The following is a 68559-nucleotide window of genomic DNA, read 5'->3' as shown; positions in this document are numbered from 1 at the left end:
ATATATATATATATATATATATATATATATACTTTTTGTTAAAACTAAACTCTGCAGAACTGGAAACTATCCCTCTCTCTACATTTTACCATTTCACACTAACCTGAGGTTATAACAAACACAGATTAAACCTCACTGTAATACAGTGAGGCTGTAGTGTGCCAAAAAGTTAAAAAAATTGTAAATACTTAATTTAACACACTCTGTTTCTGATTATTGTGTTTTCCCGATACTCCTTTTTTAATTTCTATATTTTTGATAGAGATGCTCAATAATTACTTTTTGATTTCAAATTTGCAATTTTTTTTCTCCTTTAGTCATGTAGATATGGATATTCTTTATGACTTTGTTTGCTCATGTATACACCTCTACTCCCTGCTCTACTGATTCAGTTTATTTTTTAAGGGAAAATGCCAAAAAATAACACACTAGAACAATCACTCCCTCAGGGAGAGCAATAATCAAATTCATGGAGTTCAGCAAGACCTTTGGGTCATTGTATAATTGTTATAATATCCCCCCAGGCAGAGCAATTTAAAAAATGTGGACGAAATGGTGTTCTTCACCACTTATGTCACTGCGCTATTGAGGGCTTGAATATTAGTTTTTAATTGTGCCCTTTTCCTTGTAAAAGTTATACTTAAACTTAAAGTAGGCTCTTATTTTAAACCTATTAAACAGATGCAGCTTTTTTTTAAGAAGTTATTTTTTGTTTTGTTTGGATAAGCAGTATTCAATAATCAGTTCATATTAGGAGGAACATGGTAATAAGCTGCAGAGCAGGCGATGCAAAGCGGATCAGTGCTCAGATCCAGCTGTTCCTGACCCATATTACCTCAGCTAAATTAGGAATAAGATTGTTCATTTAAATTCTGTCTGCACATTTCTGATTTCTCTGCATGCAGTAGACTGTTGAAAGCTGTTTCTCAGACACCTGATATTACCTGAACAAAGTCATAGAGTTTTTTTTCTCTTTTCATTTTTACAGGTAGGTAGCAAGGCCACACAGTGGGCATACCTCTCTAACCCTTAATGAAGCAAACATGTCTACTTTTAGGAGAAATCCTTCCATGAAGTCATAAAAACCCATTAACAACCAGGTAGGGGAGCTTGGTTCTGTTTTCCTGGATAATTGCCTCCTCAAGAGTAAATTGCTTCCCAACTCTCTCACTCCTGGATCTGTCAATTTACAGCTTAAACCGACAGTTGTGGTGGAAGTTTCACAACTACCTGAAGATTAATTTATACTTTAAGCCAGAAAAAACTGCAGGTTAGAAATTGACAAAAAGCCGCTTTTCTCCACTTATATGGACAAGACCGAAGAAGTCGATAAACAGCTGTATTTTCAGTTCCAAGAATAATCAGTGCTTCTCTTGACCTCTATGATTCAAATTCAAGGGAGGACTGGGCCTGGACTATATGGAATGAAAAGACTTTTACAATATGAAGAGCTGATATATTGGAATTGATTATTTTCCTTGAGGGAGTTGGCAACTTCTCAGAATTTTTATAAGAGAAGTTGTGCAATAAAACTGAAGTAGTTTCCATGTCATTCGTCACTAAAGGTTCTTTAATATTTTTTTTTGTTTTGCACTGAACTTAGATATGAGGGATCAATTTACAAATGGAGGTTAAAGGTTTTGGATTGGACAATTATATAAGTTCATGTAATTACTTAGACTTCAACAAGGCTGTTTGCTGCTTGTTGTCAGGGAGCTAAATGCCTTAACAGCACTTATTGGAGTATTTGCATTTTGCATACAAATGGATTTTCTTTTTTTTATTTCCTTATTCTCCTCATCTACATATTCATATTTTTTTGCTGCTGTAATCACCAGAATTTACCCATTGTGGGAGGGATTTTCTATTCAATTCTATTCTATTCTATTCTATTCTATTCTATTCTATTCTATTCTATTCTATTCTATATTCACACCAGCTTCTATGATTTCTAGGCTAGCTATCTTAAATGCTTTAGAAAAGTGTTCACAATTCCCTAAAGCCACAAACTTCTTGGTATGTATTGGGTTTACAGGAAGAACAACTGTAAAGAAACAGATAAAGTGGTCACACAGAAAAAGCTTTAGAGAAAAAGAACTAAGGAGACAGAATCTGTCCTGACAACAACTCTGGCCTTTGTGGAAGAACACAAAGAAAAAAAAGCCCTCTCTTGAAGCTAGCTATAAAAGGGTATATAAAGGGTCAGAGGAAACACATGTAAGTGGCTACTCTGGATCCTTGAGACCAAAACCTCCAAACTTACTCCCAAGACATGCAGAAGATCATGCAGGAAAACTAACACCACAAATCCACATTAACTCCATATCCCTTAGGATTAGCATAGTGTTAGCATAATCATGATCATGTTAGTGTAGCATTAAAGCTGATTTCTAAAATTTCTTATTACTCTCCTTATCTTAGTTAATTTTTACTCTCTTATTGGTCTTCTAGATTTTTTTTTTTAGATATGTTCTGTATGTTTGTTTTATTCCTATTCACTATCAGCTAATTAAGGACCATGGACAGCTCCCTTATAAGGTAAAGGAAAAGTCCGGTCAGCAAGGAATGATCAATGGATCATTATTTATACTTAAAACTAATACGCCTGCGGTGATTTAATGAATTTAGTGTTAATCAGTTAAAAAAAATTAAAACAATAACTTTCATCGCAATCACTGAATCCGGGACCGGCATTTTTTCCCAAATATAGTAACACCTTACTCCTGACATCTTCCGGCAGTGACGTCACGGTGCGGTAAGCCGAGCATCATTCTCCACACTTTACAAGAAAAATCAATGGGAACTACTAGAAACATCAGCAATCAACAACAGTTATTCCAATGTATTCCAAGTGTCCTGAGTGGGTAGCATCCAGAATTTACTAGAAACAAAGTCATTTAGAAGGTTTTTAGAGCATAAACAGTAGTGTATAGGATTTCCTGAAAGCGCGCACATGCGCGATCACGACGCTACGGAAGCCGGCAGACCAAACCAGATTAAAGTGCGCATTCAGCGTCTGCTCTTCCGATAATGCAAGCGTAGAAGAAGAAATGTGCTGTTTACCTGTGCAAAGAAAGAAACAACGAAAGAAAAATGTCTGAGGACTTCAGTGTTGAGGAAGAGCATGAGTTCTTTGCCGAGCTGAATGCGCTGGTTTGGTCTGCCGGCTTCCGTAGCGTCGGGATCGCGCATGTGCGCGCTTTCAGGAAATCATATACACTACTGTTTATGCTCTAAAAACATTCTAAATGACTTTGTTTCGAGTAAATTCTGGATGCTACCCACTCAGGAAACTTGGAATACATTGGACGAGCAGTATGGAGGAATATTAAAACATTTTTGTGGACTTTTATGGACCTTTCTGCCTCGGGCACCATAGACCTCCATTATTTGAATGTCAGCAGACAGCAAGAAGCCTCCCAGATCTCCAGATGCATTTGAGATATCAAAAAAGTACTCCAGAGTGTTGTTCAGCATGGGGGTGAGTAGAAAATGAAGGCTAATCATGTTTTGGGTGTACTATTCCTTTAAACTGACAATGCCCACGTGCATGGAAGTTGGATGTTCTAATACATCGGGGAAAAGTGAAAAAGTGTTATTTCACTTTTCCAATTCGTGATCCTTCACGGATGGGATCGCGGTTGGATTGCCAACTTGAAGAGGGAGAATTTTCCATCAAACTTTTGCCCAGAGGAAAATAACCATGAAATATGTAGCCAACATTTCGAAGAAGAGTATTTTCAAGATGACTTGGATAATAGCACGTAGTGACAAACACCAGATACAGCACTGGGACTTGCTCAACAGCCGATACCGCACCGTGACATCATAAACCGTTAGGTGGCAATAGTGTTCTTTGACAAACATGGATGTCTCCAGTAAAGCACATTCAAATGAAAATTACAATCATCCACACACACATACTCACCACCTAAGGAAAATTTAGAGATGCCAATAAACCAGTCATGTTTTAGGACTGTGGGAGGAAGCCAGAGTACCCGGAGAGAATCCAGGCATTCACAGGGACAACATGAAAACTCCATGCAGAAAGACCCCAGGCCAGGAATTGAACCCAGAACCTTCTTGCTGCAAGGAAGCAGTGCCCCATCCAACCCTGTTTTAAACATGCCCTCCAGTTTCACTGTAAAGCTGGAAATTTCAGGTAAAAAAAAAAGGCAGGGGGGTAATGATTAGAAACAAGTTTTTGTTGCAGCCAGAAAAGATATATGTCAATCCACTTTTCCCTGTTGTCATGTCTTTTAGCTGCTCAACTTTTCCTTCCATCCCTTCATAGCCTCTTCCCATCAACCTCCGTCTCTTCATGCCTCTGATGTTGAAGCCCCACAGGGTGCCGTAGTAACTGTCTGTCAGTCAGTTTCATTTAGCGTTTATAGTCCATCCAGCCTCTCTGATCCATAATAAATAGCTCTAAGTGGCACAGCACACTCCTCACAGCCTCCAAACACCCCGTCTATTAGACTCCCTGCTTACCCTAATTAATCTGACTAGTTGCGTGGAATTAAAATAAAGGTGGACACGAAAAAGCAGCATCCCCCATGTATAATCCTATTAGCCTACAGATTAGTAACTTTAGAAAAGGATAAACGTAAAACTTTATTTACTGAGGCATGTTGAAATGTTTACTTAATTAGAGCAGAACAGGAGCAGGAATCAGTCCCTGCTGATTCATGCTTGTATATATGTCAGTTGTCAAACAAAACGATGCATATTTTAAGGTTTATCAAGGACCCTTTGATGATTATATTAGGTTCAGGTTCTTGTTGCTTTGTCTGACAATTAACAGAAAAACACCTATTGTTGAATACAACTTTTGTTCTCATTAGAAACTTTAAACCAACCAAATATTTAGACCTTTGCTTGACCTGCAAGTTCGGATTTTTTCACTGTGCTCAGATGGTAGTGATTTTTCTTGCTCAAAGTGAAGCTATTTGATACACCTAAGACTGTAAACAGAATTATTTTCTTTGGTGCAGTGTGGGTCAGTTTACATCCCAGCAGGTTTCTAAAATTGACCAAGAGCTTGTGTACATTTTCTCATCCTAGTGTTATTAGACTTCCTGTTCGATGTAATTAACTGCCTCTCTTCCAGAGTATAGGAAGCAAAATTATTTCACGGCAGAAAATGTTCCCCCGGTGGATTCACTGCTGTCTCGATTATATGCTCTCTGATGAAGCGAGGGCTTTTAATACCTCAAAGGCCTTCAAGGGCAAACAAGGATTAGACTACTTTTCCTATTCTGTAATGTGGAGAGGGACTTTTTAATATGAATTGTGTAATCCCTTCCTTCCTAATATTTATTAATGACTATAATTTCCAATTAATGCTTTTTTAGAGACCTGTAACTCCGCAGTGTAACTTATGTTTTTTTTTTTGTGATGACTACAAAGTTTATCTTAGTACATCTGTCTATGATGCATAAACCAGACTGATATCATTTAGAATTCAAATTTAGCTACACTATTGATCTGGGAAGCCTCCTGAAGAAAGTGTGTGCAAAAGGGAGGGACTTCTTCGAGCAGGTTTGGGTACCTGTCTCCCATGTCGAGATTTTAGCCAATCACAGAAGCAGTAGCAGCTGAGCACATCACATTCTTGATTTGTCTTTCAGGGTTACCTGATAAATCAAACTCTTACCAAATTGGGAGGAACAGCCAACTGTATTCTCATCTACAAAGGCAAAAATCATGTCCTTTTAGTAATTTTTCGAAAAGAAATAGAAGGTATTCCAGGTAAAACCGACACAGCCATTTTTGTTTTTCTCCAGCCTTCCACCTCTGGTTGACGTGTTGATGTCACACACGTGACTGCATTTCATTGGTCCGAAACATTTCTGTATTGAGGCTAACGCATATGTTGACTTCTGGCGAGAGGTATTTTCGGGAGTTTGTGAAGTAACAAATCTCCCGAAAATGTATCTTTCTTGCAAGGTAATTTATGATGGTTATATTGACATGAAATTAAAACTGGATGCCAGAATTAACCCAAACTAATATGCAGTATTATCACATTAATCATGTGATTTCTACCAAAATAGAATGGCAAGGTGAAGACGTATGCAAAAGCTAGAGAAAGCAAACAAATCAGCTAGAAGTTTCAGTTACCATAAAACAAACTTGTGCCTATTAGCACAAAAAATAAATGATGGTTTAGTCCCTACTGATGCCCAGGTAATCACATAAAAAGGATCTTATGATTGGGGAAAACAAAGAGCTTCTTTGGTGGCGCAGTGGTAAGAGCACACGACCCATGTAGGGAGGCCTTAGTTCAAATCTGGCCTGTGGTCCTTTGCTGCATGTCTCTCCCCCTTTCCTGTCAGTCTACTGTCCAAAAAAAGACAAGCCAATAGTTGTGTAAAAACTTGAGAAAAAAAAAATAATAATAAAATGTTGAGGTGAGCTGAATATACAGAACCAGATTGAAGGTAAAAAAAATAGCTAAAATCCCTAAATTATTGCTAAAGAATTACATAAAACCTGAATAAGCATTACTTAATTGTCATGATTCCTGTCTTTTTAATTGTTTTTGATTCCTCCATTAGAACCCCCTCCCGAGAATCACCTCAGTGTCAGTGTGCATCACCAGCCTTCCTGTGCTTAGCCTGCCATAATTGAAATCTCATCGGTGAATCTGGTTAAACCTGGACTTGTTCTGCCTGCTACCACTTTGTTCTACTTGAATCATATCTTCTTAAAGCCTGTTTCCAGCCTGCTATCCATCTTGCATTCTTTTTAAAGACCACTTTATACTGTTCCTCCCATTAATTATGATAATAGCATTTCCAATATTAATTAAAGGTTTGTAAAAAACAAAAACAATCAAGGCAGGGTTTGTGTTGTAAACATATTACTGCATTATATGCAGTAAAGAACTGGACTGAAAAGGAGTTAAAAAACAGCCGAAGTTTGAAAGACATTGATCTTCAAAAGGATCTCCTTCGCAGAGAAGTACTGATAATGAGCAGTTTTGTTTCTTCTTCTGTGTTTGTTTTGATGTTTGGTCCCTTTAGTCTCATGATTGCAGCCCCGGTAGCTGATCTGATTAGTCACTTCATTTACCTGCCTTTCCCTGTCCATTCTCTAATTATCATTAATCTTATTCACCTGTTCCCTCTGCTATATATACAGTTCAGCCCAGCTATCGGGGTTAGATCATTATTTGTATATTTCTTAGTTTATTAATCTTTTCTTTGTTTATTCACGTTATGTTTTTGTGTCAGTTATTTTTATTTGTTTCATGAGAGTTAAGTTCCTGGTTCATGTCCAGAGTTTTGGAGGCTAGTGGATTGAGAGGGTTTGGTGTTTGTCTCCTGATCATGGCTTTTCTTTGCTGAGCCCTCAGGGGTTTTGGCTTGGCGTGAAGGAGGAGCAAAGGTTCTGGTCCTTCTCAGCGGAGCCCTCAGGCTTTTGGCTCGGAACGTGGGGGAGGTCATTTTTTATTTCTGTAAGCCTGGCTCCAAGGTGGAGACCAGTTCGGCATTTGTCCTGGTACCAAGTCTTGTCTATGTTCCTCTCTACCACTGAGCCTGCCTGTCTCCATCTACGTGTGTCTGACTGAGCACACTGCTGGACTCATAGAACCCTGAACCTGCCTGAATGCTCTGAGGATTCCTGGAATCTGTCTGTTCCTATTCGGATTGAAACCCCTAGTCGAGCTACAGACTCCTGGATCTCGTAACTGTCCGGTTCTGAGCTTTTCCACTGACCTGGATCGGATTCCTGCCTGCGAACTGGGGTTGCTGCATTAAGGACACTTTTGACGGCTCTGAGCCGCAGCTCGTTTGGCAGTCCATTGGCTGGATGCTCCCTTCCTTGAAGGGGATGGGCTGAACTGTTAAACTAGAGTGCCAGTGATGGGTGGCACCCCGCCCCCCTGCAGCTGCTGCAGTCTGATTATCTTCAGCAGCCCGCATTTGTGTTCTGTTATGTTTTATCTTTTCTATCATTAAACATTTTGAATCCACCCATTGTCTGACTCGTCTTGAATACTGGGTCCATTTGTCCCGTTTTTTGACATTTAGAGCCAGGTTTAAACTCTTCCATAAAACCTTGTGTCAACCTCCTTACTACCAAATTGTGTTCTCCTGTGTGTTGGTGTTTCACAGAAGCCCCAGATAAAATGCATTGATGTTTGTGGTTGTAGTGTTCCAAAATGTGCAAAAGGCAAAAGACTGAACAAATAATTCTGTAGCTTTTAGATCCATACATTATTAAATCTAAAACATTGGATGCCCATTTCAGCAGTCACCCAGTTGATTTAAGACTGGATTACTCTGACCTTTGAATGACCGGTCTTAAACTGAAAGCTTCCACTATTTGTCCAGCACGGCTATCATTACACTGAAGTCATCACTGCTGCATTGGTAAACCGCCCAATAGCCATCACATTGCTTCTCACACTGACTAGTTACAACTTGTCTAGACGTCCTCGTGCTCCCATGACATGCTCCCATTCCAAATCCTGTTAGCTTCCTGGGCCTGCGCCACAATAACCTACATTCTGCTGTAATCGCTCTCGCTGGCTGAGGCGTGTGAGTAAGTACAGGGATACAATAAAAAGAAAAACAGTAAATGCTGCAAATTTCAGTGAGGATGAAGGGAGGCAGCGGACACCGGCTGAGGGGAAGCAAAGCTTTTTCCTTTTGTGTTTTTGAATCTGTGTTGACAAAAAAAAAGGGGGGGGGAGTGAGGTTTGGATCACCATATTGATGTGGAAGTGTTCCAAGCTTTCAAGTCTGGAAGGAAAATGTTAGGGGGCAGGGTCCAGTCTTACAGAGACACATTTTCATGTTAACTCATTGTAATCTCGAGGGCTTTATAAGATATGGCTTTCAACGTGGACAAACTGAGCAGCAATTTGGATAAATAGGAAGAACTAAAAATAGGCCAAGTTTTTATAGTACATGTATACTAAGAAATATTCATTAACTTGCAAATGGAGCCAATACCATAGTTCCAACCCCTTCTCTTCCTTGAATCCCCTTGAAAAATATATTCTCCTTATGATTAGAAAGCCCTTTTCCTATATCCCTTTCGCTACAACAAGTAAAAACTGTTAAGATACCCTACCTCTTGTGTAAGCATAACAATTATTGGGTTAGCTCAAAGAATTAGGACTAAGAGATGAAATGTTTGCCAGTTTTGGAATACATTTTAAATTAATTCATTGATAAATGTTGCTTTGGCTCTGCAAGGATATTCAATTGAATTCAATTCAGTTTTTTATTTACAGTATATAGCGCCAATTCACAACACATATCATCTCAAGGCACTTTACAATTCAACCAGATCATACTGTCAAATTGATTCAAAGTTTTCTATCTAAGGAAAACCAGTTGATTGCATCGACTCAGTGACTTGAAGGCAATCCCTCACACTAAGCATGCTTGTAGTGACAGTGGAGAGGAAAAACTCCCTTTTAACAGGAAGAAACCTCCAACAGGACCAGGCTCAGTGTGAGCGGCCATTTGCCGAGGCCGACTGGGGTTCAAGGAGACAGAAGCAGAGATAGAAAAAGAAGCAGTGATACAACCAGCTCCACACACGCCCCGTCCAGGAAAGACACAGCCAGGCAGAGGAGCTCTGAGCCAGAGGTATAAACAAATAGAAATGTTCTTATCTTGGCATATATGAATAGCAGCACAAGCTATATATCTATTATGCACCATGTTGTTTTCTTATTTTATTTTTTTCTGCTCTTATACAATTTTATAGCAAATAGCGCTACACACAGGACTGACCTTTAATCAATAGTAGACCATGGCACATCCATTTAGAGCCTTGTTACATAGAGTAAAAGCGAGTGGTGTTTGGTTCTTAGTGCTGTAAATACACACACTGAAATATTTATATTACATCAAAGTACAAAGAAAAGTCATCTGTATAATTCTAGGATATTTTAGTCAAATTGTTTGTTTGTTTTACCAAGGCAAACTTTTGTGAAACTAAAATAAAAAAAAACATTATGTATATATAGAAATCATACTACTTTTTTTGGTTTAATACAATGTAATGCATGTAGCTTATTATTATACAGGTATATAACATTTTAAATCTAATAAATATTACAAAATTTTAATATTTTTTCCCCCTGGGTAATTTTAACTGACATTTGGGTCCCCATGACTAAGACTTAAGACATCGTCGCCATAGAAAATCAGTGGACACATTCAAGTTAGGCTTTAGAATAACAGGAATAAAGCTCTTGTTGTGGGAAATTCATAATAAGATGTTCTGAACACATACCATGAAGCAAACATTTTAAAGAAAGTGCTCTTGTCATATATCTTTTTGGTAAATATAAAAAACTCTTTGTCTGCCTGTCACAAAAATGTCTTGTTTGTATAAAATTTCTTTAATAGGTTGTTCTGACATGGTGGTAAACTGCATGGAGCTCAATACAAGATAGTGCTGGTGGATAATCTGTCAGAGAATTGAAAGTGAGGTGGAGGCAACCTTATGGAAGGATGGCCCTGAACATACAGGCTGAGCATCTGAATAGTTTGAATGAAAGAAAGACCTTGAATACCCTGGACAAAGTCAAGGCCCTAATCTATTTGTCACACTTTGGTTAGAATTGTAAATTGATGGTCAACCTTGTGCTATTTTGGAAATAAGAACTGAGCAATTTCAGTCTCTAAATGTGCAGCACTAACATGACATGCGACACAAGACTTGCTTCAAAGGACTGGATAAAAAACTACCCCCCAAAAATCTATAGAAGTCCTCTTTATACAAGGTCTAATTTTCCTTCAGCTTCACAGAGATGCACTAATTTGTTTTGATGGATCTCTGATTCCAATAAAAATATTGAAGATTATGTTTTGTAGAAAAATGTCAAAAGATGAGGAAAGTATGAATACTCCTGAGGTAGGCTATGCTATGGATATTTTAAAAATTGTCATTTGTACAGGTTGTTGAATTTCTTAAAAAAGCTTGGGTGATTTTGCAAAGGAAATACAAATAGACTAAAAATATATGCTTGTGAAAATGTTTTTGACCCTTTTAGTCTGAGATGTTTCTTTTTGATATTTTAATTATTTTTTCAAATCGAAATTAACAGAGTAGCCTATTCAGGGGCGGAGCTAGATGGGGGGCCAGGGGTGGCCATGGCCACCCTTAGCCAATCATTGGCCACCCCTGTGGCTACCCCTACCAGTTTCCCCTCTCTAATACAGATGGTGGCAGCAGTAATACTCTCAAGTGGAATATTCAAAACATTTCCATTTTTCATATATTACTTACTATTTTTTTTTTATATATTCATAATTACTTGACAACAAAACACTGTGGTTGATTATACACATCAATATACTAACATTAAAGATGATAAGTACAGAATTCATGCTCTTTTCAGAACTAGATTTTTTGTTTTATAGGGTAAAGAGAAAATGATGTGTCTTTGCATTCATTTAGGAGTCTTCAATGAAATTAAATAAATAAATATTTTAATAAAAACTTATTAAATAATCAATTCATGTAGACATTGGTACTTGTAAATATGAATTTTATGCAGAATGATTATTGATAACAGTAGGTAAGTAATGACAATGGAAAAGATGTTCGCCCCAGAACTCAAACCTGAAATAATTTTATCCACTATACCTTTTATCTAGAAAGCACGGATGTTTAAATATATGCATCCATTTTTTTTTTTTTTTTAGCAAAGGCTGTAGGAAAGTATAGTAAGTCTTATCTTTGGCTTGACCCTGAGGTTCTGGCATCTATCTGCTTTTGGCCACTCCTCAGTGTTCATTGGTGCCTGGCCACCCTTATAAAAATGTTCTGGCTACGCCTCTGAGCCTATTTAGAAAATGCACACAACTTCTCTTTAACACACAGACAGAAATCAAGATAGCACATTGGAAGTGCGCGTGCATGTCCAAACATAGCTGTCCAGCCGTGGGCACAGATTTGGCTGCTCCTCCAGGCTCTGATGGCATCTCCATGCCATCCTTACCTCCCCCCCTCACCCATGAAAAAAAAAAAAAAAGCTTACATTGATTTTGAGCCGTTTCATTAGAAACTGTTTACCACCCAGACAGCATCATAAATTGGTATTGAATTGGAAGATTACGAGTGAATGTTGGAGGAAATATAGGGATTAAAAATCTGCATAACGCGATTTTTATGCAGTCCTCCCCAACAAGTATCAGGAAATTGATCTGCTCATTTAGCCGTGTGCAAATTAGTGTTAAACTGGGATGATTGTCGGATTGCCTGCCTGTGCCTGTAATTATCACATTACTAATCCTTTCTACATTTTGGAGGCACACTATAATAGAGATTCCAAATTGCTAAAAATTTTCAAATAGGCAAATACATAAAAATAAGATTAACTACAAGCATAATCAATTAATTACAGTGATATTTTATCAAGCATACACATATTTAAATATGTCCAAAAAGCTAATTTTATTTCCAAAAACAAATAGACAAAAAAAAACGTTTTTATTATATCATGGCTGCTATGGTGTGGAGGAGAAAACATCACTGATCAGTCATTTTGATCCATTGCTTTTTTCAGGGGGCGGAGCTAATGCTGTGTGGTCAGGTCACTGGTCTGTTGTGCAGGCTGACCTGGGTGATATAAGGGTTTTAGCAGCTAGATATGTTCTCAAGTCCACTTAGGTACAGAAACAGTAATATTATTTATTAATAGTAAAAAAATAATATTTAATCATTGAAATATTTTACAATATTGATGAATTATATATTAAATAATTTGTTCACGTGGAATCTATTATTGGAAACTATTGAAAATAGTCTGATTTTAATCATATTTATGATTTATACAATGTATGATCTCTAATAATATATAGAGTTAATTCAAGTGTTTGTTTTCCTAAATTAGGTTAGTCTTCCTGGTTGCAGATGTAATAATATTTGGCACAAAAACTTTGCTAAGTTGGATAAGTAAGTCATAATGAATTGCTGTGGCAACAATAAAGTAAAGGAGCAGCCAAAAGGACACAACAAGGTTAATCTGACTGACAGCAAATTAGAAAATGACTTAAGACCATTAAAAACTTGCCTTAATTCAGATATGTTGGCCTGCTGAAAATGATGTTCATAAAGTGAAGGGGTCTTCATTCCTGTTCCTCAGGATCCACTGCCCAGCATGTTTTGGGTATTTCTCTGCCTCTATATAAATGGATTATTATCAGGCCTCAGTAGACATCAAGTATTAATTTGATTCAAGTGAGCTGGAGCAGAAGAACATCTCTAGCATGCAGGTCAGTAAGTCTTGAGGATCAGGGTTAAAGACCCATACTGTAGAGTATTTCCCCTCAGTACTTGGTCATGCAATATTTGCATTATCTACTCTTCTTCTTCAACATAGCATGTAGAAGATCACCTTTTGGTTCAGCCAAAGTTTAGCAGAAGGTAATTTCAATAATGGCCTTGGCTTATTTTGTGGTCTTGTTTTTGGTCCCAAGTACTAGCTGTAAGGGTGCAGGATTCAGGCCAGGTGAATTATCTGGTTAATTAAGCACTTTGACACTATTGTCACTGAAGTACGTATTGGTACTTTTGGAAGTACTGGTAGGCACCAATTCATGCTACAAAAAGAAATCAATAGCTCCATAAAGCTTATCAGTGCTTTTGGAAGAGACAGCACCTAAAATTATCCATTAATCTGAAGTTAGCTTCAGTCTTAAAAAAAAGGAATTGGAGCAACTAAGCAATCTCCCTTTCCTTTCTCTTCTAAGCCCATTGTCCTTCCCAGTAGGTTGATAAACAAAATGGATGAAACAGTTTTAGGCCATATATCAGTGTGTATTTTTTCATTTTGCTTAATTTACTTTACAAACCTTTCAAGGATTTCAAAATCGCTCTTAGTTTTGAATCTTTCACTTCCAACTTCTTCTGGGAAGTGTCTTGATTCTTTTCTCCTAAAGAAATAAAATCATGTTTCATAAGATTCTAATTTTTTTTCGGTTTCCTTTGCATTTTATTATCTGCAGAATAATGTGCTTGGTAATCTTAAGTATGACACAAAAAGGCAAAAACTGAACATACCTCAGAAAATAAGAGGAAAGATAACAAGATAGAGGATTCTGTGGCATCTTTTCATATAGTGCTGTTTTTTTAAAAGCACTATATGAAATTCACTTTTTAAATTGAATTAGAGATTAAAATAGACATTTTACGAGGATTAAAAAATATGATTATTGATTCATTACATTGTGGCACTGTTGGCTGGATATCGTATGGCACACAACAGGAAATATATGAATCCCAGAGGAAATCTGAGAGCCTAGGTCTCTGTGTGAGGAAGACTTAGTCATGAGTATAATAAGCAGATTACATCATTTCTACATGATTTAAACCGATATAAATTGTGGTGAACTCACGGTGTGCCTTTACTGAGCATAAAAATGAGAACAATCAAAAGAAAACAGCCCAAAATATCTGCTTTGATTTACAATTTCTTTATATTTCAGGGAATTCCCTCTCATCACTTCAGTATCTTGAGATATATTTGTGAGTTTAGCTCTTCTTCATGCTGCCCTTTACAGTCCCAGCCTATGGCTATCTGTAAGGGTCATGCTTCATATAAGGTGATGACTGTGTGAGGGATGTGGATGTGTTTCCCTCCTCCTCCTCTTCCAGCTGTGGGGATAGCGGCCGCCGCGGGTGCTGTGTAACATCCCTGCTTACAGGGCCACGCATTTAAAGAGAAAAAGGAGAGAGGGTGGAGATGCAAGCAAAAGGGGGAGGGGAGGAGAGATGGAGGAGCGCGTAATGGTGTGTGCGCATGGATGGATGCTGCACATTCATACCACCTCTCTCTCTCTCTCTCTCTCTCTCTCTTACACACACACACACACTCTCAGAGATAGTGTGTGATTCAGCCCGCCAGTCATCGTGAGTGTGTGAGCCATGTTGGATGTGAATGAGGAGAGATGCTGCCGCCGCCGCCGCGCCGATCCTAAAGCTCACGCCTCCAGCTCCACGGACCACAGCGGGTAGATGCCAACTCACCAGGACGGCAGAGAGACGGGGGAGCCTGGGGAGCTTGGGGGAAGGTGTCGGGCGGTGCTGGCGGTCCAGGAACTGGCCACCTAGCCGGACCGGAACGAGGGGGCAGAGAAGTAAGGTGGAGAAGGGGAAGTGAAAACGCACTCTGGAGAGAAAGGTGAAGGATAGTCTGAGGTGGAGAAGGGAGAGGAGAGATACGGAGAAAGGAAGAGACTAAATGGCTGCACCTATCACGGGCTTCACCCCGCTCCTGCTCTCATCTCTGGCGCTCCACCTGCTTCTCCTCGGTCCTTTGTTAGCCCTCACTCCGGTGAGTACAGGAGGGGCTCCCAGCAGATGGACCCCTGCCCTCTGCGATCGAGACGCCGGTGAAGTAAACCACCACCGCCAGCAGCATCAGTGTAGGGAAGCAGGCGGAGTACCGAGGGGGAGCTGGGACACCCACTGGAGCAGGTGGACTGTAGTGCGGGGACACACGGGATGCACCGGAGCGCAGCGCAAAGGATGGATTTTGGGAGGAGATCAAGTGGATGTGAGGAGACTGAGAGGATTGCAGCACCCTCGGGCTTCTTTATCACCACCTTTTCATCTTTTGCTCTCCTGCACTACGAGCATCTTTAACTCCGATGGCGTCGGCGCGCATGAGGGTGTGGATAGGGGCGGGATGGGGAGAAAGGGCGTTGTTTCCCCTCCCGCTTCACCTGCTTTCACCTCTTTGCCGGCTCAAAACGGCAAGAAAAAGGCAGTACAAAGGACTAAAGAAAGCGTGCAAAAGCGGTGGTCGGCGAAGAGGCCACACCTCGCCAAACGTGATGCTGACAGAGTCTTTGTGCACGGACCGCTGAGCTCACCCGGAAGTGGCGACAGGAGAGGAAAGGTGAGCAGAGGGGCTCCCGAGGTGAAGAGGCTCTCTGCTCCGTGGCACGTCCACTGTCTAATCCCTAACAAGCAATTCATCCTTCCAGCCAACACGCCTTCACTTGGCTCCTTTCCAGCCGCTCCCTCCTGGTGCAATCATCCTATTTCTGGATGCAGTTTACCTCATACTGACGCTCATGATAACAGGCAAGGTTACCTAGTTTGCAACATTTTGGACTGTATCAGACTAACAAAACTGGAAGACATCAGTCAGTTATCGGCTTTTATTTCCTGCAGCAACAGCTGGATTTATAAAACCAAGCAGCAACCAGTTGACCAGGACAGCAGCAACAAGAGGATTTGGGATTCACGTGGGTGCTCAGCTTGTGTGGACAGGAGGGCAGATAATTGTTCTTCTTCGGGAAGGTACAATGTTACCAATCTAAACAGCAGCAGAGAGAGGGGTGATAATGGAAGTGTGTCTGGGTGCAGAGGGGCTTTCCTCCGTAATTCCTTTTTTTGCTGTGAGATTGCCAAACCTAAGCATGCCAGAATCACTGATGAAGGGAGGGGTGATGGTAGAGATGTAAATGATCTCAGAGGAGGAGGGGTCGACCACGCCAACAAATACGTTAACTTGTCTAATTACCTGGATAATGATTTAGTTTTTTCGTTTGTGACGCGGGGGAAATTACTGCCTGCAACCATGCAGCAGAGCAGTCAAACCCAGGGAGAGAGGAGGGAGGTTGTTGGTGATTGCTTTAGCTGTTTGGTCCGAAAAGAAATGGGGGCTCCTCTCTTTATGGCCCCCAAGGGAGGCCTGGCTCGGATGGATCTTCTCATCCAATTTGCACTCAACAGTGTCACAGAGATGCTTGGCCGACAGGTTTTATCCAACAAAAGAGCCATTATGCTGCTTGTTCAGACAGATTCAGATAATAATTCAAAGAGGATAAAATTAGCTGAAAAGCTTCACGTATGTGTTGCAAAAATTAAAGAAGCTCCAAGGGCTGAGCCTGTTAGTGACTCAGGCTTTTTCTTGCCTACCAAGTTTCCTGGTGCTGTGTCAGTTACAACTTACTCTGTTGCTGAAAATCACCAATTTTTCCTTAAGGAGCCTAATTACACAGCAGTCTCATTTTTCTCCCAAATTAATCTGACCACACAGCAGGATAAGCCCCAGCCTGACTCCGCTAATGCAAAAGGGGTGGTTTCAGAACCAACAGCTTTGCATGCATTTTTGTGGAGCAGATATAACACTAACAGCAATAACAACAATGAAAAGAAAGAGACCAGCAAGAGTAAAGGGTTTGGTCATCAGTCTGATTTGGAAAAATCATCTTGGCACAGGGACATGCAACAAGCAGATCTCGGGTGTGTTGAAAGCTTTTCTAGTGACTGCTCTGTCACTGAGCAAGGTGGAGGCACACTTATGCAATTAAAATCCAGTAATCAAGAGCCATTAGAGCACGGAGGTGTCAGACAGTCACACAAGCCACAGATGGGGACTGGAGAAGAAAGGCAGAGGGGTTCTGAAAAGGAGGGAGAAGGCTTGGAGGGGTCTGCTGCTGTGGCTGCTGCTGCTTGGGGAGGAAAATTACAGGTGGGGGAGGGCGACACACGTCCGATGGGTGGAAGGGAACCACGTGCTGAAGAGGAGGAGTGGGAGAAAGAGGGGGTAAAAAGATTAACAAAGGCTAGCCAGAAAGAAAAAGAGGAAAAGGGAGGGATGGGTCAGAATAGGGGCAGCAGCACCTCAACCATCACACAGTTTGATCGCAATAGAGGGAAGAGAGAAAGCCAAGCAGATGAAAGCCATCAGGAAAGTGAGGGGGGTGAGGTTGAGTCAGAGAAAAGACACACTTCAAGGGGAGAGAGGAGCCTGGAACGCCTGATAATAGTGGAAGATGATGATACCTCTCAGGGAGAACAGGCGAGGAGGATTTTGATGCCATGGTCTCGTTCCAGACGTGCAGCCAATAGACACCCTCATTTCTCTCTGTATAACTACCAAGTACAGGTGGCAGAGAACCAGCCGCCAGGTACCTCTGTCATAATAATGTCAGCCACAGACCCTGATGCAGGAGATGCCGGTAGGGTGAGCTACTCAATGGGCCCACTGATGAATAGTCGATCATCTGACTTCTTTCACATCCACCCAGACACAGGCCTTATCACTAGCACTCAGATTTTGGACAGAGAACATATGGATCTGCATTATTTTCGGGTCACAGCAACTGATCATGGATCCCCTCGGCTCTCTGGAACCACAATGGTAGCCATTTCAGTTTCAGACCGCAATGATCATTCTCCTATATTTGAGCAGTCAGAATACAGAGAGACAATAAGGGAGAATGTGGAAGAAGGTTATCCAATTTTACAATTGAGAGCCACAGACTCAGACTCTCCATCCAATGCAAATATCCGTTACCGGTTTATCGGTGAATCTGCTGCAATAGCACGAGCTGCCTTCGAGATTGACCCACGTTCAGGACTCATTACAACCCGTGGATCTGTGGACAGAGAAACAAATGAAGATTACACACTTCAGGTAGAAGCAAGTGACCAGGGGAAGGATCCAGGTCCACGCTTTTCCACTGTCAAGGTTTTCATAACCGTACTGGATGAAAATGACAATGTTCCACAGTTCAGTGAAAAGCGATATGTGGTGGCAGTGAAAGAGGATGTTCGGCCTCACTCAGAGATCCTGCGTGTGAGTGCCACAGACAGAGATAAGGATAGCAATGCTGCTGTTCACTATAACATTATCAGTGGTAACAGCCGTGGACAGTTTTCCATTGATAGTGTAACAGGTGAAATTCAGGTGGTAGCACCTCTGGACTATGAGTCTGAGCGGGAGTATACACTTCGTGTTCGTGCCCAGGACAATGGCCGACCACCTCTCTCTAATAATACTGGAATTGTCAGTGTTCAGGTTACTGATGTCAATGATAACCCTCCTATCTTTGTATCCACACCATTTCAAACCTCTGTACTTGAGAGCGCCCCAGTTGGTAGTTCAATCCTACATGTTCAGGCTATAGATACAGATTCAGGTGATAATGCCAGGCTGGAGTACAGGCTGACAGGGACTGGCTCTGACACACCCTTTGTTATCAACTCTGCAACAGGCTGGATCACTGTCAGCTCAATGCTTGACAGGGAATCTGTGGAACACTACGTCTTTGGTGTGGAAGCCAGAGATTATGGCATGCCACCTCTTTCTGCTACATCAAGTGTCACCATCACAGTCAAGGATGTTAATGACAATCGCCCTGAGTTTCTCCAAAAGGAGTACTATGCCCGCCTGAATGAGGATGCAGCCGTTGGTACTACTGTAGTTCTTGTTACGGCTGTGGATAGAGATGTAAACAGTGCAGTGACCTATCAAATTACAGGGGGAAACACCAGAAACCGCTTCGCTATCAGTACAGCATCAGGAGGAGGGCTTCTCTCCTTAGCTCTTCCACTTGATTATAAGCAGGAGCGGCGTTATGTTCTAACGGTAACTGCATCAGACCGCACCCTCTATGACACCTGCCAGGTGCACATAAACATTACTGATGCCAACACTCATCGACCTGTTTTTCAGAGCGCCCATTATTCTGTTAGTGTAAATGAAGACAGGCCACCAGGAAGCACAGTGGTTGTCATTAGCGCCACAGATGATGATGTTGGAGAAAATGCTCGGATAACATACTTTCTTGAAGACAACATCCCCCAATTCCGCATTGATCCAGCCACAGGAGCAATTACACTTCAGGCAGAGCTTGATTATGAGGACCAAATGACCTACACTTTAGCTATAACAGCAAAAGACAATGGTATACCACAGAAATCAGACACAACATATGTTGAGGTGAATGTGAATGATGTAAATGACAATGCACCACAGTTCCACAGCCCTAGATATCAAGGGACAGTGACTGAAGATGCTCCTCCCTTCACCAGCGTATTACAGGTCTCGGCCACTGACCGTGATGCACATGCTAATGGCCGTGTTCAGTACACTTTCCAAAATGGTGAGGATGGAGACGGAGATTTCACCATCGAACCCACATCTGGCATCGTACGAACTTTTCGCCGTTTGGATCGAGAGAGTGTTCCATTCTATGAGCTTACAGCCTATGCAGTAGATCGTGGGGTGCCCCCTCAACGAACCCCTGTCCACATCCAGGTGACAGTTCTTGATGTAAATGACAATGCTCCTGTCTTCCCTGCTGATGACTTTGAAGTTTTGGTTAAGGAAAACAGTGCTGTTGGATCTGTGGTAGCCCAGATCACCGCCACTGACCCTGATGAGGGTTCCAATGCGCAGATCATGTACCAAATTGTTGAGGGCAATATCCCTGAGATCTTTCAAATGGACATTTTTTCAGGAGAACTTACCTCCCTCATTGATCTTGACTATGAGGCTCGAAATGAGTACGTAATTGTAGTCCAAGCCACATCAGCACCTCTAGTTAGCAGGGCTACCGTCAGAATCCGCTTGGTGGACCAGAATGACAACCGGCCAACCCTACAGGACTTTCAAATAATTTTCAACAACTTTGTGTCCAACCGGTCCAATAGTTTTCCCAGCGGGGTGATTGGCAGGGTACCGGCCCATGACCCTGATGTGTCCGACAGGCTGTACTACACCATTGACAGAGGCAATGAGCTTCACCTTCTGCTTCTGAATCACACCAGCGGAGAGATCCGACTGAGCCGAAAACTGGATAACAACAGGCCCCTGGTTGCTCCCATGCTGATCACTGTCACAGGTAAGAGAGCATGACGGGAAAATGTGTGAAAATATGGAATGGACTCTGTGTGTGTGTGTGTGTTATTTAGATTCCCCCACAGCTTTATCCAGTGAGAAAAAAAAAGGTGTGAAGCACCGCAGTTAAAAGATAGATGCTGAAGCTGGAGAATGAGAGTTTTCTTCAAGGCTTTCTCTTGAAGAAATTGGATTTAAAAAAAACATGTGGTGGCATTTCTAAAACGTAATGGAAAGTGGATGTGGGTTTTGTTGACCCACATGCAAGGTACCAGGAACATTAAAACAGAGTAATTTTACGTTAATTAAATGTATATTTTATTGCGGTGGAAAAATCTCTTACAAAAATTAAACCATTAGCATGACTACATTCATTCAGAAATGGAAAGAAATTATGTGTTTGATAAGTTTATTTCTTCTCAAATAAGTCTCGCTAATACTTCTTAACACAAAGTTTTAATTTGAACCTAAACTGGTCAGATTTTGTGCGATTTTTTTGATTTTGAAACAACTTTATTTGTCTGGCTAATAGAGAAATACGGAAATTGGAAAGGGAAAGAAGTCCAGCAAGACATATTCTTATTTATTTTTCAATGTTTTACAATGTTTAATACAAAAAAACAACAACAACTGAACTTGCTGATATACATATATACTTCAGCATTGAGAATTTAAAATTATGATAAATGAGACAAAAAGGCTGGAAAAGGACACACATTGATTTTAGCACAGTAGTTTCGGAAGGTTGGCAAGAGTTACCAAAAACAATATTTAATTGTCAGCCTTTTTGACAATCTTTTATCAGGAATGCTACAATGGTGAAGGGGGTTGTATATGGAGTACCTTACTACTTTTATACTTATGTTAATGGAAGCTACTTTGTTTTCTTCGATTTGGTTAACTGAAGCTGAATGTTTACCAATAATGAAATGAATGTTTTGCATTGAATTAAGAATTATGCTTGTTATTATTTGTGGAAAGACAGTTAATCTGTGTGAAGCATGATGAGGTTTTTGTTCTGCGAGCAAATTTTGAAAATATTGCAAATGTGTGGGATCTCAGATTATAGCTGCTGTACATTTTGAATATGGAATCATATTTACACACTCATTTGTGTGGTTAATAATGTTTTTTATTTTGGACACGTAGTTCCAATTTCTTTGGTGAAATAAATGGGGCTGTGGGGGTGATCAATTTCACTGCTCTGCAAACATAATTGATTGACAGGATCTGAGCAAAATACAGCCCAAATTCCCACAACTGTTTTATGTGATTAAGGGAACTCTATTTAGAAGCAAGAATTTTCCTTTTATTTCATAGAATCAACTGTTTTTATTCTACTGAGATACTGACTGAAATGTTATCTCTGATTAACCATTTTAATGTAGAGCGATACAGTTTAGAAAGCCTTTTGAGATCAGTAGCCTTAATGACTTCACTGATTTGTAGAACAGCCATCTTTTCATGCACTGAAAATAAAACAGAATTTATGTTTTAAGCTGATTAAATGCTATCGACACCACACAGGACCTTTTTTTTTTTTTAAATCAAAGCTTTCTTTCTTAAAGTGCCTTTAAAGAAGCTTTCTTTTGCATGTGTTGGGTTTAGCATCAACACACAGCTACCTTAATGCTTTACAGGCCCCTCTGCTGTCAGACATCAAAGCCTAAAGACCAAATAAGCTCCAGAAAAGGAAATGAGTGCAACATTCCTGCTCTGAAGATCTGATTATTGTTCTGTTAGTGTTCAGTGGAGGAGAGGTTGCTTGGGAATGTGTTTGACCTGCTATCCTATTAACACAGTTTTTCTTTAATAGCAGCTTCACATGTGGCGATATTGGCTAATAAATATTCATTTTGGTGTCACTTTGCATGACTAAACAAGGGGAAAAAAGTGTTTGATTAAGTGAGAAAGTAGGAAAAGCATTGTGAAGGGGAATAAATTAGTGATCAGAATGGGAGAGAATGATAAATGAGTTTGAATGATCATTACGTGAGTGCCAGTGACAGTGGCAGAATGGATGAGAACATAAAGAGTTGTTTCAATAAAGAAGTGTGTGTTTTAGAAGAGTGTGTAAATGAGGTGAGTAGAGCGAGTAAGAACAGGAACAGATAAAGATACACTGTTTTTGTCAAAGCCTATAATTTTATATCTACATAACAAAAGACTGTGAAGCAGAGCGCAGATGAAACACAGGTGTGGACAAATTTGTTGCCGCTTCAGGTAAAGATTGGTTTAAAAAAGCCTTAAAAAAATGTTCCATTTAGAAACAGTTTTGTTTTATAAAATTACTAGTGGGAGCTTTTTTTGGACAACCGAAAACAGCAGTGTTTGCTGCCTTGACGTTTTGCTAGGATTTCAGCAGATATTTTCTAGAAATGTGAGGAGAAAAGCAAGACAATACTTATAAATAGATAAGGATAGAAATACATTAGCTGTTGGTTAAGTGTGTTCTGTCATTGTACCGATTGAAATTTCTTGGTAAGTGACTCAACTATGTCACCAGCTGGAGTCACAGGTCAGGTTGCTTTATGGGACACAAGCTAAAAACGTAGGAAAACTCAGTTTACAATAGTTTCTGATGACAGATAAACAAATTTTTGGGACGTTGGATGAGAAAAACATAAAAATCAGAGGATGCCACAGACCCTTCAGCACAAGATTTTCCAGTCATTAGGGGCTACCATTGTTTTATAACATGACAAATACTTGTTCCCAAAAATCTAACTAAAGCATATTCTTCTAGTATACCTGGGCTAACTCCATGTCTTAAGGCCAGAACACACCGAATCCAATTTTGCATCCGACCCAACAGAAAATCATGAAGGACGAGGTAGTGACTTTAGCAATCATCGAAAGTCAGTGGGGATGATCACACCCGTCATGATGTTACGCAAGGTGTCTTGCGTAGGTCCGACTCAGATGGACCCCAGGTTTATTTTAGTCAGACTAGCAGGAATTCAGCGGCAATTTTATGGTCTGACAGGGAGACTCGGTTACAAAGTAAATTTGGTGGAAAATACAAAATAAAATCTGTTTATCGCATCTGCAAAATAATCAGTTTGGGAGTCGTACATCACGTATATAGTAAGCAGGACAGAGTCATGCAAAAATAATGAAAAACTTTGATAAAGTTTCCAGATCTCTCTCTGAGAATCACCTCTCACTGCCTCAGTCAGCATATAAACCGTACCATGACGTTTATTGCTGTGTTTTCCTTTTCTTTAGATGTAGATCTCATTATGTTTTTAATGTAAGCGTAGCATATAATCATTCTCTATCTGTTCTGGTTTGAGAGATGCTGCACAGACTCGTTAAATCTGACTTTGCTTTATAGAACCTTTCATAATCTGTCTGGGGCAAATGTGGGAAATTTGGGTGCCACAGACGCATCTGTGTGACATGGAAAAAAAAAACTCATGGGAAATTAAAAATTCGTATGCAACCAGTGTGTTCAGGCCTTGATTTTGTACACTCAAGATGCAACTCTTTTCTGCACCTCCCTGGCAGTAACCTCGACCATCCTGCTCAATGCACCTTTTGGCCAGGCTCTAAACAACATTGCTCTCTGTTAGAGCATTTGGTATACCTTGTAACTGGAAAGTGGGAGTGATGTAATTCCTGAGGTGATGTCATTCCAGTTTCCGGCTTGTTGATGGTCCTGTTCTCCATTACTATTTTATGGCCACATTTGTTTTTAGTATATAAACAATCATTAATCTATTTTTTCTGTTCAAGTAAATAAAATAGGTAAAAAAAGGTTTATTTTTTAAATCTTTTCTCTCTAATATTATGCCACTGCAAGATAGTAAATTTATTTCACGTTCTTGCACATTTTTAGAGGCGTAATCAAGCATCTTGATATTTTATAAAATCTGTATGAGATACTTTTAGTTATTTTTTTGTAAACCTTTGTCTCTATTTGCCTCCTTTGGTTTGAATCCCATTTAGATGAGCCACATGTAGATCCTAAATTTCCCCTTCCTCTGTCACCCTTTCTTTTACTCCTCTCCTTCTCTGTCCCTCCAGGATGTGACAGTTATGAGATTATAATGAAACAACAGTCAGCCAGAGTCAGAGTTGGAGCAAAGCTGTCACTTTCATTGTTTGCTTTGTGTTATCTGTTACTTCATGTCGTCTCCCCGCCCACCACTCACTTCCTCCCCATTTTTTATCTGTCATCACAGTTAAAGACCTGAACCTCTATCTTTTAACCGTTTTATTTCTCCCTTTTTTTTTCACATTTTACATGCATTTTTCTCCCTATCGCCTTACTTTTCTACATTATATCCAACTTCTGAAAGATGTTTTACATTCTACCTTGGAATCTTTTTACACCAAAGTGCAAAAATTCGGCCCTGACTAGAATTTGGTTTTATGAAAAACACTGCAAACAAAGGAGAGCTCATTTTACGAACGCAAAACGATGTGGAAATTAAGCACATTTCAAATCCTTTCCGTTTTTTAAAGAAAAAAAAGTACAAGACATGATGTTTGAAAAACCCTGTTTCTTTGTGATCGATCTTGTTTCACTGGGTAGCACTTTGGCTTTGAAGAACATTGATGGTAGTAACAATCCGTCCCGTAAATCTTCAGAAGTCGTTCAACCTTTCTGCATCATCATTCCTTGTTTCATTTAATTTCTATGCTTAATTAAAGTTGTTGTTCTGTTAGTCTGTAAATTACCAGCACACCATCGTTCTCCTGCATCATACACATCAGTCATTTTAGTTTTTTAGATTCTCAGAAGTTGTTTTATCAGGATTTTAGATATCAGAAAATTAAATGAAAGAATTGCATCACTGCATTTTAAAAGTTTAAATGGAAAACAACTAAGGCACATTTCTCTTCGTTTCTCACTTTTTGCCTCTTTGGTCCATATTTCCTTTGATTATTCTTGCACTCTGCCTCTGCCCGTAATCCTCTCATACAGTAACTCTTGCAGACTGTTTCTACACATTCTCACACATTTCTCTGCTTACAGTATTTCCTCCCTCAGTGTGTATTTGTGTTTATGCTGCGTGGTTTTATGTTTGTACTTATTTGGAGATATTGGCATGCTTTTTTGTGAGTTTCTGAACAGTGTATTTCTGTAGCAGATAGATTTTTATGTGTGTATATGTTTTTGTGCATCGCCTGAGTTTGTGTATTCTCAGGTGGCTCTGGATTGCACTTGAGGGTGCATTCATGTCTTCTCCATGAATAATATCTGCACATACCAGAGTGTTGGGACTGCTCTCTTTCCTTTTTGCGCTTCTTGCATTCTCAAGTACTCCCCTTTGAGCTTCCCTCCCTCTGTTTCTCTCTTTGCTTGTCTTGTTTGTCCACTTTCCTGCTCTAAATCTCCCCTTTTTGTTCTTTTTGTGACCGTTTGTGTCCAACGATTGATTCTGAGGGGAATCCTTGTGTCTGTTGTGCAAAAAGCGACAATTTATACACATACAAACAAATACGGGGAGCTGGCTTTGGGGCCAGCTGCTGTTTAGGCTGTAATGAGAATACTTGGCGCCCCAAAAAGCAGATACTCAAGGTGCCCTTGAGCAAAGTAACCCTCCCCAGCTCTAGTGGCCAGTAGCAGAGTCTGTGGTTGGTTGTGCTGGCAAACTCCCAGTTGTGACAGTCTGAATGTAGAACAGAGCTTTGCTGGAAGAGGAAGGTTGCAAGTAAGTAGACATCTCTGGGTGAATGAAGGTTAAGGCAAAGTGGGTGTGGCGTTACCATCTCAGAGAGAGTTTTTCACTCAGGCTTTGTCTCAAACAAGACATTAAAACACAGAGGTAATGGGATATTAAATGTCTGCCTGGAACCATTTAGCTACCTCAGTTTGAGGGTTATGTTGATTTTGTGCAAATTGACTCAGTTACGTTATTTGATAACCCCTCTATTAATGTCATCATTTCCTTCACACAGAAGAACTAAATGGTTAAGATAAATTTGTGCAGCACTCTCTCTAGGTTTAATGTCCATTACAGATGGGATGCTTTTGAGGGCCAGATGATGGAAAAAATAAATAATTTAAGAGTTATCCTCTGGAGCCCCAACCAAATGTTCCACTCACTCATGTTAAGATGCAGGGGTTTCCCAATACTGTCGGTTTTGTCACATTACAACAATAAAACTCATTGTGTCTCATTTAATTTAGCAACACAAAGTGGCAAAGCTGTGGAAATCTTTTTTAACACCTTTTCAAAATTGAAATATGTGTGTTGTGTTTATATTTTTAGCTTCAGACTGTTTTTAGACCATTCTAACACATAAATATGCTTTGATCTAAATCAGGGGTGTCTGACTCCAGTCCTCATTGGCCAGAGTCCTGCATGTTTTTGATTTGTCCATGCTTCAACAGAACCAATTTCCATGGATGGCTTAATATCAGTGTTACAGCAGGTTTTTATTGGTTCAGGTGTGCTAAAGGAGAGCACCAGCCCTTGAGAACTGACATGTTATCATAGTTTTGCTGCTTGTTGAAGACTGTTTTCCTGCTAGAAGGTGAACCACCACTTCAGTTTTAATTTTTACCTATAACAGGTTATCTTCCCCTATTGTCATGTATTTAGCTCCATCTATAATCAAGAGGAAGATCCTCTAAGCATGATACTGCTCCCACCTTGTTTCATAGTGGAGCTGATGTGTTCAGATTGATGTGCATGTTTTCTAAAACACAGGATGTAGAGCAGTTAAATCTTGGTTTCACTTGATGTGAAAGCCTTCTCTGGTGACTGTCCCATTAAGATATGATCTGTGGAGGGCAGTATAGATTTCTGTATGAACAGATTCTTCTACCAGAGCTACGGCTCTATTTAGTTCCTCCAAAGTTACCATAGTCCCCTGAGCTGCATCTGCACAGGAGTAATACGGTCCTTGCTGTCCTGGGTGGATGAATACATCCTGGCTGGCTTGGTGCTGTGTCATACTGTACATTTTCCATTTCTCTGTGATAACTTGAACATCTTGGAGAGATTTAAATCTTTACCGTCCAATTTGCTTTAAGATTACATGCAGTGTTATTCTGATGACAGAACAGATGGTTTCTGAACAAATTTAATAGCATTAGATTTTATTTTAAGAGTGTTAGAGAAAACGTGACTGAACTGATAATGCATGGCATCGATGTTTTAAATTTGAAAACACTCATGTGGCATCTAGCTCAGTAAAATACAAAATTTTTGTTCCTAACATAATAAAACAGTAATTAAAATAGGGAATATTGGAAAAAAAATCTAACTGGCCAGGAACTGTTTACATTTTCATTTCTTTAATTGATGTCATTTTCCTTCTTCTTTTTAATATTCATATAAACTAGTTTTACATAACACATCTGGACAAATTAATAAAAATTATTAATTTAACTCCTTATAGCTATTCTTGGTTCTCATGTTGTATATAAAAATTTGTCAAGCGATTTTTTATTTTACTTAAGCAATACATTATAAGTATTAAGTTCAACTTGTTGGTTACAACACAACTCAAGTTGGTAAAATGACCTAAAATACAAACAAATTTTGTGCTAGACAAAAAATAAACAAAAAGAGGTAAGATGTATATGAAATTTATCATTGTGTTTTCTTCCCAAAGTGCTCAGACCCTAACAGCAAACCCATCACATTTCAAACACATACCAGTGCACAGAGCCATATGCTCCTGTTTTCTTCAAATTATTTCCATCAGGCTGCAGACTCGGGTGCACGGCCAGGCCACTCTGTGACCTTGTTGTAATAGTAAATTTAAACAAGCTTCATTACCCTAAGAAGCTGTGTGTGGATCAGTGTTTCAGATGTTTTATTATGTGGATATTTAATCTCTTAGATTGACTTCTCGGCCCAGATTTGAAACATGAAGCTGCAGGATGTGCGGCAGACCTTACCTTCTGTGAACCTTATTGGAAAAACTGATTATGCAGCTTTATTTTCAGCCTGTCTTGGGTTTAAATGCCTCCTCTTGCTGTTCACCAGTTTTATTTTTAAATCTCAGATGCTGCTTAGAAGCAACAGTAAGTTATATAGTACATTAATGCATGCCTGTATAGAGATCAGTGCACAATAAATTCCCTTACAATACATATAGGTCAATGCATCGTAGTTAAGCACTATCTTCTGGGTGAGCACTCTGATGGTTCTTGTGGAATGTGGGTCAGCTTAGAGGGGTCAGGTCCTTAGTGAATATGCTTTTATTCTGGATTAAGCCCATGTATATGATTTTCTTTTTCTAAACAAGGAAAATAAGATAAGGCTGTAGGATTTCCGGTTCTGGTTGTGGCTCCTGAGAGTAAACAGGTTGTTCACCAATCAATATGTCACCAGACTGATCTCTAGCTTCACCAGTCCGCATGGTAAACTGCTTTGGGCAAAACACTGAATGTGTTTCCTCGTGATGGATCAAAGTGGGTATAAAAGCCAAGGAGCATTATACATAGGATAAATTGCTCAGCTGGGTGGATGTAGCTTTTACCGTAAAGAGCTCTGAGTGGTCAATAACACGATAACGTCCATTTACACTATTCTTTCTTTTTCCCCTCAAGCTGATGTCATTGATAATCAAATAAGTCATTTTCTGTTGCTCATCTAAGGCCTTTACTGATCTATTATATTTCAATAGTGGAATCACTTTCAATCACAGCAACTGGAGGACAAGATAACATTTTTGCTTGTATTGTCAGACCTTTAATTATATTTTTAGATACAATTTTATTCTCAGTATTTAAACTATATTCCCTGATGGTAAAGAGAAACGTATAAAAAAAAAACAACAACAAAAAAAAACACTCAACTATTACTTATTTTTCCCAATTAGCCATAATACCAATAATACCCCTTCATATATTTCTGTGCATAAAGGTGCCATACCAAACACTGACCTGAACTTTATTTTTTTTTTTTACATCTTTAGCATTTTTTTTAGGCTTTTTGCTTTCACTGCGGTGCCACAAAAGCCGACACACTCCTCTGCTTCAAAATTATGTTTTAGAAACGTGTAGGACTGTTTCTGACACAGAATACAGGATTAGTCTATAGAAACACTAATCTAATTTCATGGCTTGCCATTTATCCAGCTGCAGGCCAAAGATACAGTCGTTTTTGGTCATGTATGTTTAAAACCATCATATGTGTACGGTAATTGTTTGACATTGCACTGGCACTAAAAGCAAACTGGGTTATCTGTTCATTTGAAATATGTAATAAAAATATGTTTTTTCCCAACCGGTCTGGGTTTGCTCCCTACGCTGTAGTCATTGTCTTCTATAGAGCTGCCCTGTGCAGAAAACCAATGTATTTTGAGTGACAGAATGATTCCTGGAAATTTGTGATATATTCAGCAGTATTATCCTGCAGGGGACATGCTGTGGTGATGTATCCAGGCTTGGAATGGATGAATATTCTGACAGGGATCATTTCCATAGAGTTCAAGCGTAACAAATCCATGCTCCCTGCTGAGAGCTTTGCAGCGGAACCTCTGCTACTGAAAACTGTTCCAGTCCTCACACCTTTTTTAGTCTGACACAAGAAAAAGCATCTCTACATATGGGCTAATTATCACCTTTTTTATCCTGGAGACATGCTTATAGCTTAAGAGAAAAAAGCTTGAGTTTGGAGTAAGACTCTGATGATGAAGTGAACTCATCTGTTTCACATAAATCATTGTCTAGCAGGGAGAGTTAAATGTGCTCTAATTGACTGCAGCTTTTTAATAGATTAAACTCTAGGAAAGGTTCTGATGGTCTGTCCTCTGCTTCTCTATCCTGACATTTATCTCCTGTTTGTTTCTCATTAGCAGTCTTTCAATCACATGGATGAAAAAGTTTTAAATTGCCAGGAAAGGTCAATTTTAGACAAGAAAAGTCTAAAAAGATAAAAACAGATGCATACAGTCAAAGGGTTTGCTAAAGAGAAGAGTATTGAGTATAAATTGGGAATCCCTGAGTAAATAAGCAGCAATTTTGTCGGTTTGCATTTAAAGCCAGTTTCAAATGAGGTGATCCTAAATCATAGAGTAAAAGGGAAGTTGTATCACACAGCAGAGATGATGGACTATTGTCACACAACTGCCACTGTTTGTAATCTCAACGTTATGCTTATGATCTCACTATTTCATTTTATTAAAACAAGACTACAGCAGTGGGAAAGGAACCAAGATTCCAATTTTAAGATTTTTTTCTAAATTGAAGTCTTTCTTTGTTGTTTGTTTTCTTGTAAATCTAAGACATTTAAATGTTTTATTTTTCCAATTTGTAATATAGGGAGCCAGAGACTATATTGTTTTTACCTTTAGGCTTTTTTTAGTCTTGCTTCTTGATTTTTTCATTGCTATTGATGAATGTTTGGCTGCATAGTAAACATTTTTAGTACTCATGTTGTGCTAAATAAATCCTTACAGCTTCATAAAATCAACAGCAACTGAAACTACATCTAAATCAAAGGCACTATGTGTAACGTTACCCTGTTGAAAGTTTGGAGTGATGCAAATCAGTTTTAAATCGCGTCTCTTCAGAACCTCTGGCTGTATATTTATCGACAAGCATCACTAGAACGAGCATCACATTTCAAAGAAGCCATGGTGCAGATTTCGCAAGGAGCACAAAATGCATAAAATGTGTGTCAGCATCTCCCCCATGGCCTTCCATTCAAAGCAATAATGAAAATCAGTGAAGCGATGCTATTGCTGACAGGATTAGGCCCTGAGCACATGACAGGTCCTTTTAAAACTCTATCCTTTTCTACATTACAGAGTTTTAAATGCCATCAGGAGAATCAGTATTATACCTTCCACACCACTAGTAGGCGGAATTTTTATGAAACTAAAAAACATGTGTGTATTTTTTGTTCTTTACAATCTTTATTTACAATACGGATTCAAAAAAGAAAACAACATAGAACGTATAACTCAAGTTTATGGCCTTAACAGCTGTAATAAATTTTTTTACATTTTCCATCTCTTACAGTGGCCTAGTTGAAGTCCAGATCTACATTAATTTAACAATCTCTGACAAGAATAAGCCCACTAAAATACAGCCTGTCTAATTAAGGCAGTGATACACTGTACGAGATTTTGCCCATTCAGGGCCGGTTCTCCAGTCGTGCGAGAATATTCTGGGTTGGACTGAGTTTCGGCCTCATTGTGCGTCCTGTGTCGTGTAGTATACAGGGGGTAAAGAGGGGTGATTAGCCTCTTTTGACCACCTCACGATCAGGAATTGTAAGGTGAGGAGAAAAATCAAACAGCCCTTGTAAGGTGTTCCTGGGCAAATCCTGCTGTTGAAGCATGGCTTGGAGCATCTACGAGCCAATTTATCTGAACTTTGTGCACTGCGAATGTGCAAAGGGAGTTCTTCTGCTTCTTCAAGGTTGACGAGTCCAACTAGAGCCATCTCTGAGCTGAGTCCGATATGTGGTCTCTGGACGTACAGTGTGAGCAGTTCGATCAAATCAGAGTCAGTGCAAGAACATACAGTGTAAGAACATACATCGTGATCTGTGAACTTTAAAACCCTTTGGATTCGTCGCACATTTTGAGCTGTAGCTGAGTACAATGATTGAAAATATCGTACAGTGTACTGTATGTTTGCCTTTAGGCATTCTATGTGTAATTCTTTCAGGTAAAAATCATCAATAGTGTCCCTTTCCAGCTGATTGTAGGACATTCCCGAAAAGTTTAAGCTGTAATTGAAAGTGAACCTGAATAGAAATGCCACATTTTAGAGGTTGTCGTGCCAACAGAAGCAGGTGCAGGTATGAGAAGGGCAATCTGTTTGCATCTACAAACAGCTGCTACTCAGTGCTATAAGGGATCAGTGGAGAGGTCACTGCAGATGTGTTTGGAACAATGAACATCAGGATTCATTTGAATGACTAAAAACCTGAGATTGTTCAGTGATGTTAGGTTTAACAATTTGGGTTTGTTCCTTTTTCTTGTATGATATAATAATGGTTCTTACCATTACTGTATTTAGTGTGTAGGCTGCTGCATTATGTTTCTTTTTTAATTCTCCTTATCATAAGTGTGCACATAATTAGACTATAGATCTCTGAGGGAGAAAAGAAACAGAGCACACAAATCTGCTGTCAGGCCAGTGCCTGGGTGGACTTGTAATGATGCATAATGCACTTTAATTGTTGCTATTGTACAGGCTTTATGTATGGTCTGTCTCACTCTCTGCAGCCACGCCTTCACTAAAGTGTTGTTTTTTTTTGTTACCTTTGACAGCTCACACTTTCACACTCTTTAGAAGGGAAATGATTTTTCCCCTATGAGGCAACAACGCTTTAAGACGGCGTCTCTGAGCTCCATTAACAACCGTGTTCAGAAGTGGCTGCATTTGTTCAGCGGGAGCAAAGCCTGTCTACTTCACAGACCCGAGGGCAGCTGGGGACGCCACTGGATTTGTTACACAGAGTTTTGAAAATTCAGCCCTTTTGTTGGAACTTCTTGGGGACAGTGAACAACAGGGAAGTTGCAGGGGGAAGACCGAACAAAGCAAACGTGACAACGCAGTGTGAAATGGGATTTAAAACCATGTGATCACGAGTGCAAAGGCTGTAAAGTAACGGTTTGAGGGCACTCAAACAGAGTCTAGTATGTTTGAAGGCAAAGCAGGGTAGCTTTTGTTAGCTGTAAATCCGATTGTACTTTTTATTTTTTATTTTCAGTTTTTTTGCATGCAAGCTGCACTATCTTCTTGCTTGGTTTATTTTCTTTTAATCCCTCCTTATTATCTTTCTAGGAGCACAAACCACAACAGTCAGGCCCTTTACAGCAGCAGCAGCCTATTGTTAATGTCATGAGTAAAGCATTAAAGATGCATGGAGAGATTTTGCCCCTCCTTGGCAGTGTTTGCCTTTAGAGGCTGAGCCACCATGAATGATACAAAAAAAACTGATTGATAACTTTGTATGTACTACAGCTGCTTTACATCATTTTAAAACAGAAATTAAATGTATGACATGACCTTCTGTCACTTGAGTCTGAAAATACAGGGGAAATGTAAAACCATGACCAAATGCATCCATCACCAGTATTGTCATTTACATTTAAAGCAAGAGTTTTCCTTTTTGAAAATGTAAGTCCAGTTTCCTAGGACTAAACAGGAGCAGGTGGTTTACAGTTGATATCCTTTTTTTGAGGAAACCTTGGATAAAACTCAATATATTTGTCAGCCTTTTTTGGGTAAGTCTTCCAGGTTCACACATCTAGAGATCTTACCACAAATTCTGACGTGGATTCTGGACTTTGACTAGGCCATTGTAACACATGGCTTTACTTGGAATCATTCTAATTTAGCTCTGCCTGGATGTTTATGATAATTTTCCTGCTAGAGGATGAACTGAAGCCCCACCTTTATTCGTATCTATTCCCCCTTTTAAACAAACCCCATATTTAGTTCCATCTAGTTGCTAATCAACTCTAATCTTTTTCTGCTGCTATGCTGCCACTACAATGCCTCAACAATAGGATGGAGGTGATCTGCAGGGTTAGTTATGCAAATATTTGCATTTTGGTCTCATCTGATGAAAGCACCTTCATCATCTACCTTTGCTATATATATATATATATATATATATATATATATATATATATATATATATATATATGTATGACTTATTGCAACTTGAGTTGTGTATCTCAAGAGCTTCTCCGGAGTTGGTTGGCTCCATCTTGCCACAGTTTTGGTGATTTATACCGGGGGTCTCCAACTCTACTTCTCACGATCTAATTTTCTGCAGATTTTCGATGCAGCACTGCTCTAACACATTAAATTCAAATTACTGAATTCCCTATTCAACATGAAACAGTAGGTTTAGAAAAGGCATTGCATTGTGCCATCCTGTTAGAAACTCTGCTAAGTTTCTGCAGGGTCATATTACACCCTTGTGACCCTCAACAAATACACTGCTTATTTAAAAAGAAAGATATAAGTTGAACACACAATTTTCCCTTCACAGGTGTAACATAAAATGTTAAAAGGTTTTCATTCTTACAAGGTCATGTAACTCAAAGGACTTAGAAATGTTTGTTTAAAATAGTAAAGCCGTTTGAAACTATAGGTTCCCACTTCTTCCCATACTCTACTTAATAACCTGTCCCTTTGGCCTATGTTGACCAATTTTAAATATTCCAGAGGCTATATCCTGCAGCTTTGCCTTTCTGCTGAACGCTTCTTAATATACTATTTCCGTTCACATTTCCTGGCAGCAGGTTGGGGAAGCTCTGACATTCAAGAAGCTTTGAGTGTGTTATTAGTCAGGCTACCTGGCACAGGGAGATAGCACTGAACTCCCTCAACCCTTTGAAATGCTGGGGCTACTTTCCCCACAAAGCGTCTTATAGAGCTGAAGCGCTGATCGGAGGTCAGACCGACTTTCATGGCTTGCACATCGGCTGAACCTCCACGTTGATTCTATATCAGTGTGGTTATTCTTGTAATTTTTTCTCAGGAAGCCATCCTCTAGCTCCCTTCCCTCTTTGAAGTGTGGACGCATGTGGGGTTGGAAATGCCAGAATGAAGCCCAAAGGAGCAGTAAAAGCTTCCAAGAGTGTCTCTAAGTTGTTATTGGGAAAAAGCTTTGTTTTCCCTTTGGTCCAAACATTTCAAAATAACCTTCCATTTGTTCAGTTTTCGGTTTGGAGGATATTAATGTTTTATTGTCTTTATGCACGCTAAAATGAAAGGACTAAGAGATAGTTGGATGCTATGACTTTATGGCATAAAGAGTAGATAACCTTTACTCCCTCTCAGAGAAAACAATAGCATATCTCACATTGTCCTTATATTTCTGCGAGACAGATTAGATAGACTGTTGGGGAATTGTAAAGGAAGAGGTGGCAATATAAAGAGACATGTTAGAGCCTGATAAAAAGGCACATTTACTTTTACGCCTTTTCTTTGGTGAGTTCAGTTAAGGCCCTTTTAGATTAAAGTCGATGCCAACTCTGAAAGGTTAAAATGATGTTTGCAGCTGCAAATTACTTCCCAGAGCTTTCATGAAATAAAAGGAGAATCAAATTTGTATATTTTTTGGCCATCATTTTGTGCACACTTAAGAAATATGACATTAATTACAGTGCATAGACATTAGGTTAATATACAGAAATTTATGTGGTTTTTCATTTTGTTAGTTTTTTTCTCATAAGAAAATAGAAAAGGAGGTTGTGATGTAAGCAAGCCTTATGAAAAACTTGAGCTTTTTCTGCCTTTGTCAATTAAATATAAAAACTAAGGGACAATTGTATTTCTCATTCTTCAAAATAATAGTTTCACAAATAAGTTCCTTGTATTTTCGGGGTCTGCAATTTTTTCTTTGTAGAGAGCTGTGGGTAACCCCTGACTCGGCACGTTATTGACGATAAATGAAAAGTAATAGACCTGCTGCTAGGTTCGGCGGGATTACATAAGGAAACAAAGTGAGTGCAGAATGATACAGCTGGAGGCAGGAAATGAGCAAAAAGAGTTGTTATTTTACTGAGCAAAATGAAAATAAAATACGTTTAAAAAAACAATAGTAACAATAATAACAATCCAGCATGTCAAAAATCAAATACCCCACTTCCCATTGAGCTTAATATTTCAGTTCGTCCTTTACTTTGTTCAGTGGTTTGGGTTGTTAACATCAGGAAGTTCACATCATTTGTTTGTTTTTTATTGCTTAGGGTCAAAGGAAAAAGTGATTTTTTTTTATAACTGATATGGACATTGCGTATTCAACAATAGTATTGCAGTTAGACTTTTTTACTATGTTGTTGTAATTCATAACATTTATGTCGTAGCATTAGGACAGTCCATTTTTTTTTCTCTGTCATTACACTGTCACAAGAACTTAGCAATGAAATTAACTCTGCATTTAACCCATCTTCTTGGAGAGCAGTGGACTGCCATTGTGCTGCGCCCGAGAAGCAGTGTGGGGTTAAGGGTCTTTTGCTCAGGGACCCAGAGTGGCAGTCTGTGGGAGTGGCCCTCGAACTCAGAACCTCTGGATTCCAAGTGTAATTCCCTAACCACTAGGCCGCCACTCCCTTAAATTTAGGATAACTCTTGTTGTTCCCCTGCACGGAAATCTTTAGTAGAAGGTGAAAGATTTATGCGATCTGAAGAGAAACAAGAGTGCATTAGTCCCCTCTGGCCAGAGCTCTTTATCACAATCTTCTAACTGAAAACAGTTCTATAAATATGGACAAAGCTGTAAGATCTCTACTTCAACATTTTTAATTCCTTCATTAGACTGGTGCTGCTGACTTTACTTTGTGTTGTACCACTTGGACACACCATGACTATAATGCTGCTCTATTGTAGCCTGAATTTATTTGCATTATGCTTGTTTTAAGATAAAAAGTTTGCTGTAACAATGTTATCCTTTAGAGACCTTACCCCACGTAACCTTAACCTTAATCCAGCAGCGAACACTAATGCATTATGCACTGTCCAGTTGAAGCCCTGTCCCACAGGAAAAGACTACAAAAGGGCATGAGCAGCCATGCCGTGTACATTTAATGTTAATGAGGTGAGCATTTAATTAACATTTAACTATGAACCTAGAAACAACTAAATTTTGCAATGCCTTGTCAAAGCCCCAAGCAAACCAAATGTATAAATATACCAAACTCATGTCAGTGTTTATTCATGTTAAGACTAGTTACTGTATGCTTTATATATAGATTACATTTTAAAACTATATGTTTAAGCAAACATGATGAAAAGATGTTAGAAACAGACTATGAAAGCCAAACTAAATGGTGAAAATATTTTTATGATAAATAAGCTGGTAAATATTAAAAGGGGTGAAAGGTAAAGGATGCACAAAGAACTTATAAAAAAAAAAACAGGAAGGGTCTTGAAGTTAAATTCAAACCTTCTGAGTGAATATAAAGGATATTTAGTTAACAAGAATATGTAGATTTCAAACAAAATATTTACTACAGCCCTGTTGCATTTTGTTTACAACTAACATTAATTTCATTTTTGATGAGGAGCTTAATAATCCAGTGTTAACTTTAACTCCTAATTTGGTACTTTCATTTAGGGATAGAAAATTAAAGCAACCTTTGATTAAACAGCTGGCCTAAAACTTTAAGGGGCTTTAGAAACGGTGTGAAGCTTGGGCACCGTTTCACATTCTGAGCATAACCTTATAGTGCTTTGCACTACGGACTTCATTTGAGCATGGATTATCACAAGCTCTTTTACTGCCTCTGTTGTTTTGCTTCTCATTATCAAACCTCCAAATGGGTTTGTGTGAAGTGTGAAAATAGGTTCTCAAATGAGTTTCATTGCCACTGAAAAGAAAGCTGTATAGGTTTACAGCTGAAACGACTTAAAAGCAGGCAGGGACATTAAACAAAGGACAAAAACTGAATTCTAGAATCCAAACAGACATGTAAACACAAAAAGATTTCCTGATAGAGCCACTAAACCCCTTCAATTATTCTGATTGCAACAATCTCACAAATCAAGCTTCCTATCTCACCTTTATTGTTTTCCAGTCTCAAGGTAACAAATGATGTTACTCTCCAACCAGGCATACTGCTAATAGCTATAAGGATCATTTGCCTAAAACCATAGGCCAATTTTCTTCAGTGCAACTATCTGTTCTATTGATTTAACCAATTAGGGTATGGAAAACCTTATTACAGGCATCCCCAAAATCGGTCCTCAAAGACCGCTGTCCTGCAGGTTTTAGAGGTTTCCCTGCTTTAACACAGCTGATTATGATGATTGCAGTTGAGCAAAAGCCTGTTAATCAGCTTTCAATTAAAATCAGCTGTGCTGGATTAAGGAAACCTCTAAAACTTGCAGGACAGCGGCCCTCGAGGACCAACTTTGGTGATGCCTGCCTTATTAGATTGTACAAGAAAAGATCTTTACTGTTGAACAGAGTGGACACATTCATATTTTTCCTCAACATGAAATCACACAGAAAGGCTTTAAAAAGCTCTATAATGGGTCCTATTACCATGAATGTGAAGGGCCGCCAGGATGAAACGTTTTCCTTTAGAGCTTTTTGAACTAGGAACTCTCTAAGAACCTTTTTTGTTGCCGTTGTTGTTTTTAAAAATACTGTCCTTCAGTGTCTGAACAAATCTGAATATACAAAATCTGTTGGATGAAGTCAGAAAACAAGTTCATATGACGTGTTAGAAAGTGGAGATAGATTGTAACACTGTCATTTAGAACAACCTAGAATCTAAACGTACATGTAACTTTTTGAAACAGTTAGGACAAAGAGGGAAAATGTCAGGAAAATATACATAAAAACAGTTACACAAATGTGCAAAGCTGACCTATATCAATAATTGTAGTTTTTTTTCGAGATCTAGTCTTCAATATAAAAATGCCGCTTTTTCTCACGAATACCTAATGTGCATGTTGATAACAAGAATAAATGCAGAAGAAAATGTCAATTTATTTAAATGTCTGCAGTAAAGTATTTATTGCATAATCATACACTGGTGCAGGTATTCACTAAACTATGGCACTGATTACTATTCAGGGAAGCAAAACTTAAATCACATGAAGAAAAAAAAGGAAATACAAGGACTAAGTTTGTATGTTTAAGACAAATATCTCTTTTGCATATACTGGTTTTCAGCCATAGGTTATTGATATGTGCTCCATCGCTAACGTATTTAGTTAAGCAGAACAAATTAATTTAAGTTTTCTAATTACTTCCATGGCTTTACGTCTATGAAGTTTGGTGTGTAGAATCTTGACATGTCTGGGTGGGATTCCAACCCATGAATCCAAGGACCTACTTGCTACAAGGCAACAGCCCTACCAGTTACACCACTGTGAAGCCCTAGAAATGAACCAAGAAAGCTAAAGCTAATGCTTTTCAATTGAATTCAATTCAGATTTTTATTTGTTGAGCTGAGTCAAATTTTGCTGCTTGCACACTACTCTTTTCCCCAGCGAACCTCTGAAAGAAGATTCCTGCGAGACTCTGACTCAGATGAATATTTCCTGTGTCAGGCACATGAACTGCCTTTTTGTTTGTCTGAAAAAAGCACATGGACTACAGAAGGCTATCACTGCATAATACAGCCTGACAAAATGAACACATCAAAGCCAAAGAAGACTTATAAAATATTTTTTTTTTTGCTATATTATCAAAACAGCTAAATAATGTCTTTCTGATGCATAAACTGAAGCAAAGATATAGAAAAACCCACTAAATATAGTAGTACATTTCAAGAACTTATTTCAGAGTAATACAGTGTTGCCTTTCTGCTCTTTTTTAGTTACAAACTGATATTTAAGCCAGTTATCAGCTAGTAAACGTTTACCTTAATGCGTCAAATAAGTGTCAAAATCTGAATTCAGGAAATTTGTTCTTTGCTTTCCTGCTGCTAGCATGTTCTCGTGCTAAATGAAAATTAGTCCGTTATTTTTTCATTTCCAACTTTGACCTCCCCCCTCTGGCAGTTAGGAAAAATCCACAGAAAAGAAGCACCTTCTTATAAGCCGCATGGTTCAAAGTGTGGGGAAAAAAAGTAGCGGCTTATTAGCTGGAAAATACTGTAGCTACCTAATATTTTCTTGTATTTTGTTGCAAGCAAATAAAAAGGCTTTATTCTTTAGCCAAGTGGCCTGCAGCGTGTGGCCTCAGATGGAAAAGTGCTGAATTTTTACATCATCCATTCACTTTAAAAAAACGTTGGCATTTTATCTGGCTTCTCGTTAAATAGACCTTAAAGTTTGAGAAGGAGAGGATGCAGCATTTGCTCCCAGTGACAAGGAGCCAGTTTCTAGTATTAGGATATGAAACTCGGTTATATGACGTCCAAATGTCTTCAGGCTGAGCTGTGCATTAACATTGCATTTATATAATGTAATTGTGTGCTGTTCCAGCAGATAATCCCAGCTTTTGTCACAGATCCGAAGATCGTTTTAATGACAAAGGAGGATCAAAATCAATTACTGGATTTTGTTTGCATTGGGATTGTCCATTATGATAGGTCATTTGGACTATTTAACATGAGAAGAAGAAACATACAGTATACATGTGGGTGTATATGTACATTTATTTATCAGTCCTGTTCTTTCTCTTGCTATAAAAAGCCCCATGAAGGCCATTTGGATTTGAACATGTGTGGATGTGGATGCGTGTGGGTGTGTGTGTGTGTGTGGATGTGTGTGTGTGTGGATGTGTGTGTGTGTTGGAGGTCAGCAGGGAGTGAGGCTCCTCGTAATCCGGTAATCAAACCAGCTGCCACTGAACCCAACCCCCCACTTTTATACCCCTGTTATTTCTCTCATACTTCGTCTATTTCTTCCTTTAGTATCAGTGTTTCTGACTGTGTGTTTTCATATATTATCACAATATATTAATCATTTTGACAGTCTTCCTTATCTTGATTTTTTTTTCTCCATGTTTTCACATTTTCAGTCAGCCGTTGGAGGAAAAGGTTTAATTAAAAAGCTTTTTTTTATTATTTAGAATGTATTATAATTTTTTCATAGATATTTTTGATATGCCTGTCTTTTATTCTCTGTTAAACACCCCCCATTTATTGGCTTCTTCACCACTCACCCTTTTCCTGGTTTTTAATAAACCTCCTATGCTGTCCTTCATCCTCTGTTGCCTCCCTGTCCTCCTGATCCTCTGTGTCCCTGTCTCCATCTACCCCTCACCCTCCATCTATTTCTGTCATGTTCCTCTCTTTCCCTCATCAATGTATTATGTTTTCTTGCTTCAGGACCTCTTCTATATTACTTCCCTACTCCTTCATTTCACATTTACTGTCTTTTATTTGTTTGACTTAAAGATGAAGTCACCACCACACTTAGAAATTGCTTCCTCCAGCCAGTGCAATCCCTTTGTCACACCAGATTGCTTTACAGCGGACAATGCAGTCTATTGTGTATTCTGTGTTGATGATGAAACACAAGTTGTGTCTGAAAGGGCTGTTGGTCAAGTGTGAACTGCTGTCAACCAAAGGTGCATAAGTGGAAATGGAAGAGAAGAAACAAAATGCCATGCATCTATCAGAAATTGAGAATTTAAAGCTGAATCAAAGCTTACAGATGGAATATGAAGAAAGACATTTTAACTGGTGAAGAAGAATACCAAAACTTACAGAATGGCAAAGGGAGATCTGGGCAGTGAATTTGGGCCAAAAAAACAGCATTAACAGGAGAAGGAACAAGTCAGGACCAGTGAAAAGGGGAGATCTTGAATACAAGCGAAAGTCTAGTGAAGGAATAGCGAAAAACGTGTAAGCATAATCAGATTAAGAATGAGCAACAGATGAGCTCAGTGAAGGTGGAGAGAGCTAAAAGGAAGCGAGAAGCAGGAAAGGAACAGGAAGGAATTCCCACTGAAGACAAAAAAAGACAAAAATATACTTAAACACATAAATAAACAGGAGAATAAGCATAAAACACAGAAATAAGCAGAGAACCTGACAATAAGGGAGACTGGGAAATGAATTAAAAAAATAATAAAACTTAGAATATCTAAAATACCAAGGAAGCAAACAAGCAAGGACAATCAACAAGCAAGGAAATGTTCAAAAATGCAAAGAGAAGAAATCAAAACCCAAATACCTCTGGATATTGACAGAATCTTGCAAAATGCTTTAGAAAATCTTTCAAACCCTTAATGCAGTGGTGCAGTCTGTGTGATCAGAATCAGAATTACTTTATTAGACCCTTGTGGGAAATTCTTTTCTTGCAGTGCAAACGTTTACAGAAGAGAGAAAAATAAGATTTTGAGTACAAATAAGATATAAGAATAAAATAAGATAAGGATAAGAAAATACTGGGCTATGTTCTGCATTATCGCCATATTATCTCTTGGATTTATGTGTAACCATCTAAAGTAAACAGAGGGTTAACTCAGTGATCAAGCTTTCAGGAATTGTGTCAAATTATGGGAATGAGTTCTTCAGAAATTTTTATTTTTTTTTTTCTGTACTGTGCTTTCTTGGATAAGAAAACTGTTAATTGATATAAAATGGTCCTTTTTCTAAACAAGTTTTTAAACAACTTTTGTCATGAAGTATGATTAGACTAAAAATAAAAATATACATATAAGAATTAAAGTATTCTTATTTTATTCTCTAATGAATTATACCTCTTTCTATGTAACTTTACCAAGTTATGGTAAGCATCTACTTATAGTTCACCTTTTAAAGGTATAGTCTTGGCCCCAAGAACTAACGGTCATGGTGTGCAATTGTCATCTGTAGCCTTCTACAATTATTCTTGATTAATACTGAAAATATTGCATAAACAGCATGGGCAACAAATATGCAGTTTATGTCCTTTATTGTATTTTAGTTGGCTTGCACCTGAGATATACATATTATTTAAACAGTTTTAGTTTTTTTTTATTGACTGTCATTAGATCAATTTGTTGTGTTTTATTTTTGATATTTTAAAAAGATAAATAGATTGCCAGGAATTTTCCTCCACAGATGGCCTTTCTTGTTCTTATCTATTTTCCATTTTACCAGCCATGTGTATTACCCAGAAACAAAAACACATTTAGATTAACCTTAGTTTTTCCCCTCTCATCTGTGTCTTAACCTTTCAGATGGCGTCCACAGCATCTCAGCCCAGTGTGTTCTACGTGTCCTCATCATCACAGAGGACATGCTGGGCAGTAGTGTCACCGTCCGTCTTCAGAACATGTCTCAGGAGCACTTCCTCTCACCGCTGTTGGGCAACTTCCTGGAGGGCGTGTCTGCGGTGCTCTCGGTGCCAGTGGAGGACGTTTTCATCTTCAACATCCAGCCAGACTTGGACACAGCACCGGGACGCATCCTGAATGTCAGCTTCTCTGCCGCATTGCCAGGCGGCCATTTCTTCCCCTCGGAGGCTCTGGAGGAGCAGCTGTATTTGAATCGGCCCAGACTGACATCACTGACGCAGATGGAGGTTTGTTTACATGAAACAACACAGATATGCTCATTCATAGCCAACAGACAAGTCACTGCTGTATTTAGTTCTGTGTCCCTATTATTCAACTCAAAATCCCATTGTTCAGCCATGTGTTGATCTGATTGAAAACCATATTCATGTGTTCATTTTAAGGGATGTTTAGTTCCTTTCTTGCTCAGGATTTAACCCAAGTAATATCTCTGCTATAATACAACAACATAGAAACTGATCATAAGATTTTAAAAGGGATACATTTTGATGAAAATATATTCCAACTGAATAACAGATATTTTTAAATCTGTGTTGTATGTAGTAGTTATTTCTAGACATCCAAAAAGACATTATGTCTTTAGGTCCTTGTGAAATGTCATTGACTTTCTGCAATTCAAATAACTGCAACATATTGAGCAGAAACTCTATCAGTCAAATAATTGTATGAAATATTATGAATGAATATGAACTGATAAATTACTTTAATTCAATTTAGTAAAGAAATTACACACTTAACACATGCAAACATTGGGTATAATTGATCAAAGATATAATTATATGTACAATTTATTTCTTGTTTATAACATAATTTAAAGAAGTGAAACGTATTGAAGTACTCCCTTTTTCCCTTCTTTAAGTCCTTTAAAACAACTCCCCTATTCCCAATCAACTTATGAATCCATGCTCCAAAAATTCATTAAGAATTAAGAAATTCATTAATAAAAAAGTTATGATCTAACTATTATATAAACGTATATTCCTTTACATGTGCCTACTTACCGGTACATTTTCATTCATACAATTATTACCCATAGCCCACACCACCACAACCATTGCAAAAATATTATACACCCATCTATAGTCCAGTAAGAGTCCCCATTGATGTTCACCTCCCCCCTCCATCTCATATATTTTCAAGAAAACAAGCTTGAGCTTTTACCTAAGGATAACATTTTTGTTCTATGCTTTCACCACAATTATTGAAACCCAGTCTTTTCAAATTTGTTTGAGCACATAAGATTTTACTTTTTTTTTATCAGACATTAAAGTAGGAAAAACTTAAACAAACAAAGAAAAAGCCACAAAGAATTTGAAGAATACAACAGTGTTCTAATAACTGTTTCCTTAACTTTATTTCATCATTAGAATGTACAAAATACTAAAAGAGGATATAAAAATATTATACCTATCACCCAAAATGCAATTTATTTGTCAAAACTGTTTATATTTAGCTGTATTGGCACATCAACATATGTGGACCAGCTTAGCTTAGCTTAGCAGTAGAGACATATATGGAACAATAATATTTTTGAGCTGATTCATGAGCTGATGGCTACCTTGGATTTTGGATATGCCATATGGATATGCTACATGTTCAGTGAAATGTTCACAGCACTGCATTATCTTACAACTTGATCGTTCTAATACAAAATTACAGCTAATAATCCAGTGAATAAATGTGGTGGCAATAGAAATAATAGTTTACATAACAAACTGATGCGCTGGTAAATATAGAGATACTCTTTTTCCACAGAGTGATTAACATGGTTATCTGTTTATTAACCAGCAGTGAAATTACTTATTGTGAGACATTATGGAATAAATAACACCTCTGTCTGTATGTTGCTAAGGGCCACTGTCGCTAAGGACCACTGTCACACATCTGTGGTGCTGAAAAAGGGACAGTCTGCAGCTGTCATTGTTACCTGTCCTTGTTATACAAGTTATGCATTTAGGAATGACTAATATTGGTGAGAGAGAATGACAGAAACGTTTTAGCTTCTCTTTGTTGGTAAGCAGTTGTTGACGTTTTCCATTTGAACTCAGGAGCCAACACTTCTTTTTCCCTTTTTTTTTTTATAAACTTAAAACAATATCATTGTCTTCAATACAAAAAACCTAAGAAATCAATGAAAAACTAAACATTTTCCTGTTTTTTGTGGTATCTGAAAAGATGATGTGAAAGATGTTTCGGAGCAACATTCCTTTCAGAAGTTGAAACATTGACCTTGATCGGTTGTGACAGTTGGAGTGATTTAGATGCAAGAAGTTACACTGCTTTGTTTGTACCTCTAAGTCATCCTATAGGCAATAGGTTTTTTTTTGTTTTGTTTCTTTGTTCATTCACATGAACAGAAACGCTCCTTTCTTCACTTGTCTGGCTGCGTCTTTTTCACATTGCAAACACATATGCCATCTGTGCCAATGTGTGATTGCCAGTTATGGTTGTTTCTGGGAAGTAAAATAAATGTTATAATCTCCATGCTTATTTAAATTCAGCAGTCCACACCTCTTTTGCACCTGCTATCAACTGCACATGCAATTTTAACAGATCAGCCGCAGCACACCCACTAATTTCATGTACATGTATTTTTCTTAATCAGTTTAGCATAATTTAGCATAATATAACTTATTTGGAATCTAAGTAGATTAGGTCGAGAGGGATGCATCTATACATATTAATGTAAAGTTGTGTAAAAAAAATGTGCAAAAGTGATGGTCAAGTCTAGATCAGATAATTGGATCCCTGTGAGCATTTTTAACAGAGCCAAAGAGTTTGTAGGTGATTTTCAAATCAGTGCTTCAGGATCCACTGCACACAAATCTATGACATTGGCTAGAGCTGTGATATCATTAGTGTTTAGCCACTCCAATGCCAGGATCATTCTACCTGGGAAAGTGATTCATGTTTATATTTACTCTGAAAATCAAGGGGAGTGAAGAGGCACACAAATTCGTTTCTTGAGGTATATCAAGCTAGAAGCCCTGTTACAGCTGTGCTGACAAGCTTTATGGAGATACTCACTTAAGTTTCCAACAGGACTTGGCAGCCTTCCAGTAGTACAAATGCACCAGTATCTGCTTTAAAGGCCACTAAATGGATATTCTTTTAGCACAAAACTGGCGTGACTTAATCCCCTCAGATAACTGATATAGTTTTATCAAGATAATGATTAGAAAAACCAAATATAACAACGCAAATGACTTGAAGATCACTTTAAAGCAACCTGGGCTTACTTAGCCCCTCAGCAGAACCACGGGAGGGTCAAATCATCTGTCTCTGTGTTGTCGCCAGCTGTAGGCCACAATCATTATGGTTTAAAATAATGATTATATAACATATTACTCTATTTACATAATCTAGTTTTGAAATTAAATTACTGAAATGAAAACATTTTATAATGCAGCTAACTCAAGAAGTTCAAATTTCTCAGAGTAACAAGATCGATTTCAGGAATATCTCCCATGAATTGACAGAAATACAAACCAGATGCTAATCACACTGTAGCCATATGGCTTCATGCAAGACTTACACAAATATCAGCACCATATGTTACCATGGATGAAATCCACATAGTACCTGCACACAACACTGGGCATCAGTTACTGTATCTACATGTGTACTCAGCCCTGAGCATTTACGCTCACACACAGAACTAAAACACACAGATACACACCTGCACACGGAAGCACACAAAAACATGGATGCACACAGATGTTCTAATGAATCTGAACATCATAAAAATCTCCAGGGAAAATAGTTATTAGAGGAAGCACAGGAATGCAAGCTGGGGCGTTTATTTAAAAGTATAAAGACAACACATAAAATACAAAACAATTATTGTGAAGAATCTTCAGTTTTATCTAATTTAACAGATCAAATGGAAAAAAGCACCAGTTTTTAAAGACATTACGGACCTTACCCACCTTAATGACAGACTATTTAAAGCTGTCCTCATGCTGTTCATGTTGTGGCATATTTCTAATCAGTAATTAAGACACTCTAAGGACAAGCTGTTGGTCAAGCATAGTTTTAGCCTCAATCAGTCGCACCCATCCTAAAATCATAAATTTACCTTTGAAAAGAATAAAAAAAAAGGAAATCTATTTCCTCCATCAATTTTCATATTTTAATCTCTGGCGATCTATGGGCAAGAGGTGGGGTACACCCTGCACAGGTCTCCAGTCTGTCCATGGCAACACAGAGACACACAACAGAGACACACAACCATGCACTCCTGGAGATAACCCACGTATGCACGGGGTGAACATGCAAACTCCCCGGGCTGGGAATACAAACTAGGACTGTTTTTCTGCAAGGCAACAGTGTTACAAGCTGCTTCACCGTGCAGTCCAGAAATCTATTTCTTTTTACACTTCTAACAAAATTAACATCAGAGCTCATGTTAATGAAAACAATGTCCGATGTTTACATTTGTTTTAAAACAGGTGCAGCATTTAGAAATGCAGATAAATATAAGGCATCATTTCCCTGACAATAGAAAGTAATGGTTCTCATGGGAAGGGCAAATATAACCTCAGATACTGAAGGAAATTTGCACATAAAAGACAGAAAGTGATTATACATGTGCTGAAAACAGGACAGTTAGAGGACTCTATTAAAAGTTTAGAGAGAAACTCCAGGAACCAAAGTTTGTCAAGGACAAAGTGAATCAAAACCTTTAAAATAAGAAGGAATATGATAGAAACTAAGTAACAGGAACAAACTATCAATGAAAAATGGTAAGTCATTTCATACAAGCTGTTCAAATAGATCATAAAAACTATATTTTCACCAGTTATAACATAAAACCAGATATAGATGGAGCTAAGCATCTGACACAGAGTAAGGATTATGCACTAAGCAGCTGCCACAGAGGTTTTTAGTTTAATCAGATTAATTGAAAAATATATTTTAATAATGGAATAAAAATGATTTTCACTGATTAACATCTTATAATCTGTAGGAACAGATGTAAGCTGGACAAACACATTGGAATCTTTCAGACATTTCAAAGAAATTTGGAACCTTATTTAAAGATTAGAGCACCAACTAAGCCAGTGTCCTTCATATTTTAGATGTCTGAATAGTTAATTTTCCTTCTCCGTATGCCATGAAGTTCTGCTTTGGCCTTGAAATGAAGCATCCATTTAGTTCATATGCGGTGAAGCAGAGAAATATATAAAACATGGAGTCCAAGAAGACAATAGACACCAATACCCTAATGGTTTCCTTAGGAGCTGCTGATTAACAAGGATATTGTGGCCATAAGGTAGGGCTCTTCTTGTACATCTAACTTCAGTTGTTACTTACCACACTCTAAGAAATGAAAAAGTAATGCTGCAAGCTTTATGAAACGGTTTTATGGTCAAATAAGTTCAGAAAGTACTTTTTCATATGAACATAAGCAGGTTTAATTGTATCTAAATAACAAGAAGAGATGAATAGGTATATATGCTAATTAATATTGTCCACAGTTACTTATGTTATAAGAAATGAAATGGGGGATATTACTATTATTGTTACTGTATGTAACTTAAGTTCCCATTAATAGTTAAAATTACCTTTTCATGCTGGACATAGACAAGTGTGTTTCTTAACAAGTACAGATTTAATTTGACTAAAGATAACCCAAATACTTCAACATAATCCTGTCAGTTTAACACCCAATAGTTATTTAGGAAAACTTGGAGGGATTGGACTTTTTGTTATTTCCCAGAATGCTTATTGATGTCCTTTTATATGTTCTGTGGCACAATGAGTGAGATGGAAGTTCTCAATTATGACTTTCTGTTAAGACTGATCTGTGAATTTGTTTAAATGTCATATCTGATTATCCTAGTTATGTCAACTGGTTCTGCATTTTGTGTATATTAAAATCTAATAATTAAATTCTATAACATTAATCAAACAAAACGGCATTGCTAACCCTTAGAATCTTTTAAACTTAACTTCACAGCATTAAGTTATATAAACTTAATGTTTACAATACTGTATTAATTACTAATACTTTTAGTAATTGAAGTTGAAAGTAAATATATAAAACTCTTTGCATTAAATCTGCAGAGTTTAGTGGAACCAGTAGACACAATTTAAATAAAGTCAACATCATTTTTTAAGCCCACTTTGTCCAATTATAATTGAATTATCAATTTTCTATTTTTGCTTTAAATAAATTTGGTAATATGTGACTTGAATAAATATCTACCAGTGGTATTTTCTATTGAGTTATATTGGCAGTGAAGTGAATATAAGATTCACTTCTAATAAACGACTGTGATTTCTTTTCGAAAATTATATTTAATCAAATTATACGTGCGATTTAAGAATCTTTATGACCATTCTTCTCTATAATTCTTGAAGGTCCTCAACAACAAATTAAAATACTAATATGCACTGATATATATAGATTGGTATGAAATTATTTGTTGACAGATATGAAAGGAACTAGGAAAAGACAAAAAAGTAAATCCTAGATGAAAATTGGTTGCTAATAATAAGGTTAGCTAAACTCACTGCTACTTGAATGCCAATGATACTTTGACTAAATTATTAGTTTAGAAGTTTTCCTTAAGTAACATCAATATTGACATATGTTAATTTTAACTAATATATTAATGTGTATCAAAATCCAAATGAGTCTTATTTTAGCAAATTAATGTAGAAAAGATTAAAAAATCTTTAAAATGGTAATATAATGATCATGCCATCATGCAAAGAATTATCTTATTCTACTTTAATCTTTTTAGCGTTACTTTTTTAAATTAGCTGATCGAATTTCCCAAATATTTAAAGTTAAAATAAACCAACTGAACCAAAACAAAAACAGAACACTTCACATTTTTTGCTTTTTCTGTAGGTACCAGTTATCATTACTCAAAGTTGCAGGTTTAGTTTTCCAGCTTTGTCACTGGAGTCCATCTATCTCTGCATTAATTCTTCCTACAATTTACAGCCACTACTTAGAGAAAGTACTGAGAGGTAATTGGGGTTTTGGTTGAAGGTATTGGTTTTGTAATGGAATATACTTTATTGTATCGATTTGCCTTCATAAGAAAAGAGTTTGAGTTTTTCCATCTCTGCTTATGATGACTCACAGGAATATCCATTAAAAGAAGCATTAAAGTTTCCATTGATCTCAACTTGTGTTTATGCAAAGCTGGCAGAAGTATGGATTAAATGCAGGAAAAAGTAGGAAGGTTTAATCCTACAGAACATAGACTTTAATTGTGTAAAAGCTTTGAAGAGAAAACACAAACTGTGGGGACCATAATGATGGAACAGTTAAAGGTATAGTGGAGGATTTTTGCGAATTTAAAAGTTGCTGTTTGCATCGCTCATACAAGTTTTTTTTTTTTAAAAGGGATTTGCAATTTTTTCACCATGTCAGATTAACCACTGGTAAGTGAAAATGGTTAAGGACAGCCTTACATAAACAGATCCCCAGAATGATTGACAATTAGGAGGACCACTTATTTTGATGATCCACCCTGAAAAAGAACATCCTCCACTATACCTAACAGGTGATCTGCAGATTGAGCATGAAAACCAGGAAGCACATAAACCAGAGGGGCTGACTGGAGACAGAGATGAACTCTTAAACAGTCGTGCTTTAAATTTATTAGCAAAAAATCCTCACAATAACCTAAAATACATTGGAAAAAAAAATCCAAGAGGAATTTTAGTAATTACAGCAAGGTGTTTTTTTTCTTTTCCCCAATTAGATGTATTTACTACATTTACTTTAAGTCCACAAAGCTTTTAGGTGTCTCTTTGCAGGTTTTGGTATGGATAATAAGTAGTAGGCTCAGTAGCACCATTTGATAAAGACAAGGATGACTTTTGCTTTAAAAAGGAAGTTTATTCCTGGACTAAAATAGTACACTTTGATTACACTTTTCAGAATTCAGAGGGTGTTGTTTAAAAGGATATTAATATGAGTAGGACCAAAGCTTTGCCAGTATGTCTATTAGTTACTCTGCTGAGCAATGATGGTTGGTACATGTCTGGATCGAGGTTGTTCTCCACAGATAATTTTCTCTTTTCTCTGTCCTCTTCCATTTCTCCAGGTTCTCCCATTTGATGATAATGTGTGTTTGAGAGAGCCCTGTCAGAACTACATGAAGTGCATCTCAGTGCTGCGCTTTAACAGCTCTGCCCCCTTCATCTCCTCGCCCTCCATCTTGTTCCGGCCAATCCATCCTATCGCTGGTTTGCGGTGCCGGTGCCCGGTGGGCTTTACGGGCGATTACTGTGAGACAGAGATCAACCTGTGCTACTCTAACCCCTGCCTGAACGGCGGAGTGTGTGCCCGCAGAGAAGGAGGCTATACCTGTATCTGCCGTGAAGACTACACCGGTGAGTGGGATAGAGAGCGTACAAATGTTGGCAAAAAGATCTGCAATCATAGTTTAAAAGATTTGAAATTTGTGTTTTAAAACTAACCTACTGATAATGCGTTGTGTTGATTTTGAGCTGCTCTGGTAGGCTGAAGTTGCTATAAAGTCTCCTATTTCCCAACCTACTCTCTTATATTAACTTGCTGATATTCCTTGCACAACTCCTACAATAAAAGAGTGCCCTGGAGTCTATAAAAGAAGTGAGGATTTGGCCATCAGCTTCATTAGAGAGCAACTATAATGAAAAACAGTTTCCCATACATAAACACTGGAGGTAATTACACTCACAGCCATTAAACCTTTCAACACGCTACCTCTTTAATTTGTGTAAGAAAGAAGACGTTTGAATGTCCAGGAATGTCATAATAATGAAATCCTTAAATAATGGATTTGAATACATTTTTATGTTGCAATGATTATGAAACACTCAACACAAACTTTTAAAAACTAAGAAAACTAAAACACTTGCTGCTATCAGTTTGATCTGGTGTAATTCTGTATTGTTATTAGACAACTCTTCTTATTGATTATTTGATTTATTTCTGAATGCACCAGAACGGCTATCAGCAAAAGAGACCCCAAGCATGACGCTGCCACCCCTGTGCTTCTCAGTTAATAGGATTTGGTATTTCTGGAGGTGGCTCCTTTAAACATTTTCTTGTCACTGTGGTATTGATAAACTGTCGATCATTTGCAAGCAGAGGCTTAGTTATTAATAACACTTCACAGTAAACGGTATAAATGGTCTTCCAGCACCCTATCGTCTATGATTGCTTAGGTTTTGTTGGTTCCTGGATTGGTTTGTTACATTCGAGCCTTTTTCACTTCATCTGAGTGTCATATTTTACATTAGATGTACAATTTTGGACATAACTGTGTGTTTGAGCAGAACACTGATTCAGTTTCTGTTTAAATTGAAAGATGATGTGTTGTAAATATTCTCTGCCTTTTCTTTTTTCCTGTCAGCTGCAATGTTGAATGGGTGGACCAATATTAAAACTGATATAAACTTTTCATTTTATTATGAGATTGATTTTGAATCATAAAAGAATCCGTGTATTTGTATCAGACGTCACAAAAAAAGAATAATTTAAAGAAACTTAACATGGCTATATGGTTAAAATTGAATATACGGTTTCTATAATTGCTTTTTACTTATATTATATATATAAAATCTAAGGAATTTGTATAGCTTTTTTATTTTTATGTAGATTTTTTATACACACTGGAGAAAGACAGTACTTAACATTATTGATTTAAAGGTTGAAGCAGTACAAAAGTAAAGAGCAGTGAGTGCATCTGTCTGTTTTGTTGTAAGTCTTTAAGTGTGCCCTGATAAAGTAAAGCTGACTGTCAGAACTTCTTTGTTCTAGTCCCACACTGACTTCCTTTTTGATCGCCTCTGTTTTCTCTCTTTTGTCATGTTGAGCCGAACAACATGAAAACACAAAGACTCAGCCTCATGGGAGATATTCCTCCTCTCCAACTACCTGTTACTCTGTCTTTCACACAGATACACTCTCAGACATACACACCAATAGAAAGACTGTTGGTATTTTTTAATTTGTCCCCTTTTTGAAACCCAGAAACACAAGCTTTCCATCTTTCTAACTGTACCTAGCCCAATATACCAAACTATGTTGAGAGAGCAGCATTTTTCTTCTATGGCACTTTATTTTTCCTCAACGATTGACTCGATGTAAGTGAGTATAGATGCTATGAATGTCTGGTTGTGTAGTTTCTATGTGAGTCCTGGGAATCTCCTTTTATTTTGATTCAAAAGAGAACTGGAGGAGTGAGGAGACACTTTTCTTTCATGAGCAAGACGGAGTGTTTTCCAGCCTCCCACTGAGACAGATGGAAACAGATGAATAGAAAGATAAGAAATGAGGAGAGCTGAAAGAGAAGAGAAATGACAAAGTGAAAGGGAGATGGAGGCACTCGGGAAAGCTTAAGAAACGCAGAGAAATCCGAGAAGTTGAGCTGAGAGAAACATGAGTGGGAAGAGGTGATAAAATCTTTATTAGGAAAAAATAAAAAGGAAATGAAGAATTTATTTCAGATCATTGGATTTAGCAGAGAAACTTTATTTATTGGATGAGAAATGCGGTAATTTTGTTGTCTGTAAATCCCAGACTGTCTGAGCGGATCACTCTGAAACATGGCCACCAAAGATGATTCAAACCTCCAGACAGAGGACCAGTAGAAAATTTAGAATAATATATAACCATGGGATGGTTACAGAGCTGTAGCTTTTAAAACTATGTGTCCCCAGAGGATGCTGAGATTTGTTGATGGGGTGGTTTTTTTTAAGAAATAATAAGAATTTGTTGATGGTTATTGAACTATGAGTTAAGAATAACCTCTTGGTTGAATGTTGTAAATGATTTAAAAACCAGTAGGATTTGCTGGGTATTGTTGGAGTCAACTAAAACAGACTGTAAGAAGTGAAGTTTGAAAATAAGCAGTGAAATTTGAAAATAACATATTTATCTCCATTCAATGCAGTGAACTGACAGAAGAACAATCTTACTAAATTCATTTTTGGAACTTAAACCACAGTATTAGTTTCTTTGCAAGCTTTTTCTTCTTTTTTTTTTTTTTACATGTAATCCCCAGTGGGTGTTGGTTGAGCACCTCCAAACTGTACTTTTTAATTAAATAAACTCCCCTGATTCTTAGCAAAGCCTCCTCATGCAGAAATGTTGCTTCTTAAGTTTCAGGGATCTGAGATCATAGACTTTCCCTACAGAATAGAGTTAAGAATACAATTATACAGTTATAGTTATGGGTTGATCTTTCTAACCTATTTGGGAAGACTCCTTTCACATGTTGTAATTTATACTTCATCAGTCCTTTTTTATTTGCCAAAGTGAAAGATTTTGGCTTCCTTGCTCTACAGTTATTCCTATGTAGATTATAATCAGCGAATAGAAGCTGTCCTATGATTGTTTTCCTTAGGCAGCATGATGTTTGAGAATCAAAATATTGCTTAACATTGGTTTGCTGGTTTTAAGCTTGCACCAAAGACCCTAGAAATTCCACCAAATCTATTAAAACGTTGCATCTACTCTACTTAGCTACTTAAAAACATATTATAAAGACCAAATATGAGGCGTCATGAAGAGCATAAAGGTGAATGTATGTAAATTATTTAAGGATAGGCCAAACAAACCGAGAGATAATGAAAGACTGTTTGGAAGGAGAGAGTCGTGTATGACAACCTCATGAGCCATGGATGGAGGGAGAAGGATGAACTGAGTGAGAATAGTAAAGAGGTAAAGCTGCCGGGCAAAATGGATGAAAAGAGGTGAGAGAGAACAAGGGAAATCAGACAGGGTTCTGGGCTGTTTTTGTTGCTGTTCTCTTCCTGCGTGGGTGCCGGGGTGTGTAGCATCTCGCCACTGCCCCGAGGCAAATAGAGGGAAAAAGGCGGACGACGAGAAAGAGTCAGGGACGAATTGATTCTGCAACTCCTAGAAATCTCCAGACATCAACCAACCGTGTTTGCTCTATCCTTTCAGTTTTCCGTCCGGCCCGCCTTTACCCAACCCTGTTGGCTTTGATTTGGTTTTTCCCAGAAACTCCATGGATCGCTCTCACAGACAGGAGTTAAGCTTGGCCTGGGGTTTTCATCAAGTCTGGAAACTATGGTTTTCCACAGAGGGAGTCGTATTTTCAAGTCAAAAACAAAAGTGTGTAGAAACTAATATATTCTTTGCTTATGAAAAGGTATCTGGTTAATAGTGTATGTAATGATACACCAATAATAACACTTGTGTAAATGCAATCTCTGATTTTAGGAAGTTAAAAAAGAACTGTTGCACAATGTCCCTTTAACTCTCTCTGGAGCCAGCAGTGAGGTTTTTTTCTTACTTCCTGTCATTGGCAGACTGGCATAATGGTGATAATGCAGGCTGTGCAAATACATACACAGGGAGCAATACAGGTCGGACTGAGCTCCTTATAGATGTGCTTCTTTAGCATCATGTTTGGAAAAAGTAGCAGTAATGTAGCTTCTCTACAGGACATTGCTGTGACCTACAAATAAGCACTGTAGGTAATGCCATTAGAGTCACATATTTTAATGGAAACATGTTTTTAAGAGGATATACTTTATTTTGGTTATAAAATAGCAAAGAAGTAGAAAAAAATATGATGAAATGTTCTACAGGCGCCAAACTAAAATTGTGAATCAAATTTGATCTAAAGAAGGTCTTGATAATAAAATTATATTGAAATGTTGTAGAAGTTCCCAGCTTAGAATGCATGTAGGCATGTATACATGTAGACATTAAAAACAACAACATGTAGATTATATAAAACACTGTTGGAAGAGTATGGAGTTGCACCACCTTGCCCTGATCTTTTTTTTCATTCGAGAAATAAGAAAATAAATGTCCGATGAATGCAACATAGGCCCAATGGTATGAACACTCAAAGAGGAGTTTATATGGAAGCATGCACTCATTGAGTATAGACGCCACACACCCACTGAAAAGCATGTGTGAGATTTAAACAAAGCACAGCTGATCAGAAAAGGGGAAGGTTGGGAGTTTAGATAAAGGTCAATAAAGCCTGACATCATGTTGTCATCATGAAAGAGCTGCCTGATATTCACATCATTTTGAAAACAAACCAGATTAAAATCACTTCTTTGTTTACCTGTTCCATGGAGGCTCTTTCTGCTCACTGCCAGCCACCACAGAAGAATAATTATTAACCTTCTGCTTTCTTCTGTGACAATTGTAAATAGTATCAGTGCCAATAGCCAATAAAACACAATGCTAAACTCAGCAGCTCATCGCTCTCTCCTTATCCTCTGTGCCCTTAGCTGTCTCTGGACTCGATTAATAAACTAAATGTGGCTGAGAAACAGTATCTGCAGCATGTTTTGTCCAGCTTAAATCTTTAAGCTGGACAAAACATGAGAGTTGGTTTTAAACTTTATTTAATTTTTAACAAAGAAATCCCTGTATCAGAGGTCACGGATTAGTGGGCGGTGGTCCGGATCCGGACCCACCTGCTGGATAATCCAACCTGATTTAAAACATTTATAAATTACCGCATGTTGTCCGACGGCAGTATCGAAATTCACTTGCGCCGCTTCTCCTGTTAAGATGGTAAAGCCCTCCAAAGCGTCGGGACCAGGCTGCACGTGATACAAATTAGCCAATGAGCTGTCAGTCTGGGTCACTGCGGCGAGCCACTTTTAGACACAGCAGACAAACCTATGGCAAGCCGGGTGATGGGAAAGAAGGAGTAGTGAGAAAAGGAAAGCAGAGAAAGTGTGGATTGCTGGAAGAACCACAGTGAACTGGTGAAAGAAATGTGAAACGGTGTGCTCAAAGATTATCCTGCACATTTTTAATATGTTTGGCTCAACCTACTGCTGTGAAGCAGGATTCTCCATGAAGAAAATCAAAAATAAATAAGGATCCAGGCTCAAATTGAGCACCTTGATATGTGCTTGATAATGGCTTTGTCACCAATCAGGCCCAGGTTTAAAGTCTTGCAGGTCAGCCTAAAGCCCACTGCTCTCATTAAGCCATAAAAAAGAAAAAAACAAAAACAAACAGTCAGGTGTTTTATAAAATATGTGAATCATGAAATTGTCTATATACCAAACTGAACGACTGTTGTTCTCTACTTCAAAAAATATAATAATTAAAAATGTCTCCGGACCTTTACTGGTTAATGATTTTCTTATTCAGACCCCACTGATTTTTAATTGGTTACCCCTGCCCTATATTATACACAGAATTAATATTTCATTATCTGTTTATTTGTATATTAAGAATATGGAATATTTCTGTCTTGGGTGTATGTATGGTAAAAATATGATTAAAGATAAATATATTCAGTGATTTGGCTTTTTACACAAAATGCAGCGGTCAGAAACACTAAGCATGTTGCAGTTTCTCTACTACAGATACCAGATCTTAAGCTTCTGCAAATTTCTTGTGACCTGACATCTGCCTTCTTAAATTATTAATTCTAACTGGGAATGAAACAGCTGCTGTGGTGTTTTATATTAGTAAGCTAAAGCTGGTTGGGCAGCAGACATCCTCTGTGGTTTCAATCTGGTTGGTCAAATGTATATTCATATATCTTGAATATAAAATATATGACATTTTAGAGCTGTCGTTCATGGTTGAAACTTATTTTTTCACAACTTTTATATGATACTGATTAAAGGAAGTCATTTTCCAGGCTCAAATTGTGGTATATACTTGCTCTGAATTTAAAATGTAAGATTTAATAGACATTAACTCTGTTTGGGAGGTTCAGGATGCCTATTTGCTCAAAGTGGAAAATAACCACTCATGATTAAAAAAAAAAAAAAAAAAAAAACCTCACAACATAAAACTCCACATTGAAGGAGACATGCTTTCTGTCCTGCTTCTGATCATTGCTGCTACTCTGATGTCGACTGACGTAAAACAGAACCCTTATGTTTTTGTAACCACTCTGTCAAAGCTGATTATGGTGAATCCTGTAGAAATTCTGTAAAGTCAGAACGTTACAAAACCACTTCAAGCTAATGCTTCACATGTGGATTGAAAGGTAACTAAATGACTTATGCAAAATCATAAAGCAGCATTAAATACTGTCTTTAGATTCACATGTAAACTTACAGAAGGAGAGTCAGAGAGGGTTTGCAGTCCATACTCTCATTTTATCTGTGTTGTCACTCAGTAAGTGTTCTGATATTTTTTGTGATTTTTTTTTGTTAAAAACACAAAACAAAGTGTTGTTTTTTGAACTGTGCCCTGATGGTCCAAATGAGGGATCATAATCAGTATTTGGAGTGAAGCAGGTGCTATACTGGTCTGTTGTGGTAATGAGAGACAACTGAGCCAAAAGGTAGAGCTCTCAATTTACTGGTCGATCTATGTTCCTACCCTCATCTATGGTCATGAGCTTTTGGTTATGACTGAAAGAAGAGATCCCCGATACAAGCGGCTGAAATGACTTTTCTCTATAGTGTGTCTGGGCTGTCCGTTAGAGATAGGGTGTGTAGCACAGTCATCTCCGTAGGACTCAGAGTAGAGCGCGCTGCTCCTCCACGTCAAGAGGAACCAGTTGAGGTGGCTTAGGCATCTGGTTAGGATGCTTCCTGGACGATGGATGGATGGATGGACGGATGGATGGATGCATTTATTTGTGGCTTTAATCTATCTAAAATGTATTTCCCTCGGGGGAAAAAAAAAACTCCTGTTTAAACAAAAATTTGTGGTATAAAAACTGCTTGAGTTCCCTTTTTGGGGGCACTTTCTCCTTCTCCATGGCCATCGCAATAATTATACGTGGAGAGGACACATCCCCTGAAAGCTATCAGGGTCATAAAAACATGACTTCAACTTTTTCTCTTCGACTTCAACTTTCCACTACTGTCCTAGACTCTTCACCATGTTTTCCTGCTAACCCACAATGTTTTACAGCTTTGCTGTTACTACCTGCCCTTGCCATGATCTTGGCGCTGATGACTGGCATAATAACTAACTCTATTCATCTGTCAAACTCTGCCCTGTTTCTAATCACTGCTCATCTGATCCACCTGCTCATGCCTCTATTTAAGGTGCTTGCATCCAGTTATCAGTGCCTGAATATTCTCGTTCTCGTGCCAGTGGTGAGATGTTTTTAGCATACCTTAGTGTTTCTAATTTCCTGCTCCTGACCTGTTTTGCCTCTCAACCACTTAGCTTGCCTGTTCTTGTTTTTTTATCTTTTGGGACTCCTCCTTGTTCTCCATTTGGCGGGCTACAGCATCTGGGACACTCTGGGTGGCGCCCGCCGCATCTTGTTGGCAGCGCAATGGCTGAATCTTACCTTATTCTCAGGACATGGGCTGAACTGTTAAACCAGATGCCCTAGCCGCTGCAGCTGCTGAAGCGCTCATCCGTTTTTAAATAAACGAATTAAATTATTCCACTGTCTTACTTGCTTCGAATACTACGTCCTCTGTTCTGAGTCGTGACAGCCCTGTGATATTGTCAGTTAATCAGGAGGAGAGTTTTGCCAGGTTAGAGCCTTGATCAATTGTAACTGATAAGTGATGGTGGTGAGGAGACAACGGACTGGACTCCTTGATTAATCTGATAAAACATCAACAAGATGATTTTCATTGACGATCTAAAGTCAAAGTAGTTTGTAGCCTGTTGTGAATTAGGTTAACCATATTTTGATTTGTAATAAAGAAGAGACATTACCAATCACTCCAAGTTAACAGAAGATTGTAATCTTATTATATTTTAAGTAGTCTATGCGTCTTTTTAAAAAATAAATTAACAAGCTCCAGGTTGCTTTTTAGAGATCATTAGGTAAAAAATTAACAAAAAGATCTTGGCTTTTAAAGATGGAATTTTCTGTATTAGATTAGGAAGGTTTTAGAAGATGTTTTAGTTATGTCTGTGATGAAAGAAGTGTTTTTTTCCTTTCTTCTATGATCCATCACTTATCATCTCTAATGGTTCACCTTTTCTTTTTTTTCTCTCCCTGAAACACAGATGCACACAATCAATGCTGTGCACAGGCTTATTATTATGAAGGAGTGGTGGACATTTTGGTAGTCAGAATGAATTCTACTTTGTGGAAGTCGTTGATGTCCACTTGCACTGATTTCTAAGAACTCATTGGTTGGCTTCAGGTGTTTTGAAAGAGTTTGCCCCAAAATTAGAAGCTCATCAGACCAATAAAGTCACCATGAGCAGCATGGTGCAGAACGAAAAGCAGCATGAGGCTGGTAAAGCATACTTCAGCCTCTCCCTCTCTAGCCAATACTAGGTCCTCGTGCATTGGCATCAGAAGCACCTTTCAAATGCTTCTGATGCCCCTTTCCTTCTTCCACAAAAACAACAGAAAACCGTTGTTAGCACTCACTCAGTTGTTCAAAGAAGTTCCCAGTAAAGAACCTTACAGGTTGAGATAAAAGGCAGACAGAATGAGCTGGATATGTGATAACAGTGGCTATATTGCAGGGGATGAGCCTCATGGAGCTGAAAGATACAAAGGAAGATTCATGAGATGCAAGGGGAGTCAGACATAAGCAAGGATTCATACTAAATTAGTTTGTGAAAGGATAAGCTAGTGAACGGTGAGAAGAAAAGACAGAGACAGAAATTAAATCTGTTTTTTTCTGGGGAAGTAATTTGTATTTCACACCCGGGAAACCAGAGACAGTGCAGGAGAAGTAAGACAGAACAAGCTGGAGAAGAAATGCGGTAGGCAGAGATCAGATTAGTTTTGGGTGTGATAAAGTAGATGCGCATGTTAGACTGAGAAATCTAATCCTGCCGATAGGGAGGGGAGACAGATCCCACACAGAGAGCACATTAGCTGGATGAAGCTTGGGATAAAACAAGCAAATGTTACATATATTGATAAAATAAGCTGGGTTTAAAAGTCAAGACAGGAAGAAGAGACTGAGAAAAAAGGTCTTACAGGTGGAGAAACAGACAAAATAGTGATTTTTAATAATTTCTAAACTCGAAGCAAAAGACAATGGAGCTAAATAAAAGAAGCAAAATACACATTTGAACTCTTTGTTGCACAAATTTCTTTTTTTTATTCAAATCAGAAAAACATGAACATTGTTGAACAGATTTAGATTCACATTAACGCCAAGTTGTTCATACAATCTGGAAATTTAGATGGTAAAATATATTATGGAGAATGTTCTTTTCTTGGTGGATCATCAAAATAAGTGGTCCATCATTCTGGTGATATGTTTACGTAAGGCAGTCCCACGTGCTCGTCCTCATTTTCACTTACCGATGGTGAGTCTGACATAGTGGAAGAATTGCAAATCTTCTTTTGGAAAGTAATCTTGTATGAGCAATGCAAACAGCAACTTTTAAACAGAGCGTGCACAAGGAGAAATTGGCTTGTGCATGCTCTTGCACAGGTTTAATAGGCTTTCCCTCCTGGGAACGGGTACAGAGTGGTGCATGTGCCTTTTGTTTTTATGTGGAGAGGGCGGTTCTTTTAAAAACATATCACGAAAATCCTCTACTATACTGTACCTTTAAAATGCAGGGCCTGTAAATAAGAAATACACCTTACAAAAGATGATAAGATAAAACGTGGATACATTTTTTCAAAGGTTGATTTAAAATGGTATTATTAATATTAATTCAACTCAATTAAAAATACTTTATTGATTCCAAAGGGAAATTAAATGTTTTTGTAACTCATAGGATTAATTTCAGTGAGTTGTTTTATATACTGGTGCTGCAGCTGTAGGCAGGACAGATGTTTTGTTGCAGTTGGTCTGGTAATCTTGCATCTATAGAAGCTGTTAAGTGAAGCCAATCTGTTTTTCAACTTTTTCTGAAAAGGGTTCTCATTGTTATCCATCATGTTTTTGTTTGTTTTTTTTTTTTACGAAAAATTCTTCTTTCATTTAAATCATCCTAAGAGGTTGTAGGAGAGTTCCCCAAACTGAGCCGCCCTTCTTTATTAAATTGAGCTTCTTTGTCATTTGCTCTAATGCTGTTACTCCAGCAGATAATGGAAAAAGAGACCACACTCTCCAAAATACACTTAAGATAGATATAAGATGGCCAGTAGATCAAATATGATAAAATAAAAAGATAAACTACATTCAAACAAAGGTGAAATGTAGTTGCTCAATAGTTTCCACTGTTGTTTAAGATAAATCTTCAGTGTCCAAAGTTCACTGAGGTCGGAAGGCCTCCTTACCTCACCCTGATCATTTTACCAACATCATAATAATCCAACACTGAGAATAAATTAGTTATTGAACAACTAAACCTATGTTTAATTGCTCTGGTTGGTATTTTGGTTGCAGATTAGCTTTTTTCCCTTTTTTTGTTATGAAAATGTAGTCTTAAAGCAAAAAAAAGACAATGTCATCATGGCTTACGAAGGGATATATCTACATGCTTTACTAAGTATTCAGACTTGTGATCATGGTCGTTTTTGTCACAGTCTGCTTTGCCCTTTGCCATTCATGGCAGGGACTCTCTGGGCCCTGAGACAGATTCTGACTCAAACAAAACCCTTCATCATGTTGTAATCCTTTTTATCTGAGTCGTTTTCCTGAGGGGTAAAAATTCTAAAGACAGGATATTTTAGTGTCATTGTTCTTAACAATATTCAATAAAGCTCAGTGGTCATCTTAAATCTCTGTAACTGATGTTGATCCTTGCTGTGTGAGTCATTATAGCCCCATCAGATGTCAGTTGAAAGGTAAAATAGCAGCTTTGCCTGCAGAACGTTCACTGCATAAATGTATAGTTTGAGTAGGATTCTTTGTTTTTATAGGTATTCTTTGTGTTATTGAAGGGAAAATACCAGTAGATTTTATGACAAAAAAGACAACAAAAAGCATCAGAAGTATTGAGTTGAAACAAAAGTACAGAAGTGCACATTTTTATAAATTTTAAGATTCTTTTCTTAATTGTTTCAGGCATGAGTTGTGAATATAAAGACGAAAAGTTCAAAGGCAGGAATAAACATGAAAACCAAGCTAGTTGTGGTGTTTATTAGAGCTAATTAAACATCGCACTGTAAAAAGCACAAGGCCACGACTTAATCAGTGTTTTATATCAGTTATTTCACAAAGCAACTCATGTATTTGGCCTATTTATAGGAAGATTTATGCACTTTATTTCCATTATGCATTTCAGAAAAAAAATGGAAGTTTATACTTTAAAAAAGGACAAATATGATTAATCTTTTAGATCCCTTGATTTGATCATTTTTGTTTTTATTACAGATTTTTAACCCTTCAGTAAAATACAGGAAGAGCTGAATAATTTTATTCTACAGATTGATGAAAAGAAAGTTTGACAGATATGACCCAATCCTTTTTTTTTTAAACAAATCTGACAGCGGGGAGCAATTAATAAATTGATGGTAAAATAATTTCCCTGCCAACGATGGATAATAAGAGAATAACTAATGATGGATTCTTAAAAGGGGGGTTAAGATTACAGATTACAGAAAACATATAGTAAAATATATAGAAAAGAAGAAATATATTCAAAGTCGGGGGTCAGTTAGACACAACAAAACAGTATGAGGAGAGCGGTGAAATATGCAAAAGTGACTAAGATGATGTCAGAGGGTTGTTGGGAAATATAGAAACAAGTCATGATGGGAGGGTCAGAGAAGAAAAAATGTAGCGGTAAATAATGGATTCAGGAAGTGACATTCATTCAAAAGGTCATTAACTGAGTGAACGATTAGTATACAACAGAGAGAGCCAAGATGGCGCCAGTGTCTGAGGTTTACCATTTCTCTCTGCCCGTTCTCTGTTTGTTATTTAGTGCTACACCTTAACCTCCTCAACCTACATTCAGCAAACACTGCTGGATATTCAACCCCTTCCCTGTTATCTTAAAAACATGAATAATACTGAGCCTAAACTGTTGCCTCCACTATTTGGGATTCCAGCCCTCATTTACTGTAACCTGGCTCCAGGTTAAATGAATAGCTTATTTGGCTTGGAAGGAAAAAAAAAAATATTTTTTTGTCTCATTTTTTCTTTTCTCTTTGCTCTCTGGATTCTAATCATGCCTGGTTGGTTCCAGTTGTGGGCTTTGGTCAGAACTTTAAGCTATGCCTTAACTCTCAGTTTTTCTCTCTGTCTGTGAACCTACGAGGCAATAATGTAGCCAAAAGCTTGAAGAAATTACACATCAGACTCACTGATGAGTGAAAAAAGGATTTCCTCATGAGAGTGACTCCTTTTCATGCCGAAAAGTGAATCAAATGCACCCACCAGTCCTGCATCAAGCCTCACATGCAGCATTGGCATTGGATTCACTGATCTACAACAGGTTTTCATTGGTAAAGGGGCAATAGTGGACAAATATACATGTATGTATATTTTTTTCTTTTGCTTTTTGTCTTTGTTCTTAGACTGCATTGCTAATGTTGGTATCTTTGCCTCAGAATTTGGGACAAACTTATGAACAGAATTCATTTTTTGTAGCAGCATTATTATCGCTACTGAAGCAGTGAGCCAATCTCTAACCAATCAGTGACCGGCAGGCCTTTGACATTGCATTTTTATCATGATTTATCTTACTTGCAAACACTGCTGAGTGAATACTCAGAAAGAAGCTGGTACTACATTGTTGCCTCTACTAGAAAACCTCAAAAAGAGTCTAACTGAGTCGTTACTAGTTGAAAGGGTGCTTTAGTTGTGCACTCCACACATATGGCCTGTAAAGAATTGTACTCTGTTGCATTAACCATGATATTAATATGTGCAGCATGATGCATTCAGGTAGATTAAATCTGGCTGCCTTTGACACAATTGATAAATAATGTAGTTGCGGAGAACAGAGGTTTGGGACAGAATAATCTCAAGTCGTTAATGCAACATTCAACCATAACATTTAAGTTGTTTATAAAAGATTAAAAATTTTATTTTTTAACATTAGTTATTTTGCAAGCGAGTAAAGAAATGCATCCTTTATAGTACAAATGCTGTGGCGAAATACTTTTAAAGACCTGCAGATTTAAATACAATAAAATTTACTCCGTGGGGCTCAGTAGCAGAGCACAACACAAAAGAAATTTCACCTCACACTTATTCACTCTGTGTTTGGCTGCCACATAAAATCTCAATTGAATTAATGAATTTATTTAGGAGGTATTAAAAAAACGCCTTGGTATTTGAAAGGGAATTATAAAGAATACTCTGAGACTGTTTGACAGCAGCTTTCCTTTGGATGACGCTGGCTGTCCACTGACCGTTTCAGCTCATGACATCATCTCTATTTCTGCCTCTGAGCTCTGATTTCCATCTAAGGGGACCAGCAGATTTATGGTTATTGATTTTATGTGGAAGAGCCACAGATATCTCTTCAAATCGAGGTCTTTCTGTTTTGCTTGTAGCCAGAATTTAGTGCAAATTGTTTACAGTACACTTTTTTTATCAGCTCAAACCAGCTGTACATGTTATTTTCTGTTTATCTTTTCTCTTGCTTAGTATTGGTTAAGATTTGTTAGATCCAATCCCTTTAAATAAGTAGTTAAAACCCTTTATAGAGAGTTGGATGTGGTTTAAGCTTTATGAGGACCCAAAGGTAGGGAGCTCTTGGAGGTGGGAAAGAGAATGGACAAGTGTAATGAGTGTGTCACCTCATCAGGAAGAAGCAGGGGGAAGCTAGTGTAGAGGGTTGGCCTCTAGGGATGCACCATGTGTTGGGCTGGAGGAAGAGGAGAGGGAAGAGGAGGGGGCGGAGCAAACCAAAACGCCGTGAGGGGGGTGGTTGAAGAATACCTCCTTTGATGAATAAAACATCTGCCTGAATGAAGGGCTGGTGTGAATGCATTAAGGCCAGCATAGAGGAAGAAAAGAAAAAGAAAGGGATGGTAAAAAAAAAAAAAATCAAAGAGTGGAGGGTATTTATAGAGGGGTTTAAAAATAAAATCAAATAAAATAGTAAAATAATAATAACTTTTCATGTATCTCAGTGGGTAAATCATGAAGTTTTAGCAACAAAATGTAAGAGAAAAGTAAGCAAACAAATGAAAGTTTAATATCAAACCAGAACATTTAAATTAATGACTATTAACAAAGGTCACATTCAGAGCATAACAGATTAATACTGTACAATTCAGCAAAATATCATATTAGGTATAAAAACGGGAAACTGAGTGGGACCGTATTTATATACATGCATATCTGTGCATTAAAAACCAGATTTAGACATACCGGTATATTTTTTGAGGATTCCTTTTCTTCCTGCTTCCTGAGCCAATCATATGAGAATTTTATGGGTTATTTTTTGTGTATCAAAATTAAATTTATGACCCAAGATGGGAAGGTTTTAAAGGATGTTACCCAGTGATTCGTAACTCTACAGAATACTTTCATTCCTCTGGTGCTTCCACTGTAAGAGGAGCTTTAAAACCATAAGATTGGTATCATAAATTTTTCTTGCAAAGTTTAAATAATATTGTTTTATTTATGTTGATATTCTTGGAGTAAAACTGATGCTGCCAAAAAGCATTAACCTGTATGCAAAAAAAAAAAAAAAATCTAATCAAAGGAAAACTATAAATTTCATTGAAATAATATCAAATACATAACGTACCCCATTTCTCATTAAAAAAAGAAAAACATTCTGACCATAATGATGGGCAGCACTCCTTTATTTTGCAGGTCATAACCGTCTGTGTTTTTAATGACTGTATGTTTTTTCTTGAATCAGATGAAGACAATAATAGCTTTGTTCAGTCAGTTAACCAGAATTGCCCATCAAAAGAAGTTGGAGTGCTGTATTACTTTGTGTTCCATACAAGCAGAAAATAAAATAATGTCTAAAATCTTGATCACTTTCCCTAGAAAACGCATTTTAAACTTTCAGAATGATAATGGCAAATCATAGCAGTTTGATGCTCGAGCCTATAGCCCGTATAATGTACCATTTGTCTATATATAGGCACAAACAATTAAATTTTTTTCCATCTGGTGATGGTCACTTTGAATTATCCAACTCATAATCAGTAGAGGTGTCACAATGCTTTATATTTTTTAAAACCAATTTGCAAAGCAGCTATTGGGGACTTTGAAAGTTAAAAGTTTAACAATCCCTCCTAGCATGTTGCTGTAATTTGCCCTGTTATCTTTCTCCAGGAGGGATGTGTGTATTATGTACGTCTCCCTGTATATGTGCTTCTTTGTTTCTATTAAATACCATCTCGCCTATGTGGGTGTGTTCCCTTCCATTATAATGCTCATTAAAAACCATCTGTGCATGCAGCCTATGTGGGTTTTTTTGCATGCATTTCTAAGAGCTTTCTTTCAAACGGACTCCCGCTGCTTTCTAATCGCTTAACCTTTGTGTGCATGTGCATAAGGAATTGGACACCCTATCCTCATGCTGCATGCGCATCAGGCTACTGTTGATCAATGGAGACCTCAGTAGAGTCCAGGTTATATAGATAGAAACAAGTCATTAACCCATTGCTGATTCACTCTTAGAAACCATGTATGCTGTTTTTGACTATGATGAACAGTATATATATATTTTTTCTTTTTAATACTGTACCTATAAATTCATCTTTATCTGTGTCTCTGACCTTCTGCCTAAAACCAATTTATTGTCTTTCCGTCTGTCAACTTGAGTGCAACTTTGTGTGCATAATAAACAGACATGTTGTGTGTGTGTTTGTGAATATTGTTGGAATTGTCTGTATTAAGGACTCACCTCACGCATAATTCATGAGAATTAATGTCTATTTATTTATTTTAATATTAATGAGAGGGTCTCTATGGATAAATGGTTGATGCAGACAAAGACAGGAATATGGAGTGGTGCTGCTCTCAGTCTGTAAGCTCTTTATGGGGTTTTTCAGTTTAATTGCTTCCCTGTTGTCTGCTCTCACATGCGAGTGTAGATTTAACCTATAATGACCGACGGGAGGAAGGAAAGCAAAACACGGACAGGCAGATTTGATCATTTTAAATGGCCCCCGGCTGTTGTAAGTTAAGCTTAGTTTGTGGCTGGGTGTGTTTCTTCCCAGCATCCCCAGGGTGGTGCAGCAGTGTGAATGAGAGTGTTTGTCAGCCAAAATCTGGAAGATAGGGGCGGGCTGGAGGCATGGCAAATTAAATGAGGTGAAGAAACAGTGGGATTAAAAAGTGAGAGGATGATATATGGAGAGAACACAGTTCGGATAAAAAGGAAACGATCGAGAGTCAGAGAGACTTTTTATTGATTGTTTACATCAAATCAGTGCTGAAATATTAAGTGGTTACTTTTATTGCTCAACTATTTCATTCTTTCTACATGTAATGCCAAATATTTTTACACTATTAAGTTGTTTTACCATTTTGTTATTGCAAAACAAAATTAAATGTAGTAGCTTATTTAGAGTACATGCAATCGATCAGCGTTCAGTTTCCCACCTT

At 37.9% G+C, this 68559-nt stretch overlaps 1 protein-coding gene across 1 annotated transcript; it reads left to right on the top strand.

Moving 5' to 3' along the window:
- Positions 1 to 14874: 14874 nt before the first annotated feature.
- On the top strand, positions 14875 to 51636 carry LOC107103281 (cadherin EGF LAG seven-pass G-type receptor 3-like; the record flags this gene model as incomplete). The annotated part of the gene is made up of 3 exons (XM_015402922.1): positions 14875 to 20624; positions 43141 to 43484; positions 51330 to 51636. Coding segments are annotated over exons 1-3 (6055 nt in total), but the record flags the coding sequence as incomplete, so codon positions are not given.
- Between the last annotated feature and the right edge of the window lie 16923 nt (positions 51637 to 68559).

The sequence above is a fragment of the Cyprinodon variegatus genome, unplaced genomic scaffold (assembly GCF_000732505.1).
Source record: "Cyprinodon variegatus isolate N-32 unplaced genomic scaffold, C_variegatus-1.0 Scaffold1412, whole genome shotgun sequence".
Classification (NCBI taxonomy): Eukaryota; Metazoa; Chordata; class Actinopteri; order Cyprinodontiformes; family Cyprinodontidae; genus Cyprinodon; species Cyprinodon variegatus.
This window is presented reverse-complemented; position numbering and strand designations above follow the sequence as displayed.